At 45.9% G+C, this 60,948-nt stretch overlaps 3 protein-coding genes across 7 annotated transcripts in view; 2 read left to right on the top strand and 1 right to left on the bottom strand.

Annotated features, from left to right (window-relative positions):
* Positions 1-577: 577 nt before the first annotated feature.
* THSD1 (thrombospondin type 1 domain containing 1) lies at positions 578-31,680 on the top strand. 2 transcript variants are annotated; one of them, XM_061994161.1, is made up of 5 exons: positions 578-785; positions 7,272-7,413; positions 12,756-13,721; positions 22,001-22,159; positions 26,746-31,678. In XM_061994161.1, exons 2-5 carry the CDS (start codon positions 7,356-7,358, stop codon positions 28,119-28,121), a joined length of 2,559 nt encoding a protein of 852 aa, XP_061850145.1. In that variant the 5' UTR covers positions 578-785; positions 7,272-7,355; the 3' UTR covers positions 28,122-31,678. The 2 variants fall into 2 exon arrangements, with proteins under 2 accessions (XP_061850145.1, XP_061850154.1); XM_061994170.1 differs by lacking the exon at positions 22,001-22,159 and having other exon boundaries at positions 26,746-31,680.
* Positions 31,403-43,911, bottom strand: LOC104561141 (fibrinogen-like protein 1). 3 transcript variants are annotated; one of them, XM_061994192.1, is made up of 10 exons: positions 43,791-43,911; positions 43,449-43,648; positions 42,590-42,895; positions 42,262-42,346; positions 40,754-40,964; positions 38,661-38,820; positions 36,748-36,845; positions 36,580-36,668; positions 34,374-34,564; positions 31,403-32,805 (listed from the first exon to the last, which is right to left on the bottom strand). In XM_061994192.1, the coding sequence occupies exons 4-10, from the start codon at positions 42,334-42,336 to the stop codon at positions 32,616-32,618; spliced, it is 1,014 nt and encodes a 337-aa protein (XP_061850176.1). In that variant the 5' UTR covers positions 42,337-42,346; positions 42,590-42,895; positions 43,449-43,648; positions 43,791-43,911; the 3' UTR covers positions 31,403-32,615. The 3 variants fall into 3 exon arrangements, with proteins under 3 accessions (XP_061850176.1, XP_061850186.1, XP_061850193.1); XM_061994202.1 differs by having other exon boundaries at positions 43,449-43,651; positions 43,791-43,827; XM_061994209.1 differs by lacking the exon at positions 42,590-42,895.
* Positions 43,912-52,488: 8,577 nt separating this feature from the next.
* The window catches only part of LOC104550647 (phosphatidylinositol 3,4,5-trisphosphate 3-phosphatase TPTE2), an 18,633-nt gene continuing 10,173 nt past the window's right edge, over positions 52,489-60,948 (top strand). Inside the window, exons 1-6 of one of the 2 annotated variants that reach the window (XM_062020458.1) lie at positions 52,489-52,690; positions 53,441-53,530; positions 55,491-55,568; positions 57,804-57,851; positions 58,293-58,454; positions 58,854-58,973. In XM_062020458.1, coding sequence (XP_061876442.1) covers positions 53,481-53,530; positions 55,491-55,568; positions 57,804-57,851; positions 58,293-58,454; positions 58,854-58,973 — 458 coding nt within the window. In that variant the 5' untranslated portion in view covers positions 52,489-52,690; positions 53,441-53,480. Of the gene's footprint in view, positions 52,691-52,788; positions 52,844-53,440; positions 53,531-55,490; positions 55,569-57,803; positions 57,852-58,292; positions 58,455-58,853; positions 58,974-60,948 lie in introns of those variants that run through there. The other variant, XM_062020459.1, reaches the window with a different exon arrangement.

Raw genomic sequence — 60,948 nt, 5'->3', positions numbered from 1 at the left:
GACTCTGGAAAGCGGCCTTCCAATTGCCTGCTGGGCTCTTTGCAAGACCGATGCTGAAGCCTGGCTCGTGTGTGCAAGCCTGTGCGTGGACAACACCCAGTAGGAATGGATGAGTTTTGTGGTGAAGACTCTCTACTGACCACAAAGGAAGCCTGGGGAGAGGTGCAAGAGGTGAAGGCTGCTGCGCATCTGTGCACAAAGAGCAGTTTAAGGTCTGGCCTGCCTCCTGAGTGTCTCCTCGAGTCGCACCACAGCTCTCCAGCTTCTTCATGGCCGAAGGGCCGTTGCCCCTGGGGCCACACAAACCGCCCCATGCCGTGGCCTCTTGAGGACAGAGGCCCGGCAGAACCCTCGCCGGGACTGGCCTCAGGCCCAGGGTGGCGGCTGAGGCCGGGGCGGTCCCTCCCTCAGCGGGTTGCCGTGCCCGCAGCCCTCGCGGCAGCCCCTCTCCCACAGCAGCCGCCACACCCCGGCGGCGTTGGGCGGGAAGGCGTGTGAGGGCGGCGCGGCCGCGGCGGGGCAGGGCCGGGCTGGGCCGGGCCGCGCCGCGCCTCCCCTCGCCTCGCCTGGCCGCCAGGGGCGCGGGCTGCCCTCGCACGGCGCCCGCCGCCGCCCCGCGCCCCGCTGACAGCCCTGACAGCCGCGCCGCCATTTAACCCTCCCCCCGCCGCCGAACGGGACTGAGCGCTCGCCCATCCCCAGGAGCAGCCCCGCTGGCGTTTCCTCCGCGGGGAGGATCGCGCTTCGGCGCCCGTCCCGCAGAGCCTCGGGCAGCGGCGTGGAAGGTGAGCGCGGGGCGGGCGGAGGGGGAGCCGAGTGCCCTGCCCGCGGCCCGGCCGCAGGTTCCCCTGACGGCGGGGCGGGTGCAAGGGCTGGGGGGTCCCGGACGCGGGTGAGTGACCCCGCAGCGGCCGTCGCCTCGCCTCGCTGCGGGCAGCCTCAGGCTCGGCGCAGGCGGGAGTGCGCTTAGCGGCACGGAGCCTGGCCGGCACGGGCTGGGGACAGCCCGTGGGTAGCCCGAGAGGGCTGCTAGCAGGACGGTGCGGCGTTTGCCGAAACGCCTTGTTAAGGAGGCTTTTGAAAAGTACCCGCGTGAGTTCAGGCTCTGGTTTCGTGCCCGTTCTCTGCTTCAGTTCCCTGTGATCTCGCCTCTGCGATCGCCGGGAGGCAGGGACCGTCCCACCCGGGAGCCCAGCTCTCGCAGCGCTCCCGGGGTGCCGGTGCCGCTGACGCCTGAAGTAGTCGTAACGCTTCGGTCGCTCCGGGTCCGTGATAAGTAGCATTAAGATTAATTGTAGTGCTTTTCAGAGTGTTTGATGATTTCTCCTTTATATCAGTCGCTAGATCATGCGGGTATACAGCAAAATCGGCGTGAAACATAGGAGGCAGCTTCCCGATTCTCTTTTTAATACTGATGCTTCGTGGTATTTCAGACCTGCTTCCCACACATGTATTTCTGATTATTCCAGCTGTGCAATAGGTATTCCCCATGCTATAATTTTTAAGATAAACCCCACTAAACGGGGAATTCCAGAAACAGAGAACAATATAATATATTAAAAAAATGTAGGGGAGAAAGGAAAGAATAACTGGATAACTGCATTCCATCACTTTTGCCATAAGGGGTGATCTAATGTATTTAATTCTTAGCATTCATTATTTATCATTGCTTGGACACCTCCCTAAAGCTCCTTATGCTTAATAAACTTATATTCACTGTACATTTTCCGAAGTAAATATCGTTCATATATTGAATCTACTGGAACCCTTTGATTTCAGAAGACGGTTGTTGCTAGCCAGCTAGCTCTTGAATTGCTGAGTTGATACCAAAAGGAGCTGAGAAATCCCAGCATTTTGTGAGATCAGACGTCAAATGTTGATGAAAATAGGCTTTATCAGCTAATTACTGTTTTGGGTTCTTTTTTTCTTCCTTGCACACAGAGAATCTGGTGCTCTCACTTTCAGCCTAGTGAATTTAGATGTATAATTTTAATAAAGCCATTATCTGATAACAATGTAAAATTGTCTGATGTGTAAATAAGAATGAAAGATGCCTTTGAGGATGTCAGCTCTAGCCCCCTGCTGTGACAGATATCACATGTATACCTTTCTGGCAAAACTCTGTATCTTCTGAGAAGCTGCATATATTTGGCCCTGGCCACTCTGACTGGTCAGCAGTGATTAGATTTTGATAAATGTGATGCACACCTGAGGTGCTCCCACTTTAATGTCGAAGGGGAGGGATTATAAGGGAAGTTCTAAAATTCCCAGCAGGTGGTAACACTTCAATAGCTGCCTAATCCCATTGCAATAAGCCAATGCTAGTTGAAAATAATTAATCTCTTTCCTGCCATACAGATAAAATATCTCAAATTTCTGGAAATTTATTTTTTGTGCTGTTTGTGCTGCTTGGCATCCCTCAAGTGAAATGTAGGGAGAATTTAGGGCTTTTCAGGATTTTCTGTCTCTAGCCTATTTTGCTGTCAGCAATTGTGCAAACTTCAGGGTGCAAATAGGACTGAAAAATATTTACTAATGGACAGCTATTAAGGAAGCTGATTTTCACCTGGGATTTTTGTTTTGGGGGTTTTTTTTGGGCTTTGATGTTGGCTGGTTTGCTTGTTTGTTTGTTTTTTTCCCTTTACATTCTGGCAACATTTTGCTTGCTTTCAACTCCATTAAATAACTGTTTTTCTAACAGCATCACTCCAGACCTTGGCTGCGTGCTGAGTCCATCAATGTGACTGGGGTAGATGCCACTGCCTGGGGTAGTGCTCAGGGTGGAGACAGGCTGGCTCTAAGAGGATCAGTCCTCAACCTTACCCCCACCACTTACTCCTTTCCCAAACCCTTCTCCTGTCTTGCTCACCTGTATCCCCTGAGTCTTTGGGGAGTCCCAGAGCTGGGCTCACTTTCCCTTGAAACCGTGGGGCATGGGGGACAAAGAGTGAGCAGGGCTATGCTCAAAGGAGATATGTGTACAGACTGGCTGCTTCTTAGTTCTTGAAGGAGGATGGAGCTAGGGCAGGAGAGGACTCAGTTCTTGCCAGGGAATTAGCAAAGAGGAGGAGGAGGGAGAGTACCCATGGCTGGGGTAAAGTACGGGATCCATCAGTGGAACTCCTCTCCACCTGAATGAGACTGGAGCACTGAGGTTTCGAGTGATGTGAATTTGTATTTCATTAAACTCAGTCCTTGGTTGTGGAGTAGCTGATTAATTCCTGATGGTCCTTTCTTAACTGCAGTGCTCATTTTCCTTTCTTCTCCCTTATGAAGGGAGAGCTGCCAAATGCTGTACTGTTGCAGCTGATGAAGCTGGTAACTGATTAGCTGTGCTAAAGTAGCAGGTGACAGCACATGGAAGAGGTGGCTGATTTGTGAAATGTCATGTCTGCTCTGTGGCCTTGGATACTGCTGCAAAAAAGTACCAGGAGTCATAAGTTGGTTTGTGGTTTGTTGCTGGTTTGGGTTTTTTTGTTGGTGTTTTTTTTGTTTGTTTGTTTGCTTGTAAAACCAAAATGATCACAAAATACTCTGTGATTTTTTAACGATGTAGAAAAATAGGGATGTTATTTGAATAGAATACTTTATGTGACTCTAATAGTATCTATAACCTAATCTGTTACTTCTTTATTTTCAAAAAGTGATGTAAATAAAATTGTAAATGTTATGTTTTATCCTTACACAGTTCCTGGCATTGTGGTGCCTGTAAGCCTCATGGGTCATGGTGGATTTGTTCTCATAATACCTGTACGAGGTAGTGAGTTGCTATTTCCAGTGGAGAGCTATGGCACAGGAAAACTAAGTGATGTGACCAAGACGCCACAGGAAATCTGTTGCAGAGCAGGGACTTGAAGTTTTCCTGTGTCATTTGCCTTACACACAAGCCTCTTGGTCTTCATTTCCAAGGAGCATTGTGGCTTATCCCCTCCTCATCTGTCATTTACAGTTCCCTTTGGAGAGGAAGCCTTCCACTTCCAATCAGCCCATTACACTGTCTCTCGGAAGAAGAAAGCATCTTTTTACATTGCCGTGCTTCTGCTGCGTCTCACACAATAGAGCTTTAGTCCGTGCTTGTCTACTAGAGCAATAAATTAAAAAAGCCAATTATTTAAAGTCTGATATCCTTCTCTGTTCAATCATTTTTCATCTCATTAAGTTAATGAACTTGAGGTAGAAGATCTGAACGGAGTAGAAACCATTTAAGATGTACTGTCTGCCCTGAAAAGCAAAATCTAATGTGAGTATGAAATGTGGAAAAATAGTGTGTGGTGGAGGGGGGGCAGGAGGGAAAAATGTGGAGAATTGTGAAGCAGACCTAAAAATGAGATGATATCGGGAAAGAAATTGGCTTAGAGACGACTTAGGAAGAACATAAGAAAAAACTATTTCACTGTTCAGGTGATGGAGCCTTGGCACAGGCTGCCCAGAGGGGTTGTGGAGTCTCCTTCCTTGGAGGTCTTCAAGACCCACCTGGACATGTTCCTTTGTGACCTGATCTAGGTGAACCTGCTTCTGCAGGGGGTGGTAGACCCTTTAGATCTCTAAAGGTCCCTTCCAACCCCTACCGTTCTGTGAAGTTTGAATGAGACTTAGAGGTCAGCATAAGGACTGTCCAAAGCTGAGGTAAGGCAAAAGGAGAGAAAACTGCAGGAGGGGAGAGGAAGAAGCCTGTGGAGAAGAGAGGCAATACTACACCAGAAATGGTCCATCACTTCTTGCATTCAAAGCTACTATTAGAATGGAGCTAGCAAAGGTGCAAAAACTCAGGGAGGCTTCGTGGAGGCACTTTAATTGGAGCTTGGTTCAAAAGTAGGGGCTGCATTGCAGCTGGAAGCCTACAGTAGCTGTGGGTGAGGTGGGGGGGCTCCTGCTGCAATGCAGGTATGGCAGAGGCTCGTGGTGAAGTAGCCCTGGGCTAGGCTTCCAGAGGTGCCTGATCTCACTAATTGGAAGTTAGTCTTGGTACCGTTTCAAATACTCCGGTTCTAGCCTGGGTGTTGCCCACGCTGCATGCCAGAGTCTTTTCCCAAGTGACTCAAGATAACACAGAAGGCTGAGAGAGAAGGAGGTTTTGGTCTGATGAGCAATCGGCGTTACTGAAACACCCAAGGGCCTTGGTGCTGGACTCTGTCCACGGGCTTGATTAGAAAAAGTCTGTGTCCTCAAAAGTCTGAGCTATAAAATCAGAGTGAGAGAGATGAGGAGGAGCAGTTAATGCTCCTGCAGTTAATGCTGCAGTTTACTGACATTGTATGCCTGATGATGGCAAGAATAGAAATGAAAGTTGGGTCTCCCGTGCCTCCCACCAGCAGCCTGTCTCATGAACCATGCTGCTTTTCCCTCCATTGGGCTAATGTGCAGATTAAGGTGTAAGGCAACTATCTCAAGAGTGCTGTCCCACACAGGCTGTTTTCTTTTTTCTCAAGGATTTGTTCTCTCTTCCGTAGTTTTGTTTCCTCTTTGCAGTGTGTCGCTCCTTAGACTGAGATTAGTGTTATTTGAATCTCACCTGTCAGTGTGTAACTATCGGAAAGAAGTATTTGTAAAAGCCATTTTAAAAATGTATGGTTAGGAAAGCTAGGAATGGAAAGGACCCCTTAAATGATCCAGCACAATCACTGTTGTGGCCCACAGAGTGGTTTGTCCCCCTCTTTTTTTTTTTTTTTCCAAAGCAATTTACAGCAACACTGCATAATTTATGCTGTTTTCCTTGAGGACCCTAGAGGCCAAGGCCCTATAGCAATCACTGGGGTTTTTTAAAACGAAACCTCTTTTTTCTTCCTTGCCCTACTTTGATTCTTTTCTTTGATTAACAATCAATAATGATAGAGGATAGGAATGGCATCCCCGAGGCAATGCTGTGGGCAGTTACAGAGAGGCAGGCAGGTTCTCCTAGCAACCCACCCCTGTCTTGAGGCATAAGGTTTGTCTTCCTACGTTTTATGGCCCACCAAGTGAAATTTTAGGTGGTGGTGGTATCACTGCCCCTATCTAATCGTTCCTGGAGCCTTGCGATGTTCATGGACCTGGTGATGATTATTCTCTTCAGAATGCACAGCTATTATTGTAATGGGCTTTTATTGAGCAAAGCCATGCTGTTAGTCTTTTCTTAGAAATTATTCTCTCCAACCACTTGGCACAGAGAATAGTTTCAAAAGCCTTCAAATAACATGTCTGCTGTCTCTTAGTTCAACAAGTCTAGCAATGTAATTGTTGAAATACCTCATTTGTGATTCCTAAACGTGAACCTGGTCTTTGACGTACCTGGTTCCTACATTTTACCTTTATACTCTGCAATTCTGTTTGCTCCCGACTTCTGCCTGCTCCAGTGCCAGATTTCCCTCATAAAATTAAGTTGTAAACTTTATGGAACAAGAACTTTCTTGCATGTTTGCGTGACGGTGAGCACAGTAAGGCCGACTTGCCAGCACTCCTCTGCAATACAAAAGAGCAATTCTTGTCTTTTGAGAATGTTTCCCTTGAGTTAGGTCTTCTCTCTTTTCTCCCCTACTTCTGTTTCTGAAGCAAACAGTTGGTTTTGCTGCTAACTTTGTGCTTCCAACTTGTTTTATGAGATTGTTACGAGACTCATAAAGAGTAGTTTAAAGCACGCGGACATAAAATTGTGAAACCTGTCAAAAGGAACTCTACTCTTGGTTGGCTTAATCAAGGCTGCAGAGAATGTAAACTTAAAAAGTGACAGAAAGTAGAAGTTAGCACCTTCTCCATCTGATCAATCTGATAAAAGGCAGTTACAAATCGTCTATAAATCTAGTAAGATAACTAAATACGTTACTAGACATGAATAACAGAGCAGTTTGACTACCAAATTTGTTGTTTTCTAATAAGGCTTTTAAAAGCAGTTGACAGTAAGTGATACAAATTGTATAGCAGCAGTAAATCTCTAATATTGACATACACTGAGGACAGAGTTAGAATTTGTATAAAACACTTGTTATTTCACTATCTTGAGTCTCTTACCTCAGTAACAAGACATGCACAGCATCAGTTATGGGAATGCAAAGGTAGATTGTTGCAACCTGTCTTTGCTGTTCTGGCTTAGGAGTTGACATCTCGGGAGGGAAAATTTATTGTATGCTGAACTGTAGTTGAGCCTATTCAGATCCATTAACACAGTATTAGTAATTGTTAAGTAATAGGAGAAAAGTGTTGATCAATAGAGTATTTTTTTAACTTCTTGGTGAGGTATCTTCCTTCTGGTATTCAGTGAAGCAAAGTCAACACAGCTGTAACTTTTTAACTTTCAGGTGTTCTTGGGGAAAAAAGTGCCTGCACTTTGAAGCTGAAGAAGGACATGAGGAGTAAAAGGACCTGGGATCTCACTGGTCAGAATGAAACAGATGTTGAAAGATTTTTCAAATCTATTGTTAGTAGTACTCTGTGACTATGGTGAGTATTAGAGCTATCACGGGACAACTGCAAGATGTGTATTCACACGGTGATTTTGGATGGTGTGTTTGCAGGTAGTCTGTTGAAATCACATGCCACAGAAGCCACCACTGATATGCACAGAATATTGTCTAGATCTTATGCAATATTTCAGTGGAAAATGCAGCTTTCATAAGCTGCCCCTTTAGATCTGAGCGTCAGGAACCTTTCTTGATGTAGATTTTCTTAGATAAATAAGAAAAATGAGCAGATTTCTGTGTGCATCATTGAAGGACTGGTTGTGTTAGAAGCAGTAACTGGAACTCTGCTCTTTTGTAAGACTCATATTTCATAATATTCCATGAATGTCATGGAAGATAGACCTATTTTAGGTATGCATACTAGGATGAGTGGCCCTTTTCTGCAGGAGAGTTGGATTAGATGATCTCTAAAGGTCCCTTCCAATCCCTACCATTCTATGAACTATGCCATGCAACTACTTGTTTCTCTCTAACTATAACAGGAACCCACAGCGGTTGGCTGAAATGTGACCATGTGACAGGCGACCTCCTATGACTGAGTCAGCCCCTATCTGATGGACCTAAGCTGTCAGGTAGAGAACTGTTGAGCACAAGAGGTGATCTTTCCTCTGTCCTTACAAGAAGCCAAAGGATGGTATCCATATTCAATTTTAGCCATGTAAAATTAGGCAGCTTATCAATCGGTCCTGTTAAAATAGTCCACACGTAAATCAGTACATATTGAAAGCTGCTCTAACCCATCTGCAGTCCAAGATGCGTGGAATGAAAAAGGGACCTCCTTCTCACCATGTGCTGCCAAGGAGGGAAGTTAGACATCCAAAGTTCAAATCAGATGACTATAAAATATCTACAAGCTGAGGGACATCCCATACATGATGTCTTATCTTTTGCAAGAACATACTAAGCTGGAAGTATATTTCCAAAGTGAATTGGTTCCTTATTGCACAGTGAATTAGAAATTTTGAATGTGGAATTCCGTTCCTAAATAATACATATGCTTTCAAAAATTGCGTTCCTAATTTACAAGCAGGTGTTGTTCTGACAGTTGCAGTACACTGAAATGCCTATAGCATGGAAAAATGGAACAAGGATTGTTTCCTCTTGGTTTACAGAATGAACAGCAGTTGCAGGTAGTTCACTCACCAAACGGCTGAAAGTGCCTTACAAAGGAGAGAAGTGAACCAAAAATGTATGCAGTTTGCTGGCTTTGTGTAAGTTAGGAAAATCTGATTATAGGTAATGACTGCATACTAAATATACTCAGCTCCTCATGCCTCTGGGCTTCCTCCATCTCCACTCTAGAGCAAGAGAATCACTGGAAGATGTAAAGAACCTAATTCTTAGATTAATTTAGTTCCAGTAGAAGTGGAGACAGTTGTCTATGGCTTTTAGTTCCATTTCTTCTTTTAGTAAGACAGAATTACCCAAGTTAGGAACACTGCACCGAGTGGGAAACACAGTGAAGGTAAGCGTTCATAAAATGAGGTGAATTATTGCAATATCCACTGGTTCTTGGTGAGCCAGTCCTGTAGGCATTCACAACTACTTTACTCAGAGGTAAAAGCTATTATTCCTGAACTTTATAGAGTATGGCACAATAAGTAATTACAAGGTTCAGGGAAAGAGCTAAATCTCTGCTGCAGACTTTAGGCTCATAGTCTTTTGGCTTATTTCCAGTTAAAGGGTATAAAATGACTTCTAAACAGTTCTGTTTATACACATCTTTGAATATCACATGTGTATGCAGTTTGTAGATAAGTATTTCACTCACACGCTCCTCTGTTCCAGACCAAGACTATTTTTTAAATGATCCAATATGCTCTGGAAAATTACTGCAATGCTAAACAAAAAAGTCCTAACATAGAACAAACCAGAATGCTCATTTCTTATCAGTTTTTCCGATGTGTTTGTTCTTCTTAGCTCTGCTACTGGTGGCTGGTGAGCCAACAGCACAACCCAAGTTGGCTGAAACAAAATTAAAAATAAGTAAATATCACAATAGCACCTCTCACTCTTCAGTGAAAACAAGGACTTTCCTTTTGATCTTTCTAAGCATGAGTTCTTGCAAAGGCTCCTCTGGCAGGTTGTTGGTGCCACAACCAGGCACCATTCAATGACAGACCATTGTAATGACAACCAAAAATATACAAATGCATTGAAAGCTGTCCTTGACTGGCTGTCTAAACAACTGGGACTAAGTTTTGGGCATGTGACACTGTCACATGCACATAATGGGCTTGGAGGGTGGCTGATGGAGCTTGTGGTGAACACTGGCTGCTTCTGACTGGCGCCTTTTGGAGCATTGTAACTGTTATGTGGACTGTCCATCAGTGCAAAGTTCTTGTGTTAATAATCAAAGATGGGGAAAAGAGTGCTGTGAACTGTGGTGTACCAGCCAGAGCCCTACAGTGCTGTAACAGCATCCTCCAGTAACGTTTGCTTTCCTTGGTGATGTACACTAGGGTTGGTGGGAGCTACATGGTAGTCTCATGGCCTCACTCCAGTCCTCTCACACAGTTACAGAGCGGTGTTACTTCTTCTCATCTGAGCCACTCCAAATGAAAAATAGTGCAAGAGTTAGGGTCATAAAAGAGAGAAAGGACAGTAGCTGCAAACATCAATGCCTTTCATTAGTATCACTTTAATGTTTTTGCTGTAAGTTTAAAGCTTGAAGTTGAATTTTTCATGCTGGATTTTTGCCATGGTCTGATTTCTTTTTCCATTAAAATGCTTCAGCTAAGTTGAATCTATCCAATTCCTTTATAGAAAAAATGCATCATTTTGCCCACATTCAAAGAAACAAAAACCTGTCAATTCACAACCAAATCCAACCAACATATCTGCAGGGGCTTCGTGTTTGTTAGAATGGTCACCGTGGCCTGGGACATGTTTCCCACTCTCCTTAGGAAGATTTGCCCGTGGCTGGTGCAGACCTAAGCCCTTGCAGGTGAGTTAGTCATGAAGTTTTCTGAAGGGTAGAGTGTGCCTCAGTTCCCACTGGCTCCTCGCAGAATACTGTGTGTGCTCCAGCCCGGGGCAGCAGAGTTCCCCTACGTTTGTAGTATTAGGCACTAGAGTTTCTTGTCCTGTGCTTTCTGCTGTCATGCTAGCAGTGAGCAAGAAAGGTGGAAATTTAGTGGACTTAATTGCAGGGCCAAGGAACAGGAGAAGGTAGAAGAGCTATAAAGCCAAGGGATGAGGGAGGACCATGGTAATAGTACTGGAGTTAAGATAGTACCTGAGAGATATTGACAGGAGGTGATGGTAGGAACAAGACTGTGAAATATGAGCAGGCACAGCTGACAGAACCAAAATATGAAGAGCAAGGAGAATATTTTGCTGGAAAATTCGTAGAGAGCTGTTTTTCCCAAGCATTCAGGGTCCGTTTCGTACTCTCTGAGTGTCCAAGTTAAGATTGAGTTTGCTTGGGTCCCATGTGCTCATCACAGCTGGGATCAATGGGATCCTGCTTCAGATATCTTAATGACTACTGTATTTAAAATCAGGTCCCAGGTTTCTTAGGGTGCCCACAATTATTTGATATTTGACAGTTTTCACCTTTGTGCCTGTGCCTTGCTTCCTAACACACCAAACAAGAACAGTGACATTATCTCATCTTTCGGGGATATTGAAAGGATAAACTGATAAATATTTCTAATGCACCAACATACTATGATAAGAGCACAATAAAACAGTCCAGGGGGGAAATGAATAATTCTGTGTTATCAAGATGGATTTTGGATGGTATGGAGTCAGTAATACATGGGACCACCCATGGAAGAATAAGAACAAAAGAGCCCTGTGGCAACGAGCACCATCCATCTGCCAAATGAAGCAGCGTCTTGTGGAAAGGCAAATTAAAGACTGCGTTATAGTACATACATGTGAGAGTATATGTGTGGTTTTTATGTGTAAGGCAGCGCATGACACTTTCATTTGGACTTTATGGATGTGGTCGGAGCTGGTTATTTCAAGGACATGTTATAGCTGGTAGAGAGCAATAGGCTTCTCTATTGCACACTGCACCTCACCCTGATGTAAATGTCTGTAGCTGGTTGGATTAATTTTTTCCTGAAATTTTCCCTGCTGACAAGAAAGTGAATTCAAGGTGACTAACTCAAACTGAAACTTAGAGTGGTAGGCGTCTAATATTATGTGAGATGAGTCCTGCGACTCCTGACTGCTGCGTGCTTGCCTTGGCAGTTGCAGTGTTTTTCCAGCAAAACTTTCTTTGAGGTAATCTTAAGACATGTGTAACAGATTTAACAAGTCAAAGTATTGTTAGTTGATACTGCTTGTGAAAGGATTGCTTTAGCTGAAGCTTTACACTTCCGTAGCAGCATCTATCCAAGGACTCAGAAGCCTTTTCCCAGACAATTAATTAAAGAAAGATGTCTCACGGTGCATTCTGTATCTGGAACAGATGTATGCAGTTCCCATTTTTCAGATCACCTTTCTGTGTCTGTAATTCCCAAGTTTCAAGCAATGCAGAAAGGCTAGCTGAGCCGAGAACGGAAGTGTGATCTTCCCAATCCATTGCTTTAGATATCATCTATCCCCACTAGTTACAGCACGTCTCGGGATAATTTGGCAACGTGCACAAACACGGTCATACAAGAAGGGCATTTAAGAAGACTGAGCCATTTATAATGAAATGATGTAATTTAGACGTGTTGCACCACATCTGAGACAAGAAAAGTGCTGCAGTCACCATCACTGTTATTTTCAGCTCTTTCAGTCAAGTGTCTCTGCAATGCAAATGAGCAAAATGAAAGATTCATAAGACAGAGCAAGAGAAAAGGCTTCAAAAAGCATCATGCAGACTTCCCGTTGCATTTAATGTGGGGGAGATTTTTCATTTTTCTGTATCAAGAAACTACTGTCTATTTTTTTTTTTTGCTAAAGTAAGTGGAACAACAGCTAGCTGCTGTGGAGTGGACTTTAAGAATCTGTAAGTGAAGTTGAGAAGTGTGAGACTGTAGCCCCATAAATGAAGTTTTCTATGAACCTTTTGATTCTGTTGTTTGGAGGTTTTTTTAATCTAGTTTTTAAACCTTCTTGAACATGTTACTTCTGTGGACTTTGAGCTGCTCCAAACCACACTCTAGCACAGAGGAGAGGTGGTGAGCTTTAATTGCCATAGCTAGGAGTTTTTTGCCTTATGTGTGTGTGTGCGCATGTGAACCGCCTCACTTGAAAGAGTTTGAGAACCACTTCTTAAATACCCCCTTTATAAATCTTTGCTTTCTTCCATAAGGTGGATAAACAATCATTTGTCTGTTTGGTTCTTAATATTGTCGTGTTTTTTTCATTTCCTTTCAGTTCTTGGCGAAGCAGAGTATCTCCTGTTGGGGCGCCCGGGTCATGTAGCCTTCAGCAGTGACACAGTGTCTGTGGAATATCAGTACTATAGTGGTGGTAATGTGACAGCAGACCATCTGTCCATCCTGTTGCTGGATGCCAGCACCAACGAGATAATTGCAAGAAAACAGCTTCCAGCAAATCAGTCCCAGGGGAGGACAGAGTTTGAGTGTTTCCATTTCAAGAGTGCTGGGGACTTCTCGTTCACAATGGTGTCTCCCAACGATAACAGCAGTGCTACTGAGTGGAGCAGAAGCAGCATGGCCACCCTCCATGTGGAATGGCCTGTATTTCACATTGATTTGAACAAGAGTTCAGAGGTGCTTGGGAGCTCTCTTCAGGTCGGACTTTTTACAAACGAGCAGTTGTGTGCTGTGAACCAGACAGTGGTTTCGCTGGATGTGATATTCACCAGCACCCTCTATGAATTTGGAAGACTAAGCTCTGATGAGACTCTGGGCTATAGAACTAGCAAAGGAATCCCGCTATCTAGGTCCCAGTGGGTAGAGTTTGATTGCCCACCTGTTGGTCAAGAAACATACATCACCGTGTTACTGAAATCGTTAGAAACACGTTCCATCATTGCCTCCATGGGACCCATAGATCTCCTCCACAAATTTGGGTACAGACTGGTTGTGGCTCCAGAAACAACATGCAAAACTTTGGTTGAGGTCTTTGTAGTGTCTCCCCCGTGCACTTCTATCAGTGGAAAAATTGTCGTCTATAAAGAGGCTCTGAAGCATCCTAATCAAAGAGCAACTTGGCTGTATGAAAACACCCTTCACCCGGGAGAAAACAGGACAGAATTTAACTGCACTTTGTTTGATGTGGGGAAGAACAAATACTGCTTTGACCTCTTTAATTTCTCTGACCGAAGCCATTTCCCAACAAGAGCCAAGGAGTGTTTGATGATCCAAAGGAATATGGGTTTGTACTGATATTTGTCCTCTTTTAGCCCAAATCGGCAGCCAAAAGGGATGATGATGATAAATGGGTTTGGTTGTGTTGAATAGCTACTTTTTGGGACAAAACAGTTCTAATGTCATGTGCAGATGGGAACAAGATGGAGTAGACTGATACGTAGAGGCATATACAAGGACATTTGGTAACAAATGCCACTGTGGTAGCTTACAACTGGACTAAGTTAATGCTAAGTACCAGCCAAAACCATTTGGGACATTCTGAATGATGTATGTGTCTAGGCTGGGTAAAACTGACCCTCTCGGGGAGGTAAGAAGCTACTGCAGATCTGGCTCATGGGAGACTGAAAAAACAAGGATCCAACATGAAGTAATTGTCTAGGTTTTTAGTGAAGAGGGCCGGGCATCTCACAAGAGTGATTCATGGGCATGGAAGATAGGTGGGCTGAATCCTCACCTGGATGTCTTTCTCTAGCCCATTTGCTGTAGGAGTTGAGAGTCCTCCCTGTTAGGTACACAGATTTTGGTGAGGTGAATCAGGATTTGACCATGCAAAATACACTGTTGTGTCTCTTGGACAGCTTGTGTGTTTTTCCAGTAGCCTTTCAAGTGTCTCTGCTGCTTAAAACAGACCGGGGTACATTTTCTGACTCATGAGGCCACCCGGTAGGTCATGGGTCACATTGATGCAGCTAAACTTTTCCTCCCAGGAAAGATTAGAATCGTACAAACTACCAAATGGAGACAATCTGTGGTCCATATAGTCCTTTGGTCTACGTCCAGGCATGGTCTGGGAGAGTGCTGGTTGGTGGAAGCCAAAACTGCGTCCAGGAGTAGGAATGATCATGGCTAAGGGCGATCACAGTTAAGTATGATCGCAAGACAGAGCTTGAGCCGTGTTTAAGGAATATCTATACATTCTAGTTATACCTCTTATGCAGTTGTAGCCTCAGAGGTGGCAGTCTGTGGTTTGTCAGAGTCTACAAATCACAGTAGCGTGGCAGAGGGAGCAGAGGAGCCAAATGTCCTCATCCTTTATTTGTGGAAGGCAACCACAATGAGAGATGAGCTGTACGTGCACGAAGGGATTGGGGTTGGGTTGTGTTACCTACGCCCTGGAATGGAAGAGTAGATGTTCACATCTGAGCAGATCTTGTGTCCATAGGTAGTGAATTAGTCTTTTCCATCTGCACACTTCAAAGAGTTTGAGTTAAAAGGTTTGAGATGCACACCATTTTCTACATCTCCTCACTCTCATCTCCCTGAAAAGGAAGTGCAAGAGCTCAAGCTTGAAGAAGGTCATTGTGTTTGATGGGCAAGTATCTGAGCAAAATCATCAGATGACCAGGTGGGCAGGACATGCTCCATATAGCACACAGCCCAGACACAGCCTACCTTAATTAGGTTCCTAGTATCGTATGATCTTTGTCCCATTTCATAAATCATAAAACTGTTAGTTGTTTAATTAACACTCTACTAAAAATGATCTCTGTTTTCACCACATGCTAAACTTGGTACGTAGTTCTTCATCTTAACTTCCCATCTACATTCTCTGTTGGCACTGTCTCTCTTCCTTTGGCATGAGTAAGTCTAGGTAAAAATGAAGGCGTGGGTTTTTTTTTCTCAATGGAGATAATTCTCAAGGAAAAAGGAAGAGAGAATTCTAATTCTTCCCCTGTGCTTGGGTGGTATGTTATGCTGATATGATCTAGATAATTACCCTGACGGGTGAATACTGAGGATATGACATAGATCTGTTTCTGTGCCCAATATTTGGCTGTTTTAATTGATGAGATCCACCTTAAGCAATAACTCCCTGCGATCTGCTTTGTTTCCTTGGGTTCCCCGGTAGCTCTGTCCTTACAGCCACAATCGAAAGGATCAGGCTATGCCTCTGAGGAACGCAGTTAAGTCAATAGCTGCCAAGTTCCAAGTGTCAAATCTCCAAAGCCGATGAAAGCAAAACCGCATGGCATCGCCGTAAATAAAATGTCAACGTGAAATTAATTAGACTGCAGCACATCTGACTTCGTGCCTGAATCTGCCAGACTTCAAAGTCTGCAGGCAGCGTTTGAAAGGAGCGGGGCCTTCTGGGAGGGCTCCATCAGCCCAGAGACACCACAGACAGAGGGAACCTTCATGGCCTGCACTGGCCACCTGCCTTCTGGCCACTTTGGAGGGCCTGAGCCCCCTCACCCTGCGGTGGGGCACAGTGGGATGGCTGGCACAGACCTGCACCCCTGCTTCTGTAAATCACAGGGCTGCTGCACAGACTCCTCTCCTAGAGTTGCTTATTTTCTGCTTTGGATTTCCTGAATTCACTAAGTTTAAGGCAACGAGAGTGGACAAATCCTCTAGTCTGGGCTCCTGTGTAATACAGGGGATCACTTTTCTTGAGTAACCAGCTGACCCTGGTTTTGGGCCCCAGGGCTATTCTTTGCATTCAACCACTGCTTTTCCTCCAGAGACTTAACCAGTTTTTTGTTGAAGGTACCACAAAACAGAGACCTTTCTGTGCTCTTTCTCAATACTGTGCTCTAATATATTGGTTTTTCTTTTTTTTTTTTTTTAAATAAAAAGGGGAACTCTGTGTGTTTCATAACTAAAGCTCATCTAGCTTCATCCTCTAGTGACTATCTCTTACTCTACTATTCTCTGCTAGAGGAGACAGCTGTTTCCTATGTACTGTCTTCCTCCTGCAAAGACGCTTGCACATCCAGATCATCTCAGTCCTTCCAGATTACCTCAGTGTTCTTTTTAATAGACCAAAAAGATAATCTTTGAATTGAGTCTTTAGGAAGGCATTTTCGCAAGATTTGGTTAGTCTTGTGTCTCTGGCCTCATTTCTGTTGTTTTAAATACTCCTTTTTGACTGAGGGGGGAACCCAATAATACTTACAAGTATTTGAAATGAATGTCCAGAGGATGGAGCAGCACTATTTTTCTGTAGTGTCCAGCGGTACGACAAGTGGTAATGGATAAAAGCTGGAACACAAAAAGTTCCGCTTAAACATAAGGAAAAACTATTTTACTGTAAGGGTGAGGGAGCCCTGGCACAGGCTGCCCAGGGAGGGTGTGGAGTCTCTTTCTCTAGAGGTTTGCAAAACTGACCTGGATGCGTTCCTGTGTGACCTGATCTAGATGGACCTGCTTTGGCAGGTGGATTGGAGTAGATGATCTTTAGAGGTCCCTTCTAACCCCTAGCATTCTGTGATTTGAAAAGGCAGGTACTAGCTTTGGGTGCTCCGGTCAGACATCGTCACTGATGCTGCTCGAGCAGTATCTCTCTCCCTACCCCTACCTTTGCTTTCTTCTGACCAATTGCATTAGCTGATTTTACCATAACTTTTACCCTGTAAACTCCTCATGAGCTGATTTTGTTTATGACCTTTCAGTAAGTTGTCTACCATCCTGCATGTGCAGTTTGTATTCCTTCTTCCTGCATTTTTCTGATTTATGACCTATTTTGCTTGAGTTAACTTAGCAAGTAACCTACATTGCTCCACACAACTACACTATCTACTTATGTCATCACAGGACTGACATATTTTCTCAGTAATGGTTTTATATTTATTTTTGTGTCAACTGGAAAAGCATCGTACTAAGCCTTATACTAATCCCTTTGGAATCTGGCCAAATGCCTTCCCACTCAGTGATGGTTTTGTGTTGACAATTACATATCAAATCTGCCATTCAGCCAGTTCTTTCTTCATTTAGCATTTGCTCTATTATTATGAAGCAAAAATGCTGTCTTGTAAAAGATCAAAACTCCTGAATCAATAAAATTATCTTCATCCAAACTACAGATAAGGTGAAAGACTATTTTTCCATGCTCATTTTTGGTAGATCAGGCATCAGTTATATCCTGACCCTTTGTCAGTCTTGCTCCTCATCTGGCCAGGCTTAATACAGCCCATGGAACAGGAATTGGACTTGGGTCTGGAGTAGGAAGGAGATGGCTCCTGGTGGCCCCCAGTGGGCCAGGGAAGCAGCTCTTCAGCCCAGGCCATCAGCTTCAGAAAAAGTGTCACAAAAAAGCTTGTGCTAAGACACTGAATATGTGTTAAAGGTAGGGAATACATCTGTTAAACGTGAGCCAGCACTTGTGCAGCTTTCTATAGATTCCATCTGGAGAATCTGTGGAAAAAATAACAGCAAGCTCTGAGTCACTTCATTCATCTCAGTGGGGTGCTAACTGTTTCACACAGGTGACTTAGAGTCATGCAGCTGATTTTATTTTTTTTACCCTGTATTTGATCAGATTATTTGTATGTCTGAGGTAGGAAACTCTGCTAGGTCATCTTACCCAGCTCATTTCAGACTCATTCTTTTCAGTGCATTTTCCTGTGCTTTGCTCATCTGGGACTTGAGTGTCCCCAGACTTCTGCACTCCTTTTAAAGGACGTTTTGTGTCGTAGCCTGTATCCCACTTGAAACATTTGGGATGAGACTGAGAAAATTAATCAGTAGTGCTACAGCATAGAATATTTTCTTTGGATTTTTGGTGTTAATTAACTTAAAAGTTCTTTGTTACACTTCAGAGAGTAGTTTCAACTTTGGTGAGACTCCCAGTGAGGTATCTCACACTTGCCTAAAGCAGAGACAAATTTTGTTCATCTGACTTTTGCTGTCAAAAAAAAACTATCAGGAGGTCATCAGGGCATAACAAATGCAGCTGTTGCCATCAAAGGGAAAGAGGAAGGTAGGGGAAGACCTTCCGAAGGGAAAAGCGGTCAGTAAGGGAGGAGTAAGTGCAGTATCCAGGGACCTGGCAGGGATATATAGCTTCCATCAAATTCTTGCTGTCTGAATAAGACTCTATGAATCAGACCTGCCTATCTGTAGGAAAATCTGGGAACCAATTTGGTCTATTGCCTGGATCAGTACCTGGCTTGCATTTATTTAGAAAGAGGTGGATACAGGGGATCCGGGTGTGCTGGGACTGGTTGTGTCCCATCTGCTTCTCACTGAATGTTTCACCTCTGCATCTCCAGCATTTTAGGAATAAATTGGGTGTTATGATCTCGCTGGGATAGCTTTTGCCTTCTGGAAAAAAAAATATATAGGCTGTGCCTCCACAGATCTTAGAGATGGCAATTTGTAGGGAAAAGACTGTAATTTGCCCAGGCAGAGTCTAGGTTTTCTTCTTTTAAGGGAACTTCATCCTTTTGTTGTCCAAATTAGTAACCTGTTGGAGCATGCCACTGTTTTCAGTGCACCTAGGCTTCATTTCCATGGACACAGAGAAGCATGGAACGGGTGAGAAGGGTGTTTGCCCAGCTCTTACCCAAATGCTAACAAAGATGTGTGTACACCCAGTCTCAGGACCTAAAAACTGATCTTGACTCCCACAAATCCCCTAGGCTCATGTAGGTGTTTATGTGAGCCTGTAAATAGCGATTTTTGTCCCATATCACTGGTCTCGTTGAAGTGCTTAGGACTATCATGTCAAGCTGGAGGGATGATGCTGAGCATCCCTCACTGTCTGCTCAAACTCTGATGAACACAGAAATTTGAGAGGGATATTTATGCAGAGCAACGATTAACACAGTTAATTGCATTTATCTTTCATGTTGGCAGATCTGCCAACTGTCAGCTCTTTCAAACTAACTCATCGGTTAGATGTCTTTGCGTTGATAATTGATTCCTCAATCGCATGTGGAAAAAAAAATCACACTTTTTAGAGCTGCTCTGCAGTGCATACCTTCTGTTTTTTCCCCTGGTGCTTTGGATCTGTTTGTCTTAAATGGAAGTTAATCATTTGATTTCCTTGGGGGAGAATAAACTAGGCTTCATTTCTTTTACATTCTGGTAATTGCGGGAGGTTGCAGAACAAGTTGCAGGAGTTTAAATCTCCTGTCTTTCACAGGAGCTGGAACATTTCCAGCTCTTCTGCTGCTTAGGGCAAATATCCATAGCCCCAAAGCTATGGATGGTGAGTGTTTTTGCTAAGGAACTCTCTGCCCTCATCTGAAGCAGAAGTCAGTGAAACATGCCCCAGAGCAATAGGCACATCATAGATTTGACGTTCAAGTTAGAAAATTACTCATCCTAAATGTTCTTGTACGTTGAGGCCCGCAGGCATCAATGTAGAGGCTGCTGAGCACCCTCTCCTATTGCCAGTGTTGGCACTGGAGGCAACTAGAACCTTTCTGGGTCTGGGTCTGTATCTGACTGTAATTAACAGAAGTTTAAAGGAGCAGGGAATGTAGAGAGGGAAATAAGCTAGTTCACGCACTGGAAGTCATGGTAGGGATGTGCCAAGCTGCTCACAAAGTAGTCTATGAGGAGGTATAGCTTCTTCAGCTAGCCTGACTCCCTCTCTCCATTGATGAGAGACACTGCTGGAGCCTTTCATGGTACTGATATGAAGTGTCGTGAGATCCTCAAATACTGTGATACCATGAAGTCTTTAGAGAAGGGATCAATGAGACTTTGACTGACTATTAATTATGGCCATTTTTACTTACTGCTCTCATTAATATTTCTGCCTACTAACTGACATGATTTTGCAACTCTCCAGAGTCTGTACATTTGAGGGAAACCTTATCCCAACAAACTTCCTCAGTTTTCTCTTCCTTGGCATCCTCTCACTCCCTTTCCTCCTGACACCACACACCACCATCCAGTCTTGCTTCGCACTTTACTAAGAACTGTGGCAGCTGCAAGCTGGAGGCAGAGTTCAGAAGCTCTGAGCTCCTCTTCCCTGCTGCAGCAGCTCTTCAGCTCCAGAGGCAGAAGGGTGAAAGCAGAGAGTTGCACAGAGCACAAGGTGAAAGACAGCTTGGGATCGTGGATATGGCAATATTCTGGTAGAGTCAGTGGCAAATAAGGGGGAGATCACTTGGTGTTGTATGGGCTTAAAACTGCAGCATGACTGAGGTATCTTGCCATGCCCATCGCTGCTCTGTGTTAGGCAGGGCAGATATACATGCATGCACACGGATGTGCGTGGGTATGTGCCCACACACGCTTTGCAGCCTTGGCTGACAGCACAAGCATAAGCTCAAAACCTCTGGTCCCATCCTGCAATGCAGATGAGTGCCTGCATACTGAGAGCAGCCCCCCAGCTCTGTTACGCTGCTCTCATTAGCCTTATTCATCCTGGCATGCTCACAAAAAATTGTAGGACAGGACCCAAAGCAGTTACAATTTCATGTTTATTAAGACACAGCTGTATTTACTTTTGTTAGAGACTTTTAAAAATACTAACACCCTATGAACAATACAGCAACCAATCTAGTGTAGTAAAAGTAAAGATCGTGACCTGTGTTGGGAGTAGCCACATGGTAAATTATTTAAAAGAGCGAACTTTAGCAAACCTAATCTACTGGTTTTTTTAATTATCTGACATTTCAGTTTATCTGTGAGCACGGAAATGGTCTACTCTTACTGACAGGTCTCAAAACCAAGCCATTGAGTCAACTGACCCATCAGAGGATCTCTAGGGGTTTTGCCCTTTAAGATTGCACCTGGACTCACACATTAGTTTGGAGTTTAAAGTTTTGGTCCTGCTTCAGTGTCACAACTGTCAGATACAGGTGGGAACGGTCCCTTTCTCTCTCTGGGCACTCGCTGCTGTAAAGTTTGAGTGTTGAACACTGGATGAGGATGTTGTCTAAGCAAAATGAGGAATTCACTACAGGATAAAGAACGGTAACGTTTGAGATAGTATTAGAACCTGATTCTGGCTCCACTTAAAATAAATAAATGAACTCTCAAAATTCCATCTGGAGATAATTGCCTAACCATAAGCAATAAAACAATAGGGACCTGGAAACTGTCAAGAGAATGATTCAGTAACATGTTTGTGTGCTGAGAAGATAATTGAGAGAAACCCCAATATTGCTGTTTTGTTAAACCTTGTAGGCTTATCCTCCTTTCACAGTCGTAAATCAGGAGTAACTACACTTAAGTCAATGAAGTTATCCTGCTGTAAAAGCACTGTTTGTCAGACAGGAATAGGATGACTATATAAATTACTAGCCCGTTGCAAAGATTGGTGGATTAATTTCCATTTGCTGTTGTTCCAGGCAGAACCTGATGGTTGGCTGACTGCTATGTTACTGGCTGGCACTGGGGTCAAAAAAAGAAAACAAAAAGAGAGAGCTTTGCCCCAGATAAAACAGCAGCAAGTTCCTGGGTGCTGCTGCTCTTTTAGAGTTGCTGTCTGCATGGATTGGTTATTTGTTGCTGTTTTTCTTAAATAAGAGAAGACAAATGTCTGTGACTGTAAGGTAAGGAGGCAGACACGTTCCTCATTGCCATGAGCTTGTGTGTTTGCAGAAACATGGAGCCCGTGGCAGCCCTGGAGCCCCTGCAGCGTCACCTGCGGGGACGGCGTCCGGGAGCGCTTCAGAGAGTGCCTCACCTCCTGGCCGGCAGCGCCAGGCTGCGCTGGGCCACCAAGGGAGACGTCCATCTGCTCGCTGGAGGACTGCGCCTGTACGTAGCTCTGCTCTCCTCTGCCCTCTGATTGGGTGCCTACCCTGGCAAAAGCCCTGGCCTGTTGTTAGAAGGGCATTAGATCTCTCCTTCAGCCCTATTGATGTTGGAGGTGGGGAGGGTGTCACATCCCTGCGGTTTGTGGAGCAGGGTGGGAGCCAACACGTGTTTGTGGGACAGCTGGAGGTGGGGCTCCAAGGCAGAAGAAGCTTTCTGAATGCTGTGAGTGCCATGGAAGGGGGTTAACATCTCCATCGTGACCAAGGAGAGATCTTGGGGCTAGCAGAAGTTTAAAAACAGTCTGGTTTCAGCTGGGACCCATGACATGATGGTTCCACTTCAGGGAGTTTGAGGTGGCAGTGTTAGGTGTCCCCCTGCTCCAGGCTGCCACTGCTGGCAGGTGGCAAGTGGGTGAGGATATGAGACCTCAGCCTCCTGAAAGGTGGGGGAGTGTTACAGCAGCCCCATGGACCCCTGTGAGGCTGGCTGAGGCTATGCCAACACCATAGCCAGGTGTTCGCTGCCAGCATGAGGGGCAAGAGAAGTGTCCTTACTTTTAGTGGGGTGCTAGTGCTCAATCCAATGTAACACTTTTGCTTCTTGCAAACTCCCTGCTGAAAAGGAGGGTGCTGATGCCAAGGGTCCCTGAGGGTCCATCAGCTCAAAAACTGGCTGATGTACAAGTTCCAAGGCCTTCATGTCCCACAGATGCCACAGCAGGCAGGGGCGGGGAAGGAAAGGTGCCCGGGAACTGCGCAGGCTGCTAGGCCCTCAGGTTGTAATTTAACAGGTATTTGAAGCTATTACAAAATGAGCACTGCCTTACCCATTGCTTTGGCTGTTTCCATGCACTTCCTTGTGCTGGCAGAAGTGCAGTGGGGAGAACTGGAATGGAGACAGCTAAAAAATGGACAGTTTGAGGGTGTGGGGAAGTTGTTTATCACATGGTCACTGCAATGCTTATGCCACTGAATAGGGAAAGACAGGAGAGGGGGACAATGTGTAGCTGGAGCAGAAAAAGGACAGGACTACTGTTTTAATGGAGGTGTTTGTTTGAACCAGCTTCAAGGTGTTTGTTGAATGAAGGCCTCAAAAGTATACATGCAGGAATTAAATGTATTGTGGGGCACTGTAAGAAGTGGGCTGCTATTGAACAAAAGGTGTAGTGAAAGGCAAATATTAAAAATTACATTCCATCAAGCCATGTACTGCGTTTTGTCAGTGTTTGTGCAGCACTTGGGCTGTTTCAACAGTTTGTTGTTAAGGTGGCTGATGTTTTTAGTGACTGGAAAGTGTTGACCCTGTGGGTTGGCCTGTTTTGTAAAGCTGCAACACTAAGCAGAGAGGAACAAGACAGATGTTTAGGGGCCCAGCTTAAAGCTAATGCCTTGCTCTAGGGCTAGGGCTCTATGCCAAACTGTCAGACTGCTGCAGGCAGTGACACCACCAGGGAAAGGCAGTGGGGTAGTAAGTTTTTTTCTGAAGCTGGTGCTGAGCTGTGTTATTCTGTGCCTCCTGTTCCCTGCAGGAGGATATTTCCATAAGCACAGAGCTGATGGCTGCTTGCTGGCCACTTTCATCCTGCTGCTCTGGAGCTCAGAGAGCAGTCCCTATGCACAGAGTCCCTCTGGAGCGGGGTCATGTGTGCACATCGCTTTACATGGCACAGAAGGGACAGACCTCTCTGGTCCTTCTCAGAGGTGTCACTCTTCCCATGCAGGTGTGCAACTGTTTAAGGCATATGATGGTTTCCAGGGAGGTCAGCCAGGCACGTGCCTGTGGCGGTCTGGTTGGAGTTACTGCCTGGCAGCACTCAGCATGTCTGGACAATCCTCAAATTCCAGCGAGATCTCTGGGTTAATAAAGAAAAACACAGATGCACAAGAGGCCAGTATCTGCACCCACGGCTGTGGGACCATCTGAAGGAATTACTTTGCTTCTCTCTTGCATGTGCTCCCACGTCCAGCAGCTTCCCTTACAGAATTACCTACACATTTTCATCTCATTGGATCTCAGGTTGCTCAAGAAATGACTTAACATTCTGATCTTAGGGTGTTCATCTCGAAGTGGGAGTGTCACCTTTCCCACCCCCCGACAGTCTGCACCTTTCTCAAGCAGGCAAGCTTTTTGCCCAGCGTCATTGTGTTTGCCGTCATTAGCCCAGCAGATGGAGCAAATGGCTGAATAAAGGAAACCAGCACACGGTCTAGGGGCAGAGGTAGATGAGGTGAAAAGAGAAGAAAAGCGAAGTGACTAAGCCCCATTCCAAACCTGGCTGTTTGCTAGCTGTTAGCTTCCTGCTCCAAACGATACCACACTGTGTGCATTACAGGTAGAAAACGGAGTCTTTAGAAAATAACTGTGAGCAAACAAGACTTGATAGAAGGATGAGCACTGTATGAATTGCTCTGCTGCAATGGTACTGAACTGAACAAATGCTGGGCCCACCATCTGCCCTGAGCTCAGCACGGTTGCTCCCTACTCAGACCCCTAGAATGGCAGTGCTCCATGCTCTGGCACGGTGGCGTTGGCCTGAATGTATGTCTTAAAGGTCCTCTAAAAAAGAGTCAGCAGGTAGTGGTCTTTAAGCTGATGTCGAGCTCTTATGAGTGACATGAAGATTAAAGTTAATCTGACTGTGAGATCTTTCAATCAAAGAAATGGATCTCCTTCCCCACCCAGCACCCTGAGTCTGTTACCATAGCAGCCTGAGACCTCCTGGTCTGTGTTGGTCGGTTCATTTGTGCATCCTGCACACCTAATAGCTTTGCTACCAGCTTGTTGAATACATGTTCTTCTGAATTATGGGAAGTAGACAATGCCTACTTCTCTTACGCTGCAGACACATTTCCTACACCTGGGCAGTCTGTGATGCAGGCAGGAGCACCTGCCAAGTTCTAAACAGACTGTCTTGTACTGATGGAAAGCTTTGGGTTCTGGATAAAACTAGAGACTGGGGTAGGATTGGTATGTGGTTCTAGTTTGAACTCACAGCTTCGTGGATAGCTCTTGTCAACTACAGCTGAGCGGTCTTGTCTTCCCGCAGCATTTTCATGGCCTGAAGGAGCTGATATTAAAGGTCCCTTCCAACCCCTACCATTCTATGATTCTATGATTCTATATTTGGCCAGAAGGCATTGGAGAGTGCTAACACACACTAAAATTAGCTGCTGGACCAACACATCCACTTTCAGTGGTGCTGTATTCTTCTCAGAGCTGCCCCTGGAATGCTAGAGACCTTGTCCAAAAAAAGGATTATTAATCTTTCATTGGTTCAGCCACCTGTAATGCAGTGCAATGGGCAGGTGAGAGGCTTAAATAGAAAAGCTCTGACATTGTCACGTTACAGATCGGAATCATAGAATATCTCAAATTAGAAGAGATCTGTAAGGGTCATTGAGTCCAACTCCCTGCTCCTCATAGGACTACCTAAAATTAAGCTATGACTAAGAGTGTCATCCAGACGCTCCTTGAACTCTGGCAGGCTTGGTGCTATTACCACTAACTTGGGAGCCTGTTCCATTGAGTGACCACCATCTCGGTGAAAAATGATTTGCAGAGTATTCTTCCCTGTCTGAAGACCCATCTCCAGTCCACAACGGGAGAACATGACTACTAGGATGCCGGGGCACCAGAGCAGTGGCCTGCTCAGTTGGAAGCTTGCTATGGTGGAGGAAGGTTTTGGCCTCTGGGGCTGTGACACCAGGCAGTGGTGGGTACAGCACCCTCAGAGGACGGCTGAGGAAAGTTACACAGCCCCATTGCTAGTGGTGCTTCTCTGCTCTTCAAACTCACTGCAATTCTCACACCCACTTAAGCTCCCCTAAAAATAATTTTCAAGTGACACCTGAAGTACCAGCCTGGATTGGGTTATTTTTACTCCTTTTATGGCACTTTTCCTTGGGGAATCTTAACATACCTCATAAAAGAGGGCAAATGGTGCTATCCTGTTGCACACATATTTAAGGAGTGCCTCATGGAAGAAGAGGCAAAAGTAATGATTGCATTTAAATGATTACATGGGGGATCTCAATATTTACAACTATATAAATGGTGGGTGTCAGGAGGTTGGGACATCCCTTTTTTCTATGGTATCTAGCAACAGGACAAGGGGTAATGGGGTGAAGCTGGAACACAAAAAGTTCCACTTAAACATAAGAAAATCTACTTCACTGTTCAGGTGAAGGAGCCCTGGCACAGGCTGCCCAGAGGGGTTGTGGAGTCTCCTTCCTTGGAGGTCTTCAAGATCCAGCTGGACGTGTTACTATGCAGCATGTTCCTGAGTGACCTGATCTAGGTGAACCTGCTTCTTCAGGGGGGTTGGACTAAAGGTCCCTTCCAACCCTACCATTCTATGATTCTGTGAAAAGATCCCTGAGAGCCTTGGTTTAAAGCAAGTAGATCTGTTCCTGTCAGTTTGAAGTCGCCAGTCGTAAGTCATCTAAAATAAGCAAATTTTAATGACAGACAGCTTCCTGTACTGTATTAATTGATGATTTCTTTCTCTGTGGTAAACTGTCCATCCTAAAATACCAATGTGCTGGTGACATTGCAACTCTGACAGACGTGTGTGCTCTTTGTTACAGCTATCAAGCCTCCCACCCCACCTTCTGCCCAGCCAGGAGAGGACCAGAAAGCCAATAATATAGTCACCATCACAGGTATCTCCCTATGCTTGTTCATCATCTTTGCCACCATTCTCATCACCCTCTGGAGGAAGCTCTGCAGAGCTCAGAAGTGCAGCACCGCCGTCCGCCGGAACTCGGTCCATTCCCCCAGCTTCCGGAAGAACTCCGACGAGGAGAACATTTGCCAAGGCAGCAAGCAGCGGGACAGCTTTGCAGAAGGAGGGGATGCCCCTGTTAACATCCCTCTGACCTACAGGCGAAGCATCCAGTTTGCCCAAGAAGATGATGCCTCTGGAAGTGATAACTTTGGGCCAAACGCCCAAAAAATAATCCCTCCGATTTTCAGCTACCGCCTGGCACAGCAGCAGCTGAAAGAAATGAAGAAGAAAGGCCTGACTGAGACCACCAAGGTGTACCACGTCTCTCAGAATCCCCTCACAGACACAGTTCTTGGTGCCACCACAATGCTCCCCCTGAGTGGGGAAAGCCAAGAGGAGGCAGCAGCTAACAAATTTAGGATCAAATCTCCCTTTGTGGAACAGCCAGCTGGTCAGCCCAAGTTCCTGGGGGAAAGCTCTCACCCTAGGCTGGATTTCCCATACTTGCAGGCCAATCCTGCAATGAGCCCTACACAAACCTTGATAAGAAGAGCTCATTTCAAGCACCAGGATAACAGAGGGGACTTAACCGAGCGGGGTTGTCACAGAAACCCGCAGTTTAGAAGAACAGCCAGTTTCCACGAAATGAAAAAGGCCAAGCCTTTCAGGGAGAGGAGCATGTCCACACTCACCCCCCGACAGACTCCTCTCTACAATGCCAGGACCAGAACGTGGGACCAGGGTTTGGAGGACAGGACGCGGCCAAAATCGAGAAGCGCTAATCCACCTTGTGAGAAGCCGGATCAGCCCCACAGCACCGTGCCAAGGTGTGAGCCGCAGGGCCATGGCCCGAAGGGCCACCACAGGGCAGGGCCCCCAGGGAAGAAGCTAGACCTGGTCACTGACCACCAGGCAGCTGGTCAGGAGAAGGCAGCTGATAAGCCTGAGCCCAGCCGAAGCAAGAGGGGGCCCTCACCCAACCCCCGAAGCACGTGGCGGAAGGAAACGGGCTCAGCTGGCAAAGATAGTTACCAGAGAGGCCTCAGTGTGAGCCCTGCTCAGTACCGAAGGGACAAGTGCCAGAGCTTCCCCTTGGACCCCGAGTTTGCCTTTTATGATAATACTACTTTTGGCTTAACGGAGGCAGAGCAGCAGATGATCGACCTCCCAGGGTATTTTGGCTCCAATGAAGAGGATGAAAGAAGTACCTTAAGCATTGAGAAGCTGGTGATCTGAGTGACTCACCGCAGCCCTGCAGGAGGGGCGTGCGCAGGGGAGGACCCAGGCTCTGTTGGCTTCTGGTGGGAGGAGCTGCAGGAATCGCTTTACCTCCACATGGACCAGGAGGGAATAATGCCCCAAGTCTGGCTTGTGGGAACACATTCCTTTCTAATTACTGGAAAGTGCTTCCATACCATTATTTTTTTTTGTATATATGTGTGTAAAAGACACAGAAAATACCCTGGGGAAGCACATGTTAGTAAAGGTGTGATGCAAGAATAGCCAATAGATTTTATTGCGTAATGCAGTCACGTTTCAAGCATCATACATGGTGAATGCCACTGATCTAGCTTTTCCTACCTTGTGGGCTGTGTGCTAGTAGATTATGATGTCCTAAAGCATCTGTCATCCGGTATCCTCAACCATTTGTTCTAATTAGTGACTCATTTCCCATTTAGAAAACACAAGTTGTGAGCAGTTTTCATCATTTTTCTGGTAGTCATTATTGAACTGTGTTGATTCGTCATAGTTACTCAAATAAGTCATTGGATGGTGTTTCTTTTAGGTGGTTGCATGGAAGTGCAACTAAAGCTGAGTACCTGGAGTGAATTTAAAATGGAGGGGTTATTTTTTGTTGATTCTAGACTTTGGTATTTTCTTTCTGCCAATATTTATCCCAAGAAAACAGTAACGTACAAATATTTGCAGGAAATGGGGAGTAAAGAACATTGTACTGGAGGGCAAAGGAGATGGATGATCAAGTTTTAGTCCTCACAGAAATGTTGCTGCAGCATTTAAGCACCTGTAAAAGGCAGTGAGAGAAGTGCTGAATCACACATCCTTTCCATAGTCATCTTTGCCTTTGTTAAGCTTTAGAAAACGTAAAATAAATTGACAATCCTACTACTACAGCAAGTTTGAAATTGTGAACAAAACCAGCAAGCAACAAATCTACTTGATGCAAACAAAAAGAAAAAATGAAATGGCTTGACACCATATGGTGGTTCCCAGAGGACCTTATGGTGAAGTACAGAGGACCTTATGGTGAAGTACAGAGGACTTTATGGGGAAGTAGAGAAGTCACATTGGGATTTTTTTTTGTTGTGCTTTAAAGCCATAGATCAAAAATTGGTCACTGCACACTGCTGCAAGGATTCAGAGCTGGGTTGAAACTCCAGTTAATAACAAAGATGGAGCTGGGGCCAGGGAAAATGAGTCAGAGGCTTTGCCTGGCATTTGCTGCAGGGAGCGTGCAGAGGCCTGGCAAATGCTGTTGGGCAACCACCGGAGAAGAGGGGCTGCTGCCTGTGGAGGATGGAAGGAGAGAAGATGGGTTCAGGCAGGGGACTGTTAGTCTTAAAACAGCTCTCCCACGAGGAGCCCAACCCAACGTAACCTTTACCCTGCCGTGTGGGTGTGAAGGGAAAATGAGCATATGCTTACTTTGCTGGCATTAGGCTGCTGTCTTCCTCCAATGTGGCTTGCAGAGTGGAAAGATAGATTTCCCAGTCTCACGCTTTTTCTTTTCCCCTCCAAGCCAACAAGGATTTTAAAGGGAGAGCAGCATCGCCATGCCATCAGCCAGCACCTGCTGCCACCCTGTCCATGGCAGAGAGCAGCAGCTCACCAGCCACACCTTCCCATAAACTGCCAGCCAGCTTCAGGTGCTCTTTAAAGCCTTTGAGAACATGTCCACGCTTGAGGACAGATCCAAAGCTAATAAAGTACAATGACTCTTTAAATGGCCTCAAATGAGCTGGAAATGAGACCTCTGAAGCAATTGCTGCTCAGGTTACTTCCCACCCCTGTGCCAGGGTAAACTCTGTGGCATGAAGCACGTTTGCCCTCAAGCAGTGAGCTGTCAGCATAAGAGCTACAGTGCTGCAATATCTGTTTCCAGCCCTGGTGACCCTGGAGAAATAAGATATCAAGTGTACAGCACAGCAGCATTCAGCATCTCGCTTGCCTTTAGCATGAGTGATTCAAGCTTGGTGGTAGTCCTCAGATCAAACAAGCACTTTGCTAGTGGCATTTTACCCTCTTTATAAAGAAGGTTCTGCAGCATTTCCTGGGGTTTGCTGAGGGAGCTGCAGGGTCCTGCAGATTGCCCTGTGACCCTCTCTTCTCCGAGGGGTTTCCCTATGCCACAGGAGGAAGAGACTTTGCCCTAAGACAGATTCCTGCAGCCTTGTCTCAGTCTTGGGCTTCATTCAGAACAGCTACTGCAATGCATCATGTGGACTTACATACATCTCACACCTAGGACAGCAAGTCAGACCCCTTTCCTCCCAGCTCGTCAGATCTTGCCTCTTTTTCTTTCTCAGAGCAAGTAAATAACCCCATATTAACTTAGGGATGCAGGCTGAAGCCAGTCCAGCTGTAATGCCTGCCTCTCCATATTGACACAGAGTGAAACAAGCTCCATACTCTGGACCTTACCTTACTCACTGCTCTTACTGGGATCTGACTAAGCTCTGTTGGCTTCATTTCCTGCATGATAATCCATTATCAGATGTGTGATCAGGCGCTGAACAAATTGTCAAATCACTAATGCTGTCCTTTTGCTGCTTCCATTGATTTTCAGCATGCAGAGTTGAGCATTGCCAGCCTGTAATCCTTACCCTGCTTCCCACTGAAGAGTAGGTTTGAGCATTGTCTGCCAGAAGACGTTAATTTCTCTGAGTCTTCTGCCTAGACAAAAATTGTCCTTACTGCCCTCAGCGCTGCATCAATGACCCCACAGTGATTCCTTGTGTTCCCAACGTGCAGTTAGAACCTTGCAGTAAGATTATACCACAATAAAATACAGGAGGAGTGCTCAGAAAGCCAATAGTAAGTGCTGGCTGTCTGCAGCCCCAAGAGCAACCTCATTGCAGAGATATGGGTGCAGGTTTTCCAGGTGAGTACATGCCCACTGCTCGGTGCAGGCTTGCCAGGGCACAGGCTTTGGGAACACAGCTCCCTGGAGTGCTGGCCTACTGTGCTGCATTGGTCACCCTTCTAGTCACTGGGATGTCTAGTAAGAGGTGAGAACAGGGTTTACCTCTTGACAAAGCATAGGACTCAGATTCTACATTGAACCTTTCACATGTCTCTGCATGATCTCCAGGACAGCTCAAGCCACGGAAATTAAACTTACCTTGCAGACCCTCTCAACTACCCAGGACAGCAGGTGCAAAAGCACCAGAGCCAACACCAAAACAATGCCTTTCTCATGTCATGAACGTTCTTGAGATTTTAATCCAAATTTTCTTCAAGTTCCTACTGTTGAAAACCAGATACAAGGAGTTAGGTCCTACTCAGATGATTTTATTTCGCCCTTTATGGATATATCATGCAAATTACAATATGTATGGATCTAAAAGCAAAGAAATGGAAAAAACCCTGCCATTTAAAAAAATTACTGTAATTCAGGAAAAAAATGGGCTCATTCTACAACTCGGTAGTGAAATGATTTGCATCAAGCTGATATTACTGTACATTTTTAACTGTTGTTATTAACAACTTGTGGGAAATAAATTTTTGGTATTCCACTTTGTTCAGTCACTTGTGTTGCTCTTTTCTTTCGCTCCGAAGGGACAAAGAAAGCAGTGTGCCTTATGATTCGATCACCTCCCACTTTCAGATTCCCCTTCACTAACTCAAGGTCCTCCAGTAATTTAGATGAGGATGTACAATTGAATCATTGTATTGTATATACTCCTAAGAATATCTGTGCTAGTTTGGAGTTTAGTAAAATTTGCCTAATTCTAATCCTGGGCATAAGTCCAGTCGGCAGTGTTGTCTTTGTCCGTGTTACTGTGTCATGGTGTGCTGTAGAAGTGGATCTGCAATGGGAGGCTGATGGCAATGAGACCCAGTGTCCATGCTGTCCATCTCGTGGGGGATTCACTTCAAAGTCGCCTTAGTCCCGATACCTGTTAGCAGCTGGAACATGCCCATCCATTGCTTTGGTTTCATGAGCATTCTGCAGCTGAAGTGTGGCAATTGGGAATCACAGGGAGTACACAGTTTTAATCAAAAAGCAAAAATATCTTTTACTTGGGAACAGTCTCCAGATCCAGAACAAAGCACCGAGGAAGGCACACCAGGTGAAATCCATTTCCCCATCATCTTGTTTCTATTCATGTGTTCTCATAACTGAAGTACTGATGGTTAAAATCAAGATGAGAAAGTTGTAGCCCTTGCAGAGTACAGCTAGCTAAAAGAACACGTTTGGTCAGTCAAGGTCCAGAGAGCTTTTCATAAACATTGTCCAATGAAGTTCTGAAAATTGCTGAAAAAGAAAACTTGTGTTATTCCATGACTGAGATCCATCTGTTTTCCATTAAATTGTTGGCTGGCTGTGCTCAAGCAACTCGTGGTGTTAGCTTCGGCTCCTAGGAGCAAGTGCAGCTCCAGTCACCACCAGGCATGCTTGGTGATGGGCATGACATAACAGAGCGCTGCCTGTTAACTCACACAATTCTTTTTCAGCCTGTACTTGTTTTCTTTCTGAAGCAGCAGGTTTCAGCTGCCCCGACTGTTCTCACCGTCTCCACTCTCGCCATCAACAAAGAAGGGAGCCCTGATTTTCATGGCTGAGTATTTTAAGGAGTACCACATGCCGTGCCACGTAGACCAAACCACGCCGTTGTCGTGGGATCCATTGTACCTTCCTGTCCTGTAGTACCGTCCGTTGAGGTTTACAGCGTGGCACCTTGCAACGGTGCAGGAGAGAGAAGAAGGGAGATGAGGCTTAGCGTGGGAGAAGGTTGCATCATCACAGTGAAGCACGGTTTTCACACAACATACATTTAGAAAGACCATGATGGGATTCACTGACAGATTCAGACACCTAGACATATCTGTCTGTACTGAACTGGTTATCTAAAGGCTTTCAACAGCCCGTGGAGATAAGGTGTGGTTAATGCATTTAGTGGAACCAAGAGAAGAATGTGGGTCGTCCTAAAGTAGACACCTACACTGGGCAGATAATTCAGCTTGTTGACAGCTTCAGTTCTGGGCCCCTCAGTTCAAGAAGGACAGGGAGCTGCTGGAGAGAGTTCAGTGCAGGGCCACAAAGATGATGAAGGGAGTGGAGTATCTCCCTTATGATGAAAGGCTGAGGGATCTGGGACTCTTTAACTTGGAGAACAGGAGACTGAGGGGTGACCTCATTAATGTTTACAAATAAGTAAAGGGCGGGTGTCAGGAGGATGGAGCCAGGCTCTTCTCAGTGATGGCCAATGATAGGATAATGAGTATAAGCTGGAACATAAGAGGTTCCAAAGAAATACAAGGAAGAATTTCTTCCCTGTTCAGGTGACAGCACTGGAACAGGCTGCCCAGATGGGTTGTGGAGTTTCCTTCTCTGGAGACATTCAAAACCCACCTGGAGGAGTTCCTGTGTGACCTACTCTAGGTGGCCCTGCTCTGGCAGAGGGGTTGGACTAGGTGATCTTTTGAGGTCTCTTCTAGCCCTTGAATTTCTGTGAAATTTTGTGAAATTGGTTCTTTGAACTAGGGACATGATTCATTAGGCTTAACAGAGGGCTGTAATACCATTTGGTAGGCTATAGCTCAAGTGTAGGCAGCTATGTTTTGAAACCTAAAAATGCAAACATTTTTTAATGAAGGTAAATCCTGTTATTGATGCACATTCTTGTAGCTCCACTAATTTCACCAGTTTGTGAGGGCCTGGTCAAAGAAGAGGTTCATCCTGCACTAAAGCAGAGAAAAACTGAGCATGGTGTGTCCGTGCTTCCAGGCTGATGAACCTGAGTCCCGGTCTCTTGGTGTGTGGGATATGCCTGACTAGCAAACAGACCATCAAGGCTATTAGGAGGCAGCTTACCCCCTAGATATGCTCCACAGTAGAGAAATGTCCTTTGTACACATTTGGTGATCTTAAAGGTCTTTTCCAATTCTATGATTCACCTTGCAGTGGCTACAATTGGGGTTTTTTTTCTTCCCGAGACATAAACCAAAGCACTTTAAGGAATTTTAATTGGGCTCTTTTCCTTCCAGCTCATTCCCCTCTATGCATTCATTTATTAAGACCCATTTTCTTAAAACAAATACAACTTACCTGCTTTGCTTCATAACGAAAAAAGCAGATTCCTTCTTTTAGAGACTCTATAGCTGTGAAAGCCTTAGATTTGGCTGGTGTAGTTGGCAAGCACACCACACACAGCAACCCCTAGCTGCTGTAAGGCAGGCAAGTCCTCTCAGCTGTGCAGCCACCCACACCCTGTGCAACCCAGAAGAATCAGCTGGTTTCCGTACCTGTTAAACCACCAGCCGCCCTTGTTCTCTGTTGCACAGTTGCCTGCCAGGAATCGATCGTGATCCTTGTCAGATGTGGTGAACTGCATCCCTCTGTGAGAGGCTGACCACTGATCTTCAAAATTGCTCCCGCCAGACAGAGCATCACCAGCGTTACCGGAATAGGTGCCAAACCATAACCTGTAGTTGTCCTGCAAAAGTACATGAAACAGGCCTTTGATATTAGCTTTTTCTGCCCTTCCTTCCATTTTTGAGATAAAATTTGCTCTGGGTGTTGTATCCACTGTCAAAGGCATGACTGCTGAAGTCAAAGGGGACTTTTAGCCTGGTGCTATAATGATCTTGGCATAGATCAATATGTGATTTAAACTTTCCAAAGAGACTCAGGGCTTCAGGATTTATTGTCTTTCAATAACTATTTGATACACTGTACAACAACTTGGAAGGCTCTTCCTAGCTCATCAAGAACAACTTGGCAGGGGTCCCTTCCAACCCTTAAGATTCTGTGATTCTGTGAAACTGTGCCAAGTGGTTGCCATCATAAACTGATCATCATAAACTGAAATTGTTCAACTAGAATAACTCCTCAGGAATTTTGCTCTTCTAAGAACTATAAGTCATCCAATTTCTAGCCAAATGGTCCCATCCTGGTAGGAATACTTAGAAGAATTGTTCCACTGGGCACAGCTAACATCTCAAAGACATTTGATATGGTATAGAAGATTACTTTTGTGGTGTCATGTTCCACTTTGAAAAATAGCAGTAAGGTAGTAAAATTAGGCACTCAGATTTTTCATGAGAAAACTCTACTTGCAAACTGAACATAACATGTACATTTCACGAGTGGGGATGGAGTTGCAACTAGGACTGATCCACACAACAGAACTGATGTCCTTGGGTATTGATGCTACTTATGTGTGGTGTTGTCATGGTTTTGTGTGGAGTTGTTTCTGGTAAGGGGGAAGGGGCTGTAAAGATGGCTCCTGTAAGAAGCTGCTCAAAACTCTCCCCAGCTCTGAGCCAGACCCACTTCTGGGACTAAGCCAATTGGGCACCTCCATGATCCCTTTTTAAGAAGAAGAATTTGGAATAGGAGTGTTCTTCCTGTTCCTTCTTGCTGTTCTTGCTTCTTTTCTGGCTGGTGGTGGTGGTACAAGGAGTTGGAAGAGAGAGAGAAGCAACCATGTGGACCCCAAGGTCACTGAGGGAAGAGAGGAGGAGGTGTGCTGGAGCAGAGACTCCCCTGCATTCTATAGAGAGAACTGGTGAAGCTGAGATTTGTTTGCACTTCATTAACGTCCCTGTGCCAGGGGCAGTGACTATGCCCAGAAGAGGCTGTGTCCCATGTGAGGAACCCTGTATTTGCAGAAGCTGTAGCTGCTGGGAAGAACCCATGCCAGAGATGTTCATTATGGACTGTGTCCTGTGGGAGGGACCCCGTATTGGAGCTGGGGAAGAGAGAGAGGAGTCATCCTGCTCTGAGAAGAGAGAACCAGCAGAGACCATCTGTGAGAGACTGTCATGGTGCTACATTGCTGGCTGGGCAAAACCATGGCAGGTGTTTAGAAAGGCAAGCCTGCAAAGAACAGCACCTGCACTCAGCAGGACACTGTCTAAAGCTAGAAAGCAAATGTGAAAACAAAGGGGTGTGTCTGTCATTGGGCTTTCTGTGTCAGTAGCACAGTGTAGTGCTACAGATACCTCTCTTCAAGATGGCAACTTACAACTGCTCTTTCGAAGGTTTGATAGAGCTGTTTTCTTTTAAAATGAAATAGAGAGGGTTTGCTCTGGTGATGACCTTTTATGTGACAGCCTGAAATACTCTCCTAGGAAGCAAGAGAACAGAGTTCCATTTCGTTGCAGAGGCTCAAACCCTTATCCCCTCCCTCACAAAAGACTCTTAATCGTGGGGACTGAGGCAGGGAGCTGCCCTCTGTGCAGCAGCAGAGTCAGCAAGAGAGCACGTGTACATGGTCATGCCACTCGGTGGCTTGGGCACGCAGCGGCTGCGAGGAAGAAGTCCCAGTCTTACATCCCTGCTCCCAGGGCCGTCTGTGCCAAACCAAGAATTCCAAGGAACCAGAGCAGGTAAGTTTTGCAGACCAGAGCTGTAATTACAACTCTGATACTGATTCTGGTGCTGCATATGCAGATGCCCCAGGGTCACAGACAAAACAAACAAATCCCTGCTCTCTCCATTTCTTACCTGCTCATTTGCAAGCTGGAAATTTTCATAGAGTGCATAACGTCTTTGCCCGTGCCAGTCCATCAGGTCAATCTTTAATGAGCTCTCTCCTAAACACAAAGCAGGTCCTGTTACATGAACTATCTCAGGCAAATTGGAAAGAAGTCAGCATAGGGAAAATATCTGCACCTCTAGTGAGCAGGTCATAGATGTGGTCGTTGCCCAGCCAATATTCATCATTCTTGTTCTGGAATTTCCCAAATCCCAGTTTGTAATCATCCCATTTCCTGCAGTGAGATACATATACTAATTTCAGCAGGTGAAGAAATGAGACAGTTTGTGACACTTGGCTGTCACAACAAGTAAAACTTCATCTGTAGCTCTAGATGGTCTTCACCACAGGTCACAGGGGAGTCTTTCTTACAGTGTCTAAGCACCCTCCTCCCCCTCCTTCTCCAATGACCTTGGTGTCACATTCTCACTCCCTGTTGCTGCTGCTGTTTGGCAACTGCCCTTCTTCCCCTTCTCCAATACATTATTCACAGAGGCGTTACCTCAGTCACTAATTGGCTCAGCCTTGGTCAACTGCAAGGTTCATCTTAGAATTGACTAGTCCTAGCCCTATCTATCAGCTACAGGGGAAGCGTCTGGCAGATCTTGGTTTAAAGAAGCAACCCCTGTAGCTCACCCTGCTACCAAAAACCTTGCCCAGGCAAAACCACTACAGTATCTGATTCATTGCAAGCTGAGGCTGAGATTTGTCACTCTGCCTTAGAAGCAAATACAACCTGTAGCTTGCTGCTTCTCCTGCTAAACCTGTTGGGATCAAACCTTTAAACTGCCAGATGCAGCGCTCGCAGTATGAGGTTGTCAGATGGAAAAGGAGAGCAGCACCTGCCATGCTGGTCTTCAGCAAAGTGTCTGATGTTGTTCTTCACCCAGTCATAATTCAAACACACTCCTGGCTGGAAATGAAAGTTGTAGTCCAAAATATGCTGCAATCCTTGATGTGTGATGAGGTATGGGGAAGAATAAGAAACTGAATAGAAGCTGCAAACAAATGCTTCCAGATGAAGTTAAAAGGAAAATATCAGGGTTTGCTTTGTGCCCCTCTTCCATTTAAATCTACTTTTAATTCACTAACCACTTTCACTTCTGCTTTTTTGCAGGATTACTGTTGGGACATGGCAACTTGTCCTTCAGAGATATAAACTTTTTAAGATAACTCTCCTGCTGTTACTTCCCATCATTTCACTCTCTTAAAATCTCCTGTTATTTGTGTATTACCTTTGATAGTAGCAAATACTTCCTGTATATCATCATTTCCAGTTTTACTAACCCCATGCTAATTTCCCCTCTCCTGTTGCTGTGAGGGATATTCATTCTGCCTGCACTACATATTAGTCAGTGCTCCTCTTCAGGATGTTTTTCATTCACCTCCGCTGAGCTGTGAGCTACTGTGGCTAGGTAGCTACTACTCTCTGGGCAAGTCATCTTAGAGCTGCTTGAGGTAGATTTGCAGTCATCTACACTCACTGTAAGAGACACTAGGCATGCCCTGGAATTGTGGGTGCTATGATAGTGAAATAATCTTCATGGGGCATTTCTTCTTTACTGTGTTATGACAGCATCTGTCCTCCTGGAGATTTCCAGGTGAATGTCACGTCTCTGGGATTTTGCAAAGAGAAAAGCACAACCTGGACCAGTGGTTTGGTATCTTTTTGAATGATCTGAATAAGGAAATGTGTTATGCCATGCTGAACATAGTTCCAGATATGAGAATAGGTTCAACAGCTCTCAGTGTATGCACTGGCAGCAGGCACCTGCCAATTTGGAGCCTTTGACAGTCTCCAATAGGGATCAGACATGTCCACATGTGCACACTTACTCAAACACAGAGAAGGCATTATAGGTCCATTATGAAAATGTCCTCCTACGACCATTATGCACCACCAGACTGTCCTAACGCAGAGTTCTCACCACTGAGGCACAGCGCTGCATACCCTGCCTCAAAGGCAGCGTTTTGCCAGGCAGCAGGACGCGGGTGGGAGCTGAGGCCCGAGCGCCCACCTCTCGTGGCAGCCCCCACACACCGCACCCACCTGTTGAAGCTCTCCCGGCCGCTGCTGCGCCGCTGAATGACCGTCCACCCGCCGCCGTCGGACATGTCGCAGTACGCCACGAAGGGCTCTCGGTCTGCCCGCGGCCTGATCCGGTAGTAGCCGCTTTCGGTCTTCTGCCGGTTATACACGGTGGAGCAATCTAGGCAGAACGGTACCAAGCTGTCACACGGGGTGGGGGAGAGCAAAGGCTTCTGTGCAGCCAAGAGAAGACATTGCTGAGAGGCTATGTGGGCTGTGGGCACTTGGGCAGCCTGTAGATAGCTCTGCAAAGGCGAAGCAAAGGGTTCAGTAAGGCAGTAGCAATACTGGGCCTGACAGAGCAACAAGGCTGGAGAGCCTTTACAGCCGTGCCCTCCCTGGGAGTAATTTCTAGATCTCTGGTGGGAAATGGGATGGCTGCAGCTCATGCCAGAGCTACAGCATGGGAGCAATGCAGAACTGGGACTAGCTCTGTCAGCAAAATCATTTGCAGGGAAGCTAATTTCTGTGTGGAAGATAATCTCAGCTATACCTCAAATTGCATCAGGGCACCAAACATCTAAACTAAGATGCTAAGCTCTTGTGACCAGCACTGCCAGGGCAGCACATGTACTAAAACTGGAACAATACAGAGATGATCAGCATGGTATGTTTGGTTTTTTTATCAGTAAATTTGCTGATGACACCAAACTGGGAGGACTGGCTGATTCCCCAGGAGGCTGTGCTGCCATTCAGCGGGATATCGACCAGCTTCAGAGTTGGGTGGAGAGGAACGTCATGAGGTTCAACAAGGACAAGTGCAGAGTCCTGCATCTGGGAAGGAACAACCCCATGCACCAGGACAAGCTGGGGGTCGAACTGCTGAAGAGCAGCTCTGCAGAGAGAGACCTGGAGTCCTGATTGATAATAAACTGAACATGAGCCAGCAATGTGCCCTCGTGGTCAAGAAGGCCAATGGCATCCTGGGATGCATCAAGAAGAGTGTGGCCAGGAGGCCGAGGGAGGTTCTTCTCCCCCTCTACTCTGGCCTGGTGAGGCCTCATCTGGAGTCCTGTGTCCAGTTCTGGGCTCCTCAGCTCAAGAGGGACAGAGAATTTGTGGAGAGAGTCCATCACAGGGCCAACAAGATGATCAGGGGACTGGAGCATCTTTCATACAAGGAAAAGCTGCAGGAACTGGGGCTGTTTAGTCAGGAGAAGAGGAGACTGAGGGGAGATCTCATTAATATTTACAAGTATATAAATGGTGGATGTCAGGAGGTCGGGGCATCCCTTTTTTCTGTTGTATACAGTGACAGGACAAGGGGGAATGGAAAAAAGCTGGAACACAAAAAGTTCCATTTAAACATAAGGAAAAATTATTTTACTGTTCAGGTGAGGGAGCCCTGGCACAGGCTGCCCAGGGAGGGTGTGGAGTCTCCTTCTCTGGAGGTTTGCAAAACCCACCTGTGTGACCTGATCTAGGTTGACCTTCTTCTGCAGGGGGGTTGGACTGGATGATATCTAGAGGTCCCTTTCAACCCCTACCATTCTATGACTCTATGTTTCTGGTTGGATCAGAACAGAGCTTTTCAGCACCTCAGTGCCTCATACGTTCAATGTAATGTCCATGAAGGATAAAATCTTGGCCGTGGGACATGATTTCAGTTATGGCTGTTCTCAAAGTGGCACCAAGGAACAGAGCATGCACACGTGCCACTGCATCACAGGAGGGATTGAGGAAATGATGAACAAGGAAGCTGGCGTCCTCCAAACAGCTTTCAGTGCCTACGGTTGAGCCAGGCATACTGAGCTCTCATAAGTTACTCAAGGGAAACAGACTCCTCAAGAGCAAGATCTGTCTCTTCCTAAAGCAGACATCTAAAGTAGGCCTGACAGAGAACATCTGAGACGTGCCTGTTCCTCTCTGCATCGGAGTCCCAAGTGAGAAGCCAAGCTGAAGGTGCCTGCATTGCACCTGGGTGGGAGTTGGCCCCAGGGGATGTCTGCTGGTACCAGGGCCACCACTCTTTCTCCTTCCCATATGTCTGAATGCAGGGAAAACTAAACATTGTGGCAAGCTGAAATTTCCACACACACTACTGCAAACTGTACCTTGGTCATAGACTATCAAATTTCCACTGGTTGTGGGTAAAAGCATCTCATGTTGTGTGCTCCTGTTGCCTGAGAACAGCTCACTTTTTGTTCTATGGTAATTGTTCTCCAGGATGTCCTTCAGTTGCAGTTCATATAAGTAAAACAAGTCTTGAAGTTGTTTTAACCTTTGTCTTAAGTTATTGTTGTCTAGGAGGCAGATATCTTTTTCCTGCAGAGAAAATAAAAATCCCCACTCTTCAGTCAATGGTAAGAACAGAGAGGCAGAGAGAAGTACTGGCTGTTTCTTCTCAGCCTTAACATGTCACTCTGCCTCTGTGGATCAAGACAATTTGATGGTGGTCTCTTCTTAAGATACACAAATCTTGTACACCATGGGCTATTGGGTTGAACCCAGAGGAGAAAGGTTTTCTACAATGACCTTGCCACTGTTCAGACCATCCCAGAATATGATCAGATGTACAGAAAATTACTTTGGATGACAATCATTCCTCTTGAGTCCCATTTAATGGACTCAAGTGTGTGCAGACTGTGAAACTGCTCAGGGTATTAAGAGGGGGAAAACCTGGCTCTTGCTCTGCAGCCAGACCCAACCAGAGAGGTTCCAGAAACATCTTCTCATAAAACTGGAAGATAAAAGAGCTGATATTTTCCATAAATCTACTGAAAGTGGTGAGCCTAGAGTAGTATAACTTCAGACCTGCATCACCATAACCAAGATCAGAATCTGACCCACACTAGCTGGGATAAACATTTTAAGCATCAATCTGGACTGTGGCTGGTGTTACTCCAGTAAAAACATAAAAAAAACCAGAGCAAAATCTCTTCCAAGACAACCAAGCAAGCCCATGCAATGAGAATCATTGTCTCTTTTCACTCTGAGGAAGCTGGTTTGAGTGACACCAGATCAGGAACTGTTCTAGGCATAAGCAAAACAAGCAGTTGCCCATGACAGCAGACTGTCAAGTGTGCTCAAACATGGCCTCCCGGTTGGTTGTCCTCTACAGAGGAGGGTTTCCAGGTTGGAGGCACACAGGGACCTGCTCCAGACATCCCCAAGCTTGCCAAACTCTCTTTGCCAAGCTCTGGATGGCCCAAGAGAAATGTGCTCATCAGAAGAGCAGAGATTGCTTCAGTCTATGCCTATCTCCTCTCTCCCTTCCTGCTTTTTAAATTGCAATGAGTAAATGAAGGCAGTTTTCCATGAGGAAATGGACTGGAGTATTTCTTCACTGGCCATAAAATTGTTTTTATTTTAAAGGGCTTTTGTTGTTGTTGCTGTTTTTAATTCTTGGCAATGTCAGTCCAGCCACCCAGAGAGCTGCACAGCCCTTATCATCGTGAAAACCCTATATCATCAGGACAAGAGGAGTGACCTTCCTTTAGCTGCAGGCAGATGGGTTTTTGCTCTGGTCTCCATCCCTCCTGTGTGGGGGCTCTTATCTCTAGGTTACTGGGGATGATAAACCATTGAGAGGTTGTACAAACATTAGCCAGAAGATACGCACCGAAAACCTGGGTGCGGGTGAGCCAAAGCTGACCAGGAGAAGGAGCAACAGACACCACGACATCATCACACTCATTTCTTTTCACCTGAAAAGAAGCATTGACAGGCTGCACTGGTTTGTTTAGTTCCTCTCACAACTTAAAGACCTCTCACAGTTTAATTCTCCAGAAAATGCTGCAGAATTTGTCAAGGTGGTTGCTTGAAAATACAGGCAGGATAAAATTGGGGAAAATATGCATATTAGGGAGAAACTGAAGCATCAGTGCAGTGTGCTGATGAGGGGATTGAGGCTTAGGTCCAAGTTCCTTCTTCCCTGGAGAAATAAATACCTGGAGTGACCCTCCAGCAGCCTCTGCATCTTCTCCTGAGTGCCTTCCTCAGTCCATGGGGTGGTCTATCGGGATGGGATTACCTTGCAGGCAGAGGGCAGAAATCACACGTGGGACAGGGTGGGCATGGGACAGTTTTGGCTTGGATTTCAGCTGGGATTTCTGCTGCCAACCTGCCTCAGCACACAGATGGAACTTTGGCTGGAGAGTCTCAGCTAGAAAAACACTACGCGACCGTCGCTGGGAACGTGCAGCTGAACTCAAGGGAACAGCACAAATTGTTCACAGTGTGCTTGCATGGTGCTTCTAAAAAAGAAATAAATCAGAAAGAATCTTAAAAATCTGAAAAAAAATAGGCTAAATCCAACTCCCCTGCTTCACATCTGGAAGTGCTGCAGAAAGTTAGCCACCCAGCTGTACGCTCTGCTTCAGCTGCAGCTCTGTCAGCATCCTTGCAGCAGCTGAGGCGAGGGCTGCTCCAGACCCAGTAAGGCTGCTGTTACACGGGCAGGCAGGGCCCAGAGCAAGCTGAGAGAAGCGCCACATGGAAGTCACCCACACAAGTTGTTGTCCAGGTGGGTGCCCTGGCACGTGGCAATTTTTCAGCTTTGAGAGAGAAGAGAGTTCAGTACTAAAGCCCGGGAGTGCTGGTGTGGCTCATTCACACAGCCGTGTCAGTGGCCGCAGCACCAGCACAGAGGGCAGAATCAGGCCCCACACAGTACACGTAAGTGGAGGCCAAAAGGTCACAGGAAGGATGGGTTTGAGTGGCAGCTCCTGAAAACCACACAGTGCAGATGGGAGGAAAAGGAAGCAGCTTCAGCTGTGTCTTTATCAAACACATAAGAAACTCACGTACCTGTAACTCGCCTTGCCTTCAGACTTCCTCCTGATAAGATTATCTCCCTTAAAAGTCAGCTGCAAGAGAAAGTGGTCCTAAACTTGGCTGGGTTTCTAGAGGTTGATGAGATTTTCCTCTCCAGATGGCCCACACCAAGGGCACAGGTGAAGAACGTTTCACGGCACCAGGCAGTTCCACAGAAATGGCACTCGCAACTCCTGCTGTGAAAAAAGCCCAGCTGATCCGTTGTTACCCAACACTCATCCTGCTGCTTCCCAGTGAGGATAAATGACAGCTAGGTTTCTATCAGCAACGCTTTCCAAAGGACAGGGGCTCTGCTGGTTGCCTACCATTACCCACCTTTTTTGCTTAGGAAGCTCAACCAAGACTGACTTCTTTAAGTGTTTATATGAATCACTCAAGCTAACGCTCCCTGCGGGAGTTTTATCTCGCATTTAATACAGCCAAACCCATTTCAGTAAGTCCTGCAAGGTGGAAATAACACAGCTTTTCTGTTCAGCATTCCTTTTGCTGTTTAATCTGTTTTATATGTAAAAGCACAGCACAGCTGGAACGCAAAAAAAGAGTTGCAAATCTGAAACAAGAAGCGAGCACGGGGATATTAAGCAAGATTTGCTATTCGACTGAAATCTCGGGAGGTTTGCAGTTGTGTAACTCCTCTGAGCTGTACGATTAGATTTGCTAGCTAGCACAAACAAGAACATGTGTGGAAGAGAGAAATAAACCCCCAAACAAACAGATGGGTGCCTCCCTCTGCGCTACGGCCAAGGAATTACAGATTATTTTAAAGAAAACAGCAGGAATGTTTCATTTTACAGAGCTGTGTTTAGAGGAGAGACTATGAGGCTGAAAGACAAGACATATAAACCCATCATAAACTTCTGTGTTACTCTCCAGGAAAGCAGGACTGTTCCCGCTATTGCCAAGCACAGAGATGCTGTTTATTTCTTAAAATCTGCATTCCTCTTCTCCCACAAGAACCGCCGACCTGTGTCACTGCCAAAGAATTATGTAAACAGTGCTCTTCTTCTCACTTGTTCTCCACCCCCAGCTTTTGGCTGGTTTGGGAAGAAATTACGTGAGCGAAACATCTCCTCTCCTCCTTAGTGGGTAGTCATCCCTCTCTTCCACACCTTTTTGTCAGCAGCTAGAGCTGGCAGCTGGGTGTTCGGGCTCTGCACTCGGAGCGCAGAGGGCTGCACCCCATCCCTGGAGCCTTCCCCCTCAGCAGCGTCTCGCTCAGGTGGAGGCACCAGACAGCACATGAGATGCTGGACGCCAATTTATGCTCTCACCCAGATAGCCAATGTCCTCCTGAACCCATAAGCACCTCCCCAGTGTGTGGTGGCATTGCTGCAGTGGTGATGTGGGCAGCATGGCCTCCTCCTGCACTGCCTGCGGGGCCATGGAGCAGTGGGGACCCTATTTCTAACCTCTGCTGGTTCCTGCATAGGACAGGGTGGTGGAGCTGCATTTCTGGTGGAGCTCATGTGTGTCTGTTGTGTGACTGCAACTTAGCAGGAGCAGGACTCAAAGTCCAACTCTTCTTCAGGGACTGCCCAAACACCACTCAGAGCCAAGACACCTGGAGCACTCTCATGCTCTCTCGAGGACTCCACCAGCAATAGCCTCGCCAGTGTCTGCATGTGAAACACCCCGTCAGCTGCAGCATGTTTCTTGCATATCTGCCTCACAATGAACTTATTCTCACGGGACAGATGAAGCTTTAGGAGTATCTGAAGCACAAGAGAGGGGTTGCCATGGGGCTGAGTTCACGTGAGGTAGGTCTAGCAATAGGGTGTGCTCCACTGGCCCGGAGCTAAAATAATCAAGCCTTTGTAAAGAACGTGGACACTGTGTGATCACTGATGTTTTTCCTCACAGATGTTGAAATCTCCAGGCAATGCAACTGTAAATGCTCTTCTTTTTTTCCTTTTTTTTTTTTTCCTGGAATACACATGCTCCACCTATACTCTGCAGCTCAAATTCCTGTTTACTTACTTGTAAGGAGATCCAATTCCTTCTCTTAAGACACTCATTGATCTTGTCAGCAGATAATAACAACAGTTTCATTAACTAAAAACCTCCCTGCCCTGCTTGCCTCCCCCCTCCTTCCAGCAAAAAGTAAGGAGGTGCTGAATAACAGTCATAAAAAACTATCAGTCACACATTAAATACACAACCAGCACAAAAAGAATGCAAACTGGTGGGTAAACGTGAATTAAGAGAGTGGCTGTGGGACAGCTCTTGATGTTCCCACAGTCACGGGGCACTGGGCTCCCCCTGAAGGATGCCTTGGGATGGAGATATGAAGATGACACCTGATGGACATTTTCCCCATCAGAGCCCAACAAAATGCCACTGCAGCTGGGTGACAGTGGTGACATCTCAAAACTCTTCCAGAAGTAGTTCCTTGTTTCCTGTTCTTAAAGGGGGAAGGGAAGAAACGAGGCAGACTGCTTCAGACTCCACAGGAAGCAGAGAGATCTGAGGATTTCATAGCCAGAGTCTGACTGTCTACCTGTGCCCTAGGAAAAATCATAGTAGTCTAGAGAGTGCTTCAGGCAAAATAGCTCATTTACACTGAATCCAGGTGCTTTATGCATTTGCCATTGTATCATCTCTCTCCTTCCATGACCATCCTGCTCACTGGGGGAAGAGTGCTGCAAGGGCTTCTTTGCAGGCACTGCATCTTCTGCAGACACCTAGGCTGCCAGGTTTTTTAAAACAAAGTTAATGTATGAGACCTGAAACAAAAAAACCCTGCTATTTTCTTTAAATCTAACAATAAAGGGTTTAATCAAATGTGAGATAAATTAAAAAGATCAGGATGACATCAGCCACCATAGTTTCAACCTACAAAATACCGAAACCAGCGTATGTGCATTAGAAGTCTGTGGTTTGTCAGCAAGGAGTAACCACAGAAATCTGTGTGCAAAGGAGGAGTAACAGGGGCAGACCATGAAACACCCTAGATCTGAATGTTTTGATAATGTTCAAAGAGCAAAGACATAATTTGGTGGGACTAATGAGCCTGTATGCAGCCTATGAGTATCTAATGGGTTGACACAACAAACCTTAATTAGTTTATAAGTTGCCGAGGGCAAGCACAGGTCCAAGCAATCTCACATCACAAGTAGCTATACCAAAGGGAATTAGTCACAGGACTAGAGAGAGTATGTGGATTATCTGCCTGATCTTCTGCCTACCTCAGGTCAGAGAACTCCTCTCACCTAATTCACTCCCATTTGAATGGGAGCATCTCCTTGAGAGAATGACATTTTGGTGTAAAATATTCAGTGCTGAAGAACCAGCCACAGACCTTAGTGTGTTCTCACACTGCTTAATTACTCACATTGTTAATTACTATTGGATTTTGCCTGGAATCTGAATCTGCCAAGCCTCATCCTGTAGCCTTTTAATCTCATGATGCTCTGCTCTGTGAAGGGGAAGAGCCCTCTGCCGCCAAACATCTTTTCCCTGCTGGGGCCAAGTACACGAGCTGTGTGCCTGCCCCTGTATGGGAACCCAGATCCTGCTTACCTCCTCGGGCTGGGGGAAAGTCAGCAGGGTGGTGGAGGGGCTGCACAGAGCTTGTCCTGGGCAAGGCTGTGCACCACAGCACAGGGACATGTTGGAGGAAGAGCAGTGTTTGGTAGGGCACTGGGCTGGCATGGAGGGGGATGGAGGAAGGGCAAGAACAAGTCCTGCTCCTGGGATTATTTCATAAAATCATAGAATTGGAAAGGACCTTTAGAGATCATCTAGTCCAACCCCCCTGCAGAAGCAGGTTCACCTAGATCAGGTCGCATAGGAACATGTCCAGGTGGGTCTTGAAGACCTCCAAGGAAGGAGACTCCACAACCCCTCTGGGCAGCCTGTGCCAGGGCTCCCTCACCTGAACAGTGAAATAGGTTTTTCTTATGTTTAAGTGGAACTGTTTGTGTTCCAGTTTCATTTGATTACCCCTTGTCCTGTTGCTAGATACCATAGAAAAAAGGGATGTCCCAACCTCCTGACACCCACCCTTTAGATATTTGTAAATGTTAATAAGATCCCCCCTCAGTCTCCTCCAGACTAAACAGCCCCAGTTCCCACAGCCTTTCCTCATATGAAAAATGTTCCAGTGCCCTGATCATCTTGCTCTGGACTCTCTCCAGCACTTCCCTGTCCCTCTTGAGCTGAGGAGCTCAGAACTGGACACAGGACTCCAGATGAGGCCTCACCAGGGCAGAGTAGAGGGGCAGAAGAACCTCCCTCGGCCTCCTGGCCACACTCTTCTTGATGCATCCCAGGATGCCACTGGCCTTCTTGGCCACGAGGACACATTGCTGGCTCATGGTCAGCTTATTATCAATCAGGACTCCCAGGTCTCTCTCTACAGAGATGTTCTCCAGCAGGTCAATCCCCAGCCTGTCCTGGTGCATGGGGTTGCTCCTTCCCAGATGCAGGACTCTGCACTTGTCCTTGTTGAACCTCATGAGGTTCCTCTCTGCCCAACTCTCAAGCCAGTCGAGATCCCGCTGAATGGCAGCACAGCCTTCTGGGGAATCAGCCAGTCCTCCCAGTTTGGTGTCATCAGCCAACTTGCTGAGGGTACACTCTGTCCCCTCATCCAGGTCGTTTCATTCATTGCTGTTCAATGCAGAACATGTGTAGATGTGAGGAGTGCTGCAGGTGATGTATGGCAGTGTGTAGTGGAGGTGGTCTCACTGGGCTTGTTAGAGAGGCCTCCAGGGACTGTAGTGCTCCCCTGCCTAGACTGAGGATGCTGATCCACCTGAGGCAGGGGCCAGCAGCAGATATGTGGTCAGGACAGACCACGGCATACACATGAGCAGAACTGCAGCTTCTGCTGGCATCTCTGCAGTCCAATCAGTTGAATTGCCTCTCAGATTACACAGCTGCTGAACAAGTACCTTTCTAGATCAACATTCTGAAGCTTTAGGCCTGCTTATACCCCTTTTTGGGCACCTAGAACTTTTTCCAGATCCTGCCCTCACCAACTGTGGTTAAGTTACTCCTCATCTTTTCTTTCAGAAGACAGAGAGTTTTGAGATCCACAACCCAGGAGTGAAGTGCACTTTGCACTCTTTGTCTCACATCATGGCTCTTCTTTCTTCTGGAACTGTGGTTACCAGGACTGGAGACCTCAGAGCACACAGGCGCTAAGCAACATTTCCAAGCCAACATCTTCCCTGTTCATGGACCCAAGGATCTCACTCCTTCACCATGGAGATACATGCCACAGCCACCTGTGGCTGGCTACTCCGTACTGCTACCCTAGGATTTTCCCGACACAGTCACTGATGTTCCAGGCCTGATCTGCTATGGTGATACTCCTTGCAGTCAGGATGACTGTGATTCACAATATGGTAGTCCAGAAATGCTTGCAAGCTTTTTGACACATACACACATCTGCCATGCAGGTGGCAGGCGCCTTGCAGTGACACTGAGTGGGACTCTAAGTAGGCCAAGGATTTGCATGGTCCTTCAGGTACCAAGGGCTGAAAAGCACTATCTCAAGGTCCTTTGTTGTGAGACTGACTGTGGAGGTATAGAAAAGCACATTGCTCGCTCACCTGAACTGACCAGGTGTTACAATTTACTCAGTGCTGTCCAGCCATTCTTTTTCTATCTCATCACTTTTCCAACCTGTGTCAGCTGCAAACTTCATCACTCGAGACTGTATCCGGGGTACAGTTTAAAGCAAAACAACACAACCTTAAACTGTGTAAGGCAACACCCAATCCTTGCAGAACACTCCTGGAAAAGAACTGCTTAAGGATGGTTCCCCTTTTAGCTATTTAAAGAGTAGTATGTTGGGTTTTCACCAATATGAACCAGATTTGAGTTTATATTCTTCTGCCTTCTTAATCAAGTTGCTTACAGAAGCCAGACAGTTGCTAACAGAAGCAAAGAAATGTTTTTTTATCAGTAAAACCTGTAATCTTGTTTTAGGAATACAAATTAGTTTGACAGGAATTGTTTTCCCTAATCCCATGCCGACTGGCATTAACTACTATTATCATCACTAAGTTTCTTTAGTGTTTTATTGGTGGAAACTTCTATCTACCCTGCTCTCATTTTGTCTGGGAGCAAAGCCAAGCTGACAAATCCACCAGCAGCACATCATGTGATCTACCTGCTTTTAATACTATCAGAAAATTGATTTCTCCCTGACTTATCTCTGTCTTTCTGCTATCCCAAGACTTAATAAAGTTATTTTTCTTGGCCATTTTTCCTAAGAGTATGTGATATAAATAAGCTATACCTGCTGATTTTAAAATCCATCAAGAGATTCTGTTTGCCACTGTCTCTGTTATTTTTGGAATGTAAAGTATGTCATCACCCCTCTGAGATACACATACTTCATCCTGCTCTCTCCCCAGTATGCAACTGGATTATTTACTGAACATTTCAGTCTTTTCTGCATTTTGCCGACAATTCTACTGATGAATAATCCTCAAGGGAACAGAACTGGATTCTGAGAGCTTTTAAAAAGTCAGTATCATGAGTTAAACAGCAAAATATAACGAAAATGATGTACAAGGATGGAATTTGACAACTAGAATCAATGCCTTTTTATTTTTACCTTGGAACTTGTTCGTGTGCTTTTCTCTACCAGCTGAGAGCGAGACATTGAATTTTATTAATAGAAAAGAAGGTGCTTTTATTTAGTGATCTGAGTTCAGAAGTTGGGGTTTTAAGAAAATAGTTTTACCACCAGGAAACTCATGATGACGCATGGGAGCTGGCAAATCTTCTGCAGCACCACCAATGCTGTAAGATTAGCAACACTGAAAGGGACAGTTGCAATGTTACCACTGTCAATGCAGCCTCTACCTATTTGATGAAAGATGGGAAAAATTCTTTTTCCTTTTTGTCGTGGTTTAGGCCCATCAGGGAACAAAGACCACGATTAGCCTCGAGTACCAAAGTGGCTGAGAATTGCTCGAGGGCAGGGAGGGCTTAATTGCTGCTTAAAGTTCAGGACAAAACAGACCAGGCCACTCGGTTTGGGGAAGAAAACAGAAAACAATTTAATGCAACGTCAACTAAAACATACCCCCAAAAACCCAAAACATAACCAAAATGAAACAACCCAGAGTAATACATCAATGAAGAGTCCAACCAGCCTTTTTAAGAACACCTTCTTGCCACACCTCCCCTCTTCCCGGGCTCAGAGCCCTGATCCCGGGGTTTTTACCCTGTCCCCTCCTGAACGGTTCGGGGGGGCAGGCAGTGGGGGTTTCAGTTAGTCTGTTCCCGATAGCTTCTGCCGTTTGTCCCTCCTCAGGACGGGTGAACTCCACACCAGTCCTCCCTGCGAGTCCGTGGGGTAACTCACACGCATGGCAGCCCTGCACGGGCTGCTCCGACGTGCACTTATTCCAAAGGCTGCAGCTCCTCTCTGCCTCTCGTGTGGGGCTGCTCTGCGACGTGCAGGCTCTCCAGCACGGCCTGGGCCATGGCCGTCTCCCCACACAGTCCCTCGCCCGTCCGGGCTCACTCACACGGAGCTGCTGGTAACTCTCGGTCCTGCCACGGATCTCCATAGGTTGCAGGGGCACAGCTTGTATTCTTGCCACGGCTTGCAGAGAGGTCTCTGGTCTATTGCTTCTCCTTCCTTCCTCCTTCTCTGGCTGAAGGGTCCGTGTGCTCACCTCCATCTTGTATCACTCATACACCTCCTGCCAGCACTTCAAATTCCCATCCCCTAAATAGTGATGGCAGAGGCGCCAGATTGGCCCAGCCGGGCCGGAGGTGGGTGTGAACCCAGGAGCCGGGGGAGAGTCCAAAAACTCTTTACCGGGTCTTCACTGCAACCCGCTCCCCCTGTTACTAAGCCAAAAGCTGCTCCTTGCTAAACCAGAACACTTTTGAAGTGCACTTGCAGCCTCTACCAAGCTGGGATATTTACAGCCCTGGCATTCAGTCTGAGTGCCAAACTGCAAGCCTCCCATCCCCAGCCCCTCCTTTGATTGATTGTTAAAGGTTATTCTGTGAAGACTCTGATAGTCAGACTGTCTTTACACCTTGGTGCTTTCATACACCAGGAAAGGGGAAAAGAAACTTCTGTATTTCTACACTCCTCTCCAATACGGTCCTCGCCAGAAGGTACTCCATAGGCTGAGAATGAGTCACAGGACATTCACATAGCCTGGGAGATCAAGCCTGTTCTAAATAACCCTCGTATGTCAACTTGGTTTTTTTTCAGAACTAAATGAAAATTAATGGAATGTTTCTTCTCATCATCTAGCTTAATTTCCACTAACGTTTAGCTGCTTCTCAAATACATAATTATCTGAATATACCAAATATATTACTTGCTCATTACTTGCTACCAGTGTCTGTACTAGCTACTTACCCATATATGTATATATATGACAGACTTAAAAGGGAAACTTTCTATTCAGTCTGCTGTCCAGAAATGCTCCCTATTCTCAGCATTCATCTTAAATACTTAGTTTCAGGAACGGGGCATCCAGAAATGCTCCTGCCATCAGTTAACCTCACCTACCCTTGCCCAAGCTCCCGCAGCCCTTAAAAGCTCGCTTTGAGCTCCCTCTGCTGCCAACCGTCCTCCGGAAAACCTCTCCGGCGCCGCGGGCCCCGGCCTCGGCAGCAGCGCCGCTCCGCAGCGCGATGCTCATGCCGATGGGCTCCTTGCCGCCCGGCTCTTGATAGAGAGGCAGGCGTGGAGCCGCTCTAGAACACGGCGTAACGCCGTGTTCTGACCCGCAGGCTCCGACTCTGCAAATGTATGTGCTCGATGTTCCCTGAAATACATTGAAGTGCTCGGTGTTCCCTCTGTCTACGTGGAAGCAGTCGCGGTGCGGGCCCTGACTGCCCCGCAGCCGACCTGCACCAACCCTGTCCCCATCGCGGCCCCCAAAGCCACGGTGCCAGGGGAGAGGCACGAGTAGGCAGCGGAACGCAGCAGCCCAGCGTCCCAAAGCCGAAGGGCCGAGGCTCGGGAGCGCCGCCCCGGCGGGACGGGAGGGCGCTGGCCCAGCTGACGCCTCGGCAGGCCCCGGGAAGCGGCGGGGGCCGCCGCGGGTCCGTTTGCCGCCCGTGTCTGCGCGGTGGCGGGCGGCGGCGGGGCCGTGGCCATGGCAGCGGGCGGTGCCGCGGGGCCCGGCCCGGCCCAGGTGCGGCGCGGCCAGACCATATAACGGCGGCCCGGCGGGGGGCTGACGCGCCTTGGTGCTCCGCATCTGCTGCGGCCTCGGGGGGTGAGTGCGGCTCTGCGGCCGGGGGGAGGGTCGGGAGAACAGCCCTCAGGAAGTTTAACGCAACTTTCCGCTGAGTCCGCGCGGCGCTGGGGGCGGGTGTCCGGGCCCGGCTGGGACGGAGCCTGGCGGGCGGAGGCGGGCGGCCGCGCTCAGGTGAGGGCGGGGAGAGCTGCTGGGGTGCCGGCGGGCCGACCTCGCCACGGCCGGGGGGTTCGGGGGCGGCCGTCGGGCAGGGGCTCGGCCTGCGGGGCCTCCTGCGGGAACGGGTGCCGGGGGCTTGCTGAAGCCGGCCCGTCGCCGGGGCAGGGAGGAGGTTGGTGGCGGGGCCCCGCCGCTGCGGTGAGAGCCGGTTCTCTCCCGGGGCAGGAGGAAGCGGGATGGGGAGAGTGCCGCAGGCCTGCGGAGCCACTGTCTGCTCCGAGCCCTCAGACCCGCTCCCCCGGGTTCAGCGGAGCTGCAGCAGCCCCGCGGGGGCTCCTCTCCGTTTCGTAGCTTGAAGCTTCATGGTGAGATAAAGATGCTGTGCGAAAGCCGTTGTCGCTGGGGCTTACAAGGTATAGCCAACCCTCCATCATGCTGCTGGGTGCCCTGACTCTCACCAGCCTTACAGATAAAGGTTGCACTTTGTCAGCTGTGGCGGGAGGAATAACTGGAGAATGAAGCAGGAGCCTGTGTGTTGGTAATGTGAGTGTGAGGCTGTTATAGGGTGCTGCTATTCACTGTTTCTTGTACTCACCTGTCTTTAACTAGATGTGCTTCTGTTAAGACCAGCAGAGCAACAACAGGCAAAATGACAGCTGTAAGGTATGAACAAGGGGCAGAGCTGACAGAAGTGTCCAGGTGAGTGAAGTGACCTACACCAATGCATAGGGCTGAGATTGAAGTATGTTGTGTAGGGTCTCCTGTTTAGAATTTCATTGTGGTTTAAGTAGAGCAAAGAGAATAAAGAAGTACTTGAAGTTTTATAGCATAGTCTCTCTATTCCTACACCACCACCCTTAAAGTGCTCTTGACTGAGAAGAGTGTTGTCTCTGAGAAAAAGAAACTGTTGTGTCTGACTTCTCACTAATAGTTAAGAACTAAGAAGCATGGAGCACCCAGCCTTGGTATAATAAGATAATGGCAGTAAATCTTTCTCTTTTTATCCAGAAACATTGTTGAGGTCTCTTGTAGACCAAGATGCTTTTGCTCCACTCTCCTTAAAAGCCTGAAGTCTGAAATGCTCTGTATGGAAAATGTGAAGGAAAAAGAAGCTCTTCGATATCCTCATTTTCTTCTCTTTGATTCCAATAGGCAAATACTAGATGTAGTAGCTTGTGGCAGAGAGCTTATTGCTGCTTGGACAATGAGGAGATGTAGAATGCTCAGCAAAACAAACTCCCTCTGAGGAAAGCATTATCTAGAACTGATTTTTTTTGTGTGAGAGCACAGTGGAGATAGTGTACTCAGACTTGGCTTCTGTTTTCATTTTTTGCTTAAAGATTGGCTTCCTGACACAAAACATTACTGTTGCTCATTCCTATTGTGGCTTATTTTAATCACGCTAGAGGATAAGGACGTAGCATTTGGTGCACTTCATGTGTCTGCAAGTATAAGCAAGTGACCTGTAGCAAAATTACTGTAGCAACAGCAACCTGCTTTAGTGAGTGAAGCATTTCAGCTGCACATCAACTGGAAACTCCCAAGAGAGTATACCATAAAAACATCAAAGCTGAGTGGCCATTCATCACTAGAGCTTTGCCTCAGTTGTAGGAGCAAAGTGAGGATACTGGTGTCTGGAAGTACTCAACAAAACTGGGAGTCGTTTCACTTTCTAGCCTGTTACTGAGTGCAGGTGGTGAACTGTCTGTACTGGTTGCTGACACTGCAGGAAATACATCGTTAAACTTCTTGCTTAAAAGGGGGTTAGCCCATAACTACAGAAGCAGTGCTGTTGTATGATTCTGTTGTGGAGATGAAGAGTACTTGGATCCTCAGAGGTGTTACACTAATGCTTCAGCCATGCTGAATTGCTTCAGAACAGCATGGAAATAACAATGTCAAATATGTGTTTGTAGTTGCTGCTGCCCAAGAAGCAATGATGGCAGAGGCACAGCAAACACTGTGGCTATGTGCTATTATGTAGAAGGCTGAATTTAACTCCTGGATTTAAATGTTACACTTTGTTTTCTCTGAAGTAATCATGTGGCCTTCAAAGCTTCTCAGATGGCTGAACAAAAGCTTGCTCTAAAGAGACCCTTTTAAGGAAGTTATGGCAAGCAGCCACCACCCCCCTAAAAATGCTGTTCTAGCACTAGCTCAGTTGCTGCTGCTCCAGTCTTCCAGTTTCCGGTTTGGTGTCCTGCTCTGCACAAAAACATCTCTGTGCTGTGGCTTTTCCCAGTGAAAACATTAATTCTCTGAACAAGTAGTTTACTGTAATAGCATTAATGTATTTTTGGACTCTCTGAAGCAGTTTTGCATATGCCCATTTCTGGCACTTCAGACTGTTTGAGCCCTGGGTGGACTCTTGGGTGCCCTGCATCGAAGCCCTTTATCCTGCTGCTGAACACATCTGTTCCCCTCCTCCCACAAAAGATGAATTGTTGAAGATGGATTGTTAATGGGAGCTTGGTCAGTACAAAGCCAAAGGGTTCTGCCATGCCAGCATATGGGAAGGCTTTCTTCCCCTAGTACTATACCTGTGCTCTGGTGCAAGCTGGTGCTCGCTTCTCAGCAGACAGTTAACATTTTTTTCTCTGGAGCGATGTGTAAAGTTGGCATCTGTATCAGTATGTGACTTGTGTTATTCCTTTGCCAGCTCTCCAACAGCAGGGGAGCCCACGGTGAAGATTGATGATGGTCGTGATGAGGATAATGAACCAGACAGCTGTTCCAAGTAAGCTAATGGTATACTGAATGCCTTGCTTAACCCCAAAAGTGGAAACTTTTGAGCCAAACTAAGAAGGCAGATGGCTTGCTGAAGTAGAGATAAGCCTAATAAATCACTTAATATCAACACTTGCTCTAATGTGTGATAAAGACAAGTTCAGGAAGCTTCATGAGAGGTAGTTAGTTCTTGGGTTTGGCTTTCAAGTCCATCATATTGTGGAGAATGGATAGTCCAAACTGCAATGATTAAGTGTTCTAAGGAATCAGTTTGGGAGAGCACAGAAGAACAAATGCTGGTGAGAAAATGAGGGAGTGTCTGGGGCAAATGATAAATATCACACCCTTATGAGAACTGAGCTGTGTGAACTTGCTAGTGATAACTCTGTCATTGAAGTAGTTATTTTCTAACAATGTTTAGCTCTTGTCACCAGATTACTAACTCTTAGTATACTTAGCCACGTCAGTGACAAGTGAATAGGCTTGTTTCTCTGTTCCTGCAGCTCAAGGACAGTTAGATTAAGCCTGTTATCTCAGGTTTTTTTCTGAAACAATGTGTCTTTCTAGAATCCAGAAGTGAATATTTACAAAGGCATTTCACAAAGGCTTTTAAGTTAAGTATGTGAGCAAATGTGCCATGTTCTCTTCAACTGATTTAAGATGTCAAGCTAAACTGGAGTGGTGTGTGTATATGCTTCAAGCTTTAGTGCACCTAAAGGCATTTGTCCTGAGTCTCTGGAAGCTGAAGTCTTGGTGTACCTACTACAGTTGTATTGTGGGATTGATGGGGCAAAGCCATAGACCAGCAAACTGTTAGTGTGATTATTGCAGTGCTTTCTTAGATGTGAGGCATTCATAAATGCAAGGAGAACTTCCCATATGTTAGGGAAGTTAAGAGAAAACCTGTTTTTACACCCTTGATTTGTGAGTACTGCTAATTAAGTATTTCCTTCTTGCTGAAAGAAGCAGACGTTTTCTGATTAGACTGTTCCTGAAAGTATGAACCTAATAGTGAGAAATGTGAATTCTTTCAGTAAACTCAGAAAGATACTTTCCTCATCACCTCAAAGATACCTAGCTGTGTCTTAAACTGGGTTATTGAGCTGTTAGGGAAATGCACCAAGTGAAATGCAATACCCGAGTTACTTTAGGGGAAACAAGAAGATCAGACAGGATCACTGGGGTGCAATATGCATTACTGAGCTGACAAAGACTTCCTGTAACAGTGGTGTCTCTGGTGATGGTGGTGGAGAGAGGGACTATGGTAACTGCATATAACCAGGAAAGATGAGGTAGGTAGGTGGATAAGACAAAATGAATTTACCTGTACTTTTTGTCAGTATTTCAGAACTCTTGGTAGGTTCTACTGCTACTGATATATTTTGATAAGGTGTTTTCTTATAAGAAAAGTCTCAGTGCTTACAGTGGTTAAATTAACAGTCTAGTGATCAGTTTTTCAAACTGTCAGAACTTGGGCTTTGCAGATAATTTCTTCTATCTTTGTTATTGGTATAGCCTAAAGAGACTTTCAGGTAGTGAGAGTTACATAAAGGCCTAGCTTTAAATCAGAAGGCTTAAAGCGTGTAAAAAGGCAACAGATAATCTTCTGTAACTGAAAACAGGACCTGAAAGCCTGCTAGGGCTGGAGATAACTCTTAACAATTGGAGGAATTTAGCTTCAGTAACTTTTTCTTAAGAGGCACTTGAGTTTCAATCTGTAAGCCAAACCAGTATTTCCTTTTAAGGCAGAGGGATGATTTGTCTTGCTCTCTTCCAAGAGCACGGAAGCAGTAGTGGAACTATTAGCAAGTGCAACTTTTTCCAGGCCTGGGGGGAAAAAAAAAGTCCCCTGATACAATAAGCCAATATCTTGAACAAGACACCTTGATGTTTAGCCTTTAATTTTCCTCTTGACCAATAGCTACTATATAAGCTGTAAGAAGTGGGCTTGTAGCTGGGCATGAAGCTAGACTTCTAGTGTCACTGGAATTGTGACACTGAATAGTGTTAAGCATAAGTACATAACTGCTGTACTTCTAGGGTCTGTAGGTGATGGATACTTTTTCTAACAAGTGGTCAAAACACTGCTTTCAAATACTGTACTTTATGAATGCAACTGAACAATTACTTCAAAGAAATCACTACTATATAGAAGTCTAAAATGAAAAGAATGTGGCGGTGTTCTTATGGCTAATATCAATAGCAAAGTGTCACTTGTCTTCATGCAAAATCTCTTCTCTTGCAGTTCGATGCGGAGAAAAATTGCCCCCTTTGTGATGTCATTTGGATTCAGGTAAAAGATGATACTTGAAATGGTATGGGCAGAGTACAAGTAGTCCTCTGTCTGGTGCAAGAACCTGGAGGGTTCCTTGAACAACAGTGACTCCAGTCTGCTCTATCTGGAAAAGTACTGAATTTCCTATCACCCCCAGAAAGGGTGACTTGAGAAGGGTACTTTGATTGGGAAAGAAGTCTTAAACCGATATGGTCAGTGTCTACAGCTGAGTCTGAGGTAAATGTACAGTTCCTGTACACATGAGTGATGTACCCTAGGCAGATCACTTTAAAAAGTGCAGCTTTTTAAAGCTGCTTATACAAGCAAGCCTTAATCTGCAGTTAAGAAAACACACTTGCTGCAACAGCTTAAAACAAAAATCTGGCCTTGTGCTCGTTCATCAATAAATGTCAACAATTCATTCCTCTTCAAGCTGACTTGTGCTTTTTCTTTCTGCAGAGTATTTGGAGTTGTGCTTATCATTGTGGACATTATAGTTGTTATTGTGGATCTGGCTATCAGCGAGAAGAAGAAAGGTGTTAGAGAGATTCTTGAAGGTGTTTCCCTGGCAATTGCACTCTTCTTTCTCGTTGATGTTCTCCTGAGGGTGTTTGTTGAAGGGTAAGATGTGGGTAAAAATTAAGTCACTGTGGCAAGTCCTCAAGCTAGTAAGGAAGCTGTACTTCAAGCTTGGATTATGAACACTGATGCCTTTTAGACTAACTTTCTGGACATAGACGATAGCCACATCTTTTCTTGGCTCTGTATGCTATCTGGTACCTTTCTGTAGAATGATATGTGAAGTGCTTTTGGTATAAGTGAGCACTTGGAAACTGCATCAGCTTTGCTGTTACTTCTGCATAGAGACTAAGATTATCTTAGTGACTCTTCAGTGCTTAGTGTTAGGGACTAGTCTGGGAGAGGTTATCTCCAGCAATAGTTCTGATGATTCTGTTCCTGAAGGTGTATTTTAGTCTTTGCTATCCATGTGGGTATCTGTCAAACTCTCCTTTGTTTCAGCTTCAAGAACTATTTCCGGTCCAAACTGAATATTTTGGATGCATTCATAGTGGTAGGCACTCTGTTAATTAACATGACATACTCCTTCTCAGACCTTGCTGCAGCAGATCAGATACCAAGGTAAGAATTGTATGGCAGCTGTCAAACATGAAATCTCTTTTCATAACCTTCTAAGAGTTTTCTTGGGCACCTCCAAGTTAGATGTGTGTACTAGACCACAAGTATGGATGTGATAGTGTTTCATGCTACAGACTGATGAAGGATAGAGACACTTAAATTTGGTCTACAGTTAGGCTGCCCCTGCCTCAAAGGGAGAGGTTATCTAAACATACCAGTTGAGATAACTAAAAGTGAGGCCATCAAATTCTCTGACCCAAGCATTTTAGGGGGCAGGTATGCAGCAACCTTGATAGAGAGGAGAGTCTGAGGAAGGTCAGACAGAGGAGTTGGATTATTAAAAAAAGAACAGATGACTAAGGGAGTGCCTCCATTTAATGGTTCTTGAAAGAGTTGTCACATTGTCTTGTTTCTTCCAGCTTGCCTTGCCAAAAGCCTCATGGGTAATATATGTTGGATTTTTCAGCCATGCTCTGGAGAAGGGAAACATACTGTTTATGTGCATAAATCAAGTAATATTTCATCTGATTTCTGTAGCTTGATCAGGTGATACCCTGTGAGAGGACTCCATTCCTCGTGGAGACAGAACTACAACTCTTAAAATTAGTTTATCTGCACTTACTTGCATTGTCCAGAGAAAGAAGTTGATCTCTAATTAAAAAAATCGCTCCATCCAGATCAACTTGCTACTGGACACAAGGGGAGAACACTGTTCTAGAAGAAACCAACTCAAAGAGTCTAGTTATTAAAGAATCCAGAGGTGAACAAACACCTGGAAGTACTAGTTGTCTCTTCAAATGCCAGCTAAACTCAGGCTTCCAAAAGTAGAACCATCAAAGGAATGGCTTTTGCAGCCTCAGAATCATAAAGACGTTCTTTCTGGGTCTTTTACACATTAATCTAAGTTTAATGATTGCTTCATTTCTCTGGCCACTTTAAAGCAGTTTCAGCCAAGCGCTGCTGTAAGATGAGAAGTAGGAGAAATAGCACTGTGGCAGGAGAAATAGCACTGCTGTCTTTAGACTATGTCAGTAGTAGGCCTAATCTTGCACTGATCCATCCTGTTGTAGATTGGTGTGTACAAGTTCCTTGTATTCTGACTGGCTAAAGTTGATGGGGATTTATAGTAGACTTTTGGGTCACATAAAGATATGTTTATGTTGGTGCTGCAAGAAGATACTCAGCTGAGGCTTACTGTCTCACCCATGCAATTCCTGAGGCTCTGTAAGGCTTCTGTTGTTAAGGGCTCTTCAGTACTGTTCTGACAGTAGATGATACCTGGCAGTAGATGATACCTCAGACTTGGGCAGATCCCAAATACTGAGGTGTTGAGTCATCACTCCTAGCACTTCCTCAGTGCCCACACAATCCAGCTAACTTCCAGTGGCCTGTTTGGGCTGGAGTGTACAACTTTTTTTCTTTCCTCAGACCTTCCTCAGGAAGGAAACAGCAGTCCTAAAGCACCTGATGCATCTCAGAATAATTAAAATCTGAACAGCTTTTATTTGGATGAGAGTGCATGTGACAAGTGACATGATTCTATGATTTTGGTGTCAGTCCATAGAGGTCACATGCCCTGATGGAGGGGCATAGTCTCTATTTCTAATCTAGCCTATCTGGGTGTGCAAGGGGATGAGTTACCTGTTTCCTTGAAGTCTGACCTATAAAAGGATGTTGAGGAAAGAGCTGTATATCACTCTGGGAGCTAATGCTTAACTGGCTAACTTTCCAAAGGGCAGGATCTTCCCAAAGATTCCTCTTGTATCTTGAAGAGCTGCTTCTTACAGGTTCAGGCTGAGGAGAGGGTTCTGGAGTCTTCACAGCAGTACTGGGTTTGTCACCTTGGCTGCAAGCTCCAAGGAATATCTGGTTTGAAAACAGCAAGATGATCTTGTACTGGGAAGAAGCATTCCTCCAAGTGTCCAGGGCAATCTTGTCTCTTTGCTGACTTTAAGTTCCATGTTGGCAGAGAGCAGAT

Source organism: Colius striatus, chromosome 1, assembly GCF_028858725.1.
Source record: "Colius striatus isolate bColStr4 chromosome 1, bColStr4.1.hap1, whole genome shotgun sequence".
Taxonomy (NCBI): Eukaryota; Metazoa; Chordata; class Aves; order Coliiformes; family Coliidae; genus Colius; species Colius striatus.
This window is presented reverse-complemented; position numbering and strand designations above follow the sequence as displayed.

Excerpts from the sequence above, each read along its gene's own strand:
- THSD1 (XM_061994161.1), top strand. The coding sequence starts at position 7,356 with ATGAAACAGATGTTGAAAGATTTTTCAAATCTATTGTTAGTAGTACTC. Across the intron at positions 13,722-22,000 it reads GATGATCCAAAGGAATATGG|AAACATGGAGCCCGTGGCAG; the intron begins GTTTGTACTGAT and ends GTGTGTTTGCAG. Across the intron at positions 22,160-26,745 it reads CTCGCTGGAGGACTGCGCCT|CTATCAAGCCTCCCACCCCA; the intron begins GTACGTAGCTCT and ends TCTTTGTTACAG.
- LOC104561141 (XM_061994192.1), bottom strand. The coding sequence starts at position 42,336 with ATGAGTGTGATGATGTCGTGGTGTCTGTTGCTCCTTCTCCTGGTCAGC. Across the intron at positions 40,965-42,261 it reads CACCCGCACCCAGGTTTTCG|GAAAAAGATATCTGCCTCCT; the intron begins GTGCGTATCTTC and ends TTTTCTCTGCAG. Across the intron at positions 36,669-36,747 it reads CTATGACCTGCTCACTAGAG|GAGAGAGCTCATTAAAGATT; the intron begins GTGCAGATATTT and ends CTTTGTGTTTAG.